Source organism: Zingiber officinale, chromosome 6B (assembly GCF_018446385.1).
Source record: "Zingiber officinale cultivar Zhangliang chromosome 6B, Zo_v1.1, whole genome shotgun sequence".
Taxonomy (NCBI): domain Eukaryota; kingdom Viridiplantae; phylum Streptophyta; class Magnoliopsida; order Zingiberales; family Zingiberaceae; genus Zingiber; species Zingiber officinale.
This window is the reverse complement of record NC_055996.1, coordinates 14,729,319-14,801,407: the sequence shown is the minus strand read 5'-3', so window position 1 is coordinate 14,801,407 and position 72,089 is coordinate 14,729,319. Positions and strand designations below refer to the sequence as shown.

The 72,089-nt window shown below is 37.5% G+C and overlaps 3 protein-coding genes across 3 annotated transcripts; all 3 read right to left on the bottom strand.

Moving 5' to 3' along the window:
* Positions 1 to 8,674: 8,674 nt before the first annotated feature.
* On the bottom strand, positions 8,675 to 9,304 carry LOC121990790. Its single transcript, XM_042544859.1, has one exon. The coding sequence runs from the start codon at positions 9,302 to 9,304 to the stop codon at positions 8,675 to 8,677; it is 630 nt and encodes a 209-aa protein (XP_042400793.1).
* A 26,768-nt stretch (positions 9,305 to 36,072) lies between these two features.
* On the bottom strand, positions 36,073 to 36,690 carry LOC121990789. The gene has a single exon (XM_042544857.1). The coding sequence runs from the start codon at positions 36,688 to 36,690 to the stop codon at positions 36,073 to 36,075; it is 618 nt and encodes a 205-aa protein (XP_042400791.1).
* Positions 36,691 to 52,886: 16,196 nt separating this feature from the next.
* Positions 52,887 to 53,288, bottom strand: LOC121990788. The gene has a single exon (XM_042544856.1). It carries the CDS (start codon positions 53,286 to 53,288, stop codon positions 52,887 to 52,889), a length of 402 nt encoding a protein of 133 aa, XP_042400790.1.
* Positions 53,289 to 72,089: the final 18,801 nt, after the last annotated feature.

Here is a 72,089-nt window from a genome sequence, read left to right as displayed (position 1 = left end):
CTTTAAAAATCTCTTCATGGTTGATAAAAGGAAATTTCTATAATTTTAATTTTATTAACATGTGAATAATTTTAAAGAGAAAATAAAATATCTCACCAATCTACAAATAAGGAAAGAGATCTAATCTCTTTCTTTAATCTTTTGTAGATCTTTTACAAGAGAGATAATTTAATTTTAATTCTCTTTAATAAATTATTTCTTCCACATAATAAAAATTAAAATTAAAATTCCTTTTAATTTATTTTGGCTGGCCCCACTAGCTTGGGTTCAAGGTAGGGCCGGCCACCCAATCTTGTTTCCCAAGCTAGGTCGGCCCTAGCTTGTTTCCCAAGCTAGCTTGGCCGGCCCCTATTAGGTGGGTATAGAAGATGGGTATAGGTTGGTATAGAACTCTACAAATAAGAGGCTACGATAGGGACCGAGAGGAGGAATTGGTTTTGGTCTCCCGATAAAATTAAGCATCTCGTGTTCGCCCCGAACACACAACTTAATTTTATCAATAATAATTCATTCCACTAGAGAACTATTATTGAACTACCGCACCAATCCCAAATTACATTTTTGGGCTCCTTCTTATTATGAGTGTGTTAGTCTCCCTGTGTTTAAGATATCGAATGTCCACTAATTAAGTGAGTTACTGACAACTCATTTAATTAATATCTAAGTCCAAGAGTAGTACCACTCAACCTTATCATCATGTCGGACTAAGTCCACCTGCAGGGTTTAACATGACAATCTTTATGAGCTCCTCTTGAGGACATTATCAACCTAGTATCTCTAGGACACAGTTTCCTTCTATAATCAACAACACACACTATAAGTGATACCATTTCCCAACTTATCGGGTTTATTGATTCATCGAACTAAATCTCACCCATTGATAAATTAAAGAAATAAATATCAAACATATGTGCTTGTTATTATATTAGGATTAAGAGCACACACTTCCATAATAACTGAGGTCTTTGTTCCTTTATAAAGTCAGTATAAAAGAAACGACCTCTAATGGTCCTACTCAATACACTCTGAGTGTACTAGTGTAATTATATAGTCAAGATAAACTAATACCTAATTACACTACGACCTTCTAATGGTTTGTTCCTTTCCATTTTAGTCGTGAGCTACTGTTTATAATTTATAAGGTACTGATAACATCATCTTCTGCATGTGACACCACATACTATGTTATCTACAATATAAATTATATGAACAACTACAAACAAATGTAGACAATTTGACCAAATGTGATTCTTTATTCATAATGAATGTTTACAAAGCTTAGGCTTTCAGTATACACTCCAACAATAAGATCTCGGTTCTCCATCTGGTGGCCAATTGTGTGAAGTTCATTGAGGATGTCCTTTATCCTCACGTGCAGCTGACTGGTAGTCTCACCTTCCTGCATTTTGATATTAAATAATTTATTTAAAAATAGGTCTCTTTTGTTACCTTTGCGTCATTGGTTTCTTTGTGTAGTTTTATGAGTTTGTCCCATAGTTCTTTTATGTTTTCGTGTGGGCCGACGCAGTTTAGTTCCTTTTTCGTTAGTCCGCACTGGATTGTGTTGAGGGTCTTGAAGTTGATCTGGGCCTTCTTCTTCATTTTCGGATTCCAATTTTTCAGGGCCATTAGAATTCTGGTGTTGTGGTCGACTGGTGCCTTGTATCCTTTGGTGACGCTGAACCACTGGTCAAAATTGGTCTTTAGGTGCATTTCCATGCGCATCTTCTAATAGGGGAAGTCATCTCCATTGAAAAGAGGAGGACGAGCAGTGGTGTATCCCTCAAGTTAGGCCATTGAGCACTGAAGATAGAGAACTAGCAAAAAGTACCAAGACTTGGTCTTGGATTAGCAGAGTTTTAAGAAAATAAAATATATCGAGAAACTCGAGTGGTGTTGCACCAATTTTGAGTGAAATCAGAATGAAAAAAATTATTTGAAGAGGTAAACTTTTACCGATTCAAATAGAATGCGAAAAACTGAAATCTAAAAATCAATTCCCCTTGACTTAATTGGTGGTTGCACCAATTCAGAGCAGAACCTGCTCTGATACCACTTGTTAGATCGAGTCGCATATGAGAGGAGGGGGAGGTGAATCACATGATTTTGAAAAACTTTGCTTTCATTTTGAGATTAAAGTAAATGCAGCAGAAGGACACAAAAATCAAAAGCAAGTAAGAAACCAGAAGTAGACACGATCGGTTTATTTGGTTCGGAGCCTTTGGCGACTCTTGCTTCAAGACCCAGGTTTCGCGAACCTATCAATGAGTAATCCACTAAAATATATTTTTTGGTACCTCCGGAAAAGGGAATCGAGTACATAGAAAAGATGGAACAAGTGCAACACCCTACACTTGTCCTTTTGCAAATAATTAAGTATAAATTACAAGTTTGTTACCCAACACCTTCGAAGATTGTCAGCTTAGGCTCGGTGTCGGTCGGCTCCTTGGTAGTAGTCGAGGATAACAACATTGTAGCAGAGTCATCACAGGAAGCTGGAGCAGTTAGAACCTAAAATGGACGCGTAGAAGCTTGTACAGGTGTTGTTGTTAAAAGTCAGGTCGAGAAGCCCTTATAAGGACTGTGGAAGGTGCCTTCAAAGGCCTTAAAGGCGCCTCTAACCCGGCAAATTCGATCCCGAACAACTTGGCCCTTATCCATGATGAGGTCTGATTCTTATCCTGCAGAAGGCACCTTCCATGCACTGAAGGGGCTTTCAATGAACAGTGTCAAGGGCCTTCAATGCTTGAAGGCACCTTCCATCTCTTGGAAGGCACCTCGGGTACTATTCACCTGAGGTTTTTTTTGCTCTTCTTGTCTTGCAAAGTGTGTTAGGCCAATAAATCAAATAATAATTTACAAGATAAGTATTAGCACAATAATACTGAGTAGTAATTAGACTCTGTCTCCCTGAGACTAGGATCTAGTCAAAGTCTCAGTTTAGGAGTCCAAAATGGACTTAAACTGAACTGACACCTACTCTCCCTCAGCTGGGACACATTTTTACTGAGTCACTCTCCTCTAGTGACTTACCTTTACTTACCAACTTGCAGTCGGTTGACTAGACTCTTGACCCACCAGGTCTTCATGCCAGTTGTCAGGTCCGCATACCCAATTGGACTTCTGCCGGCTGTTAGGTCCTGCGGATCCAACCGGACTTTTTACCAGATTTTAAGTCGGCCCGTTGACCTATCTGGACTTCACACCAATTATCCGGTCTCACGGACCTAGCTGGATTTCAACCTGATGTCAGGTCCTCCAAACCCATCAATTTCTGCACACTTGGTAAAGTACTTAGATCACAAATACACCTAACTTAATTCTCTTATCATTCATCAAAATCTGAGTTAGACTGTTAGTGCAAACTGCACCAACACTTTGTATCACTTGAAGCTAATTTTAGGAAATTGTGTAATTGTTTACATATGGTAAGGACTCCTAAGCAACCAGATGCAAAACAATGCAGTTATTATGTGATAAGATTTATGAGATAATTTACAGAAAAAGTTGCAATGATCGAGAGGGATGCATTGCAATCGGTAGTAATATTATCTTCATTACCTTAAATAATTAGAAGTTTAGTTATCATTTTTTTCTAATTTTATTTTGTTCTTTAATATCATATAATTTATATGTGTTTATAATTCAAAAAACGAAATACTCTTAAGAAGAAATTGATGAAGTATGATCTAAAATAGCTGAATGCATACGAAATTATATTTATAAATAAGTATGAACATGAGATCATCATATTGCATTTGAAAGTGATAATATATCGTAAGTTTATAGTTTATTGAACATGCTATTTTTTTCACAGGCTTGAATTCTAGACAGAGTAATAACATTCAAATAGTTTAATGATTTCATATCCATATACTAGTCAAATTGCAATTGGGAGCAACCATGAGTTTGCATGCACATACTAGTCAAATGCCTCATGCGCCTAGCATTGAGGAACATCAAAGCAGCACTGGATTCTACATCTAGGTAATCCAGAAGTCAAAGGGGCTTTGATGGGATCTCTAACTCAGGCATCAGTCCATTTGGTGCACATAACCAAAGCACAAAAGTGCTGGATAACTTGTGTTTTTTTGTACTATAGGACACTTCTTGATGCTATGTATATGTATTTTCCCTTGTTTTTGTTTGTGTGATACACCATGATTTGTCAGTCGGCATGAACTTGAACCAAGCTTTATGAGAAATGATTGTGCTTGTTTATTTCCCTCTGCTTAGAGCACTTCTTGCTTAGAGCTTATTTTTTTACCAAGCCTATTTTTTACCAACATTAATGTTAGTGGCAGGAAATAAATGAACCCAACCTATTTTTTTTTTATCATCTACTTGAGCATACATTTGAACTTTAATAGATGTGTTTTTTTTATTCTCCCTTTTTTTTATGCTATTATTGTTGTTGAATAGGATTAAAATCATGAGATTTTGTTTTCACAGACCGGAAATGATTTCTTATAAGATGCACAAGTGGGGAAATTTGATCCAACAATATAAGATATTTTGGAATTCATGTGTAATTCTCTATTTGCTGTGGATAATATTTAATTTTGTATACTTGGCTCAGAAGTTTATGGAATATGATTATATACTTTTTTTAGTTTTATTGTTGATACATTACGAGTCTATTGATGACACATCATTGTAATTCATGAATATAAATTCTTGATTAATGATATTTTGATGATGTTTGGATTGATTTTATATAAGGTTTGATTGATATATAGTTTAAAGTGTGTTTGTCTAATATTTTTTAATTATTTAAATAATTTTTCTTTTAAGTATAAGACAATAGTTTTGTAAATGTATTATTTAAATAAAATAACGGTTTTAAAATGATATAAAACACAAACAAAGATAATGATTTTAAACTATTGTCAAACTATTGTTTTTCGATTAAAAACACAATAGTTTAAATATGTTGTGAAATTGTTGCCTAATGCACTTAAAGACAACAGTTTAAAATTATTATTAAACTGTTATTGATCGCGCTAAAAAGATAACGATTAAAAATTATTGTCAAACCGTTGTCATTGGCTAAAAGACAACGATTATTAACCGTTATCTTTGAGCGTCCCTTTTAACAGCACGTCTTTTAACAATAATTTTTTAGGTCTACGACAACGGTAAAAAACTGTTGTTAATGAGAGTTTTTCTTGTAATGATTTAACCTAAATATGTTGTAGTAATTATTGAGTAGCTTCTACACATTGTGATAACTCGTTGTAGTAGCTACTAGATAGTATTCGATATATATTTTAGAAAAATGATATGCAAAGAGAAAAAATCTCAGAGATGTTGGTTAGTCCTAGGAAAATCATACTGGTTTCACTGTATAAAAAATTTTGTACAAGTGTCGAACCTTTCCTTAAATAACATATTGTGTTCTTTAGAAGTTAAATTAGGAATCGCAGACGGAACTTAACATCATTGATTCCAAATTTAACTTATCTGTTCTTAATGGTTTAGATTTGAATCGCAAGCAGAACTTAACACTATTGATTCAAATCTACCTATGTTAATAATTTCATAAATATTAATTTCCAAAATTGGCTTCCAGGACTGCATGGCGAGGCACATGACCTTCTTGGATATAGGAGCAACCACCACCGCCTAGGCAAAGCCTTTTAAGAAAAGCTAATTTTTATTTCCTTAAATAACTCTAGGTTAACCAAAAAGAACAATCGAATCACAAATTCGAAAAAGAAGAAAACACAAACTCAAAAAAAAAAAATATTTCAAAAACTCTAGAATCATATGCCTCTTGTGTTTGGTATTTCCATAAATAACTATACAAAGAAAACTAGTATGATGCGGAAAACAATTACTAGTTATACCTTTCTTTGTAAGCAAAATAACCTCTTGATCTTCTATCGTATTCCTCTTCTTATCCCGGACGTTGTGTGGGCAACGATCTACCGAGATGAGAATCCACCTAAGCCACCTTTCTTCTCCAAGAAAGATTCGGCCACCACATAAACACCAAGAGATATGAGGTTTGACCACCACCAACAAGCTCCAAGGGATGCTAGAAACAAAATCTCCTTTCTCTCCTTCTTCTCCTAGCTAGAACCGGCCACCATCAAAAGCTCCAAGAGGGGTTGCCGCCAGCCACAAGAAGAAGAGAAGAGGGAGAAGCTAGGGCCGGCTACCAAGGAGGAAAAGAGATGAGAAGAATAATAGAGTCGTTCACCCACGAAGGCACCTCTACCTCCTCTTTTATAATCCTTGGTCTTGGCAAATAAGAAAATTTAAATAAAAACTTCCTTAATTCTTTTGCCATGAAAAGGAAATTTTATTTAATTAAAAACAATTTTCTTTTTTCAATTACAATGGCCGGCCACCTCTTTCCCCAAAACAAGGAGAGTTTTAATTAAAACAAAAATTAAAACTTTCTAATTTGTTTCCAGAAATTTATAAAAAATTTCTCCAATAATTTTTCCCTTCATAGTGGCTTGTAAAAAGGAAATTTTATAAATTAAAATCTTTCTTTTAAACATGTGGATAAAAAGAAAGTTATCTCTAAAAATTAAAATCTCTTTTAATCTACAAATAATGAAAGATATCAAATCTTTTCTTAATCTTTTGTAGAAACTTATAAAAGAGAATATTTAATTTTTAAACTCTCTTTTAAATCATGAACATGATTAAAAAGGAAAGTTTTCTCAAAATTAAAATCTACCTTTCAATCTACAAATAAGGAAAGATTTCAAATCTTTTCTTAATCTTTTGTAGAAAGCTATAAAAGGAAAGATTAAAATTTTAAACTCTCTTTTAAAACCATGATATCCATATAAGAAAAAAAACCCTTTTTAATATCATGTGGCCGGTCACCTAAGCTTGGGCTCCAAGCTATTGGTCGGCCACCTTAAGGCTCAACCTTTAGACTTGGCCGACCCTAAGCTTGAGCTTTAAGCTTAGCTTGGTCGACCCCTATAGGTTGGGTAAGAAGGTGGGTATGTGGTGGGTATAAATCTCTATATACAAGAGGCTACGATAGGGACCGAGAGGAGGAATTGGTTTTGGTCTCCCGATGAAATTAAGCTTCCCGTGTTCGCCCCGAACACACAACTTAATTCCATCAATAATAATTCATTCCACTAAAGAACTATTATTGAACTACCGCACCAATCCCAAATTACATTTTTGGGCTCCTTCTTATTATGAGTGTGTTAGTCTCCCTGTGTTTAAGATGTCGGATGTCCACTAATTAAGTGAGTTATTGACAACTCATTTAATTAATATCTTAGTCCAAGAGTAGTACCACTCAACCTTATCATCATGTCGGACTAAGTCCACCTACAGGGTTTAACATGACAATCCTTATGAGCTCCTCTTGGGGACATTATCAACCTAGATCACTAGGACACAGTTTCCTTCTATAATCAACAACACACTATAAGTGATATCATTTCCCAACTTATCGGGCTTATTGATTTATCGAACTAAATCTCACTCATTGATAAATTAAAGAAATAAATATCAAATATATGTGCTTGTTATTATATTAGGATTAAGAGCACACACTTACACAATAACTAAGGTCTAGTTCTTTTATCAGGTCAGTATAAAAAGAACTTACCTAAAATGGTCCTACTCAATACACTAAGAGTGTACTAGTGTAATTTATTAGTCAATATAAACTAATACTTAATTACACTACGACTATTCCAATGGTTTGTTCCTTTCCATCTTAGTCGTGAGCTACTGTTTATAATTTATAAGGTGCTGATAACATGATCCTCTGTGTGTGACACCACACACCATGTTATCTACAATATAAATTAATTGAACAACTACATTTATCGTAAATATAGTCATTTGACCAATGTGATTCTTATTTCTAGATAAATGTTTATACCAAAAGCTAGGCTTTTAGTATACAATCTAACAAGAGAAAAACTCAAGGATAAACACATAAAGTGATGAATCCACAAAAAGTGAAAATGGTGGACCATGACTTTATCTGTCTATCCCTGAACTTTTTCTTGAGATTTTTTTCCTCTGCATATCATTGCTCTAAATTTTAAATCTTAAACTCACCCTAAACACATTATAACAATTACTGAGTAGCTTTTATATATTATAGCAACTATCAAATAGCTTCTACACATAGTAGCTACTGGATAATTTATATACGGTATATATCCTAAATTTTAAGCTCAACCTAAATATGTTGTAACAACTACTAACATTTTTATAGCAGCTACTTGATAGCTTCTACACATTATAACAACTATTTGATAGCAGCTATATATGGTAAAAACTACCCAATAATTTTTACAATCAAGTTGAGTTAAAAGATAATTTCGAGATAAAATTAGGAGAGTATGCCCATTTAATTTTTTTTAAGACAAACAAAGACGCTTTCTCTTAATTTGGGATGCTTTTTTCCATTTTTATTTAAAAAAATCACATTCTAACTATTTTTCTCAATTTATTATTTTTCCAATTTTAATAATTTTGACCAAAATTATTTTCTATATGCTGCTCAATATTAATTCAAATTTGAATTAAATAAATTTGACTAATTCCGGTCAAATGATGTCCAGATTCCTCGAATCAAACTTCAACTAAAAGAACCAAAAAATTTATTAAAAAATAAAAGAAGTAAAATCAGAAGTAAAACTTTACACGACCCTGTTCTTCCTCTGTTCATACTTCATTCCACAATCTCTTCGATCGTGCTCAATCTCTGCCTGTAATTCCACCGCCGTTGCCTGCCCTGACTCTGCTTCATCGCCGGCATCTTCTTCTTCTTCTTCTCATAAGGCGAGTTCGATCCGTAATAACGCTCATCGCCGCCATCAAAATCAGGATAAAATCCAAATTCCTTCTCGTTCACGGCTTCATTAAGCGCGACGCGCTGCCCCGCTAACTCCGCCGCCACCGGCATCACCCTCCGAGCGCCCTTGCGTCGCCGTTCGCCGGAGCCGGAAGCATACGCGGAGAGGGCCACGCTCGCCCGCACCGCGAGCGCCGCCATGTCAGAACCAGAGAGCGGGTACTCGAGCTTGGAAAGCGGGAGGAGGAAGTAGAGATGACCCGGCCGGAGCGAGTCGGTGGCGGCCAAAGCTGGGATTTTGGCGTTGCAGTAGAGCTCGTCGGAGCTGCAGATGAAGGAATTCGATATGCGTTGGCCGGATAGGACGTCGCGGACTTTGGTCTCGGCGGGGTACTCCAGCAAGGAGCCGTTGGCTGTGACGACTTTAGCCGTCAGAGAGAATCGCTGGTGCTCGGAACCTCCGTCGGCGGCGTCGGAGGAGAAGGAGGAGGAAAAGCAAGAACCCATGAGTCAGTTGAAATGCAGAAGATTGGGATTGATATTTATAGACGAGAAGGATGAGGTGCGTGAAGTCGTCGTTGTTCGATTTGGGTCAGCAATGACGATAGATTTTGGGGGCTATCTCAGTAGATACGGGAAAGTTTCATTCCGCCCTCTATATTTTGTTTTTTTAACAAAATACCCTTTACATTTTGAATATATTAAAATGGCCCGAAACTTTAACATATATTATTTTGTTGTAATAATATTATTAAAAGTGTTTAATCTTAAAAAATTACTCCTTTATGAGTATACAGGGATGGATCCGATGGATCCAAAAACTAAGAGGTGGACTCCTTTTTTGACGAGTACTAGGGCGATTTTAGATCTTTGAGGGGTATTTTGAAAGATAGGAGAACTTGATGTGACGTGTATATTTTGGACGATGACTTTCGAACTGCAAGCACGAGAGTTATTCAGTTGCTTGTCGCCCAAGCACGATCCGGAAAGTTTTTATTAAATTAAAACGTTGACAGACGAGAAGTCATGGCGAAGCTTCCGTTTTCACGGGAAAGAATAAATTTATTTTTTAAGAGTCAACCAGACAACAAAAATGGTTAAAAGAGCACTAAATTTGTCGGAGCACTTTTTTTTTTTATAAGTTTTTAAATTAAAGATAAAAATTTTAAAAAAAACATCATATTTGTATTTACTTTTTTAAAAAAAAAAATAAATGATCACCCCTCCTATGATTTTATCCTAAAAATATCTATAAATTAAACGTTGTTTTAAAAGCTATTGAATAGCTTCAACAATATATAGAAGTTATTGAATAACTGTTATATGTTATAAAAGTTACATATTGATTTTACACATTTAATCATGATTAAATTATTTTCATTTGAAATATAAAGAGTATTGTGTAAAATTAATTTGACGAATTATGTTCACTTGAAATATAATGAGTGTTGTGTAAAATTAATTTGACGCTAGAAGAGGGATGAATAACGTAACTATTTTTTTTGTCAATTTTTTATAACGGAGTCGTTAGTAGCACTAGAATAAAAATATAGACAGAAAGATAAAGAACATCAAATATTTACTTGGTTCTCAACCCTTATGGTTAATACATCCCAGACTTACACACTCAGTGCGAATCTACTATGTATATCTTCTTTCTGAAACTTTTTTGGAGGCGGAAAAACTTCTTACAGATTTATAAGACAATCACAAATACAAAGTACAAATAGTAATATAAACAATAAGCATGTAAGTAAAAGCAAACTCAAGTTGGTCTGATCTTAAGGCTTGAATGTCACGACACTCCTCATGGCGCTCCTCGGACCACACGAGCAGGATCTTGGATGAACTTTTGAGCACTTAGAACAGAGAAAATCAATGCAATTGTTGTCCGAAGAGCTTGTCTCGACTCTCCTTTTATATAGCTCGATCGTCACTCCTTTGATCTACTGGACCTTTGTTGACTCAGTTCATCTTATTCGAGTTAAGTTTTGGCCTTTTGGTCGATTGGAACACCCTCCGGTCGCCTAGAACTTGGTCAAAACTCATCCATTGATTGAACTTCTAGAACCCAATAAAGTTCCTTTGGCTCGACCAATAGCTCTAGGGTTGATTGTGTTGGGGATCTTATATGATCGGCTAGAAGGGGGGTTGGATAGACACCCCCCACCCCCCAATGATCGCTTTCTAGGTATTCATTAGTTTGTGCAGCGGAATAATACAAATAACAAATAGAAAGCTAATCTAAAAATAAGAAGGAAATGCAAACCGCTAACACGAAGATTTACGTGGTTCGGAGATAACTTGCTCCTACTCTACAATTGTCCGTAAGGTGGACGATCCTTGTGATCCTTCGGTGGATCAAGCCCCGGAACCCCGACTAGCGCGAACTCCTTCTCGGTGGAGTAAATCTCGTACAACCTTGATCAATACACCGCACTCTAATCACAACTCGAGGTAGACTACTAATAGGGGTTAACCACCTCTATTTCGTCAACCTTGTAACGACCCACCTTCTACTGACTAGGCTGTGAGGCCTATCGCTACATTATGCTGTGCTAAATTACTATTGTGGAAATCTGGATTGATTAAAATTTTACTAAACTGATTACTGTAAAATCTGAACTTAATATTCTAGGTGTACCTAGGAGTTGTACACATGCTAGGGAAGATAATCTATGCCTCTCGGATGCCCTGCTAGCTGTAATCAGGCATTTCAATCGATCCATGAATCGATTGGGCTGTCGGATCGATCCAGTGATCGATCCAGCTTGATACCGGCACGGAGAGAACTCTGGATCGGTCGGCTGACCGATCCATAAGCTATTTTGCTTCTGTATGCGGTTGGATCGGTCTACCGACCGATCCAGGAATACACTGATCGGTCGGTGGACCGATCCAGTGGCTCACTGATCAGTCGGCTGACCGATCAGTGAGCATCTGTACTCTCTGTTCGCGACTGGATCGGTCAGCTGACCGATCCAGTGACACAACCCAATTCTGATCGATCTGTAGATCGATCTGGATTTCTGATTTCGAATCAGAACCCCTGATTTCAGCACTGTTTCGTGCCTCAATCACCCATACAAGTTCTAAAATGTCTGGGAAACATTCGTACATCACATAACTAATGTTCTAAGCATGGTAGAGTGCATAGTTTACTAGTTCATGGCATTTAAACATACTAAAGTGCGAAACATGGTAAAATGCTAAAAAGTTCTAATGATTTAAACAAAACTTGCTAGATCCCTAAGATCTTTTATTCCAAGTTCCATCCACACACATCCTCGTAGCATTGTCCTCCAGCCTCCGCTAGTCCATCTTTCCTTTACCTTTATCTGCAGTATAAGGAAAAGAAAGTATCTATAAGCTTTCGCTTAGTAAGAAACCATCTACCTCACTAAAACATGCATTCGATGCAATATGCTTTTAAAACATGCTGTTTGAAAGTGCACTGATTAGACTGAAACATGGCATGTTATCATACATAGAAATCAAAGCTAGTCATGACATACTATCATCTAAACATGTGCAATAAAAGCTGAACATGAACACCAAAGCATGGCATACGAAGCTAACCATAACTATCATGTGTAACAACAAGGAAAACTGAGCTGAACATGAATTAAACTAGTCTGGAACTGAATTCAAACTCAACTAACATAACTGATCTTTGTGAGTTTTGAAAAGCTATAATATAATAGATTAAAATACATAATCATACTGCTAATGGGCCCGGCAACTGTACATGCTATGCGCGCATCCTCAACTAAACCCGGGGTTGCAAATCCCGAATTTAGCAAGGTTTACTAGGTTATCTAAACCTAGGGACCGACTATGGGAGCCCAGCCCAATGGATATCTAATCCTGTACAGTGTCACTACTGAAAATAAAATACTGAATCATAGCTAATTAATTTACCTTGCTTCTACTAGGTTATCTGAACCTAGAGGCGACTGTGGGTGCCCACCCATTGGACCGTAGTCCCATATATGCTGTGGCAAGGCTAACTAAACTATTTAAATGCTTCTATTGCATTTACTGAGCTATTAAAATGCCTAAGTTACATTTTTCTGTGCTAAATAATTTAATCGAACACTTAGTATGCACTAATTCGCATCCTTGTGCCGAAAGTCTACATATTACTAAACTAAAACATGGAATTCACACGGAAGCTACTTATACTGCAGGTGAGGGGTTTCTTACCTCGTGCGCTAGTTTTCTTACGAATCTAGTCGCTAGTTTTCCGGTGGAGACGATCTTCTCGACGATCTTCTCGCGTCTATGCGTTCTTCTCGCGGAGAGGAGCGTCCTCGTATCCTTTGTGTTGCCGGGAGGTGTTCCTAGAACCCTTGGCTTGGTGCGCCGAGAGAGGGAGGGGAAAAGAGAAGTGGGCGGCGGTGAGGGTTGAGGAGAAGAGATAGGTCACGTTAAAAAAATAAAACTCCTCACTTAATTCCTTATTTATATCAAGGAATTAATTCGCTCAACTCTAACATAAATATAATTGTTTCTCTTTCTCTTTAGCACGGCCCTGCTGGGTTCACTTGGTTACTAGAGTCCGCTATAAGTCGTAGGACCCAATAGGTCTCGGGTTCAATTCCCGCGTAGGCTATTTTCGTTCTCTATTTATTTTTTCTACTTCCGCTAATCTAAAAATTCTATAAAAATATCCTAAAATTCTAGAAAAATCATAGAATATTTCTAAAATAGTTTTGAGAATTTTCGGGCGTTACAATCCCTCATACCTTATAAAAAGTTCATCCTCGAACTTAGAATAATTCTGGGTACTTCTATCTCATGCTGGCTTCTGTCTCCCATGTTGCCTCTTCTGCTGTGTGACTGTGCCAAATGACTTTAACTAATGGTACTTCCTTGTTCCGTAATTTCTTAACTACTCGGTCTATTATCTGAATAGGCCGACTGTCATAGCTGAGGTCTTCGCGGATCTGTACCGACTGGGGCTCAATCACCTGGGTGGCATCTGGGATATGCTTCTTCAGCATAGAGACATGAAATACATTGTGGACAGTTGACATTTCCTGGGGTAGCTCTAGCTCATATGCTACCTTGCCCACTCTTCTGCTGATAAGGTATGGTCCCACATATCTGGGACTTAGCTTGCCCTTCTTTCCAAAACGCATTACTCCCTTCATAGGAGCTACTCTGAGGAACACTAAATCCCCAACTGAGAACTCTAAAGGTCTGCGCCGTGTATCAGCATAGCTTTTCTGGCGGCTCTGAGCTGTCTCTAACCTCTGGCGGATCTGCTGTATAGCTGCTGTGGTATCTGCTACTAGATCAGTCTGAAGTTCTAGTTCTCTACCGCTACCACCGAGATATACACCTCTGCCCATAGAGAGCCTCATAAGGTGTCATACCGATAGTGGCCTGATAGCTGTTGTTGTATGCAAATTCTGCTAAACTCAGATATTTGCACCAACTTCCCTTGAAATCTAGGGCACATGCTCGGAGCATATCCTCGAGTACCTGATTTACTCGCTCCGTCTGTCCATCTGTCTGCGGATGGAAGGCTGTGCTAAACTTTAACTTCGTGCCCAAAGCTGTCTATACACACTCCCAGAAGTGTGAAGTGAACCTGCTGTCTCTGTTTGAAATAATGGTTCGTGGGACTCCATGTAATCTAACTATCTCCTTGAGATACAACTGAGCTAGCTGTTCCATGGAGTAGGATATCCTGATAGCTAAGAAGTGGGCTGATTTAGTCAATCTGTCGACTATTACCCAGATGGTATCAAAACCATTCGTGGTTCTGGGTAATCCCACTATAAAATCCATAGAAATGTCTTCCCACTTCCATTCTGGTATCTGTATGGGCTGCAAAACTCCCCCTGGTCTCTGATGTAGGCAGGTGCTGACATATCGAGCGATATCTCTCTTCATCCTGTGCCACCAAAACGTTTCTACATGTCCTGTACATTTTGGTGGAGCAGGATGCATCGCATAGAGTCTTGTGAGTCTCGCCTAGGATTTTCCTCTGTAGTTCCTCCTAATCCGGAACACATAGTCCATCACCAAAATACAACACCCCGCTATCTGATATTCCGAACTCTCCACCTTCCGATTCCGCTAAACCTTGCTTGATTCTCTGAATTTCGTGATCCTGAGCTATCTGGATGTCACCGAGCAAGGTAGACTCTAATGTCATAGTAGAGAGCTGTCCGACTATGAGCTCGAGACCAAATTTCCTAAGTGAGCGGTGGTATGGTCGCTAGAGATAATAGGGTAGCGCTGGACTTCCTGCCGAGGGCGTCTGCTACCCTATTCATTTTTCCGGGTGGTAGAGGATATCTATGTCGTAGTCTTTGACCGCTTCTAGCCATCTCACTGTCGCGATATTCAGATCCTTCGAGTGAAGAAGTACTTGCTACTGATGATTTGTATACACTCTGACCGAGCTCCATACCAAGAATGTCTCCAAATCTTGAGAGCAAACACCATCGTTGCAAGCTCAAGGTCATGAGTAGGATAGTTCTTCTCATAATCCTTAAGTTGTCTGGAGGCATAAGCGATCACCTTGCCATCTTGCATCAAGATCGCTCCTAGTCCCAACTTCGATGCATCACTATATATGTCAAAGCTATCTGCGTTCTCTGGTAGAGTCGGAATAGGTGCACTGTCAATCTCCTTTTCACCATTGAAATTCTCACCCTCCGCCCACCGAAATTTCTCTTCTTTCGTAAGAGGGTGGGAGGCTATCGAGAAGTCCTCACGAATTTCCTGTAGTAACCTGCTAATCCCAGAAAGCTTCTGATCTCACTGGCGTTCTTGGGTCTTTTCCAGTTGCTCACAGCTTCTATCTTACTGGGGTCTACCATGATACCATCCTTTGAGATGATGTGACACAGGAAGGATACCTGATCTAGCCAAAATTCACATTTGGTGAACTTGGCGTACATCTGATTCTGCTGAAGGGTCTGCAATACTGTTTTCAGGTGCTCTACGTGTTCTTCCTGAGTTCTGGAATAGATAAGGATGTCATCGATGAACACGATAACTAACCTATCTAAATATTCTCTGAATACCCTGTTCATAAGGTCCATGAAAGTAGCTGGAGCATTTGTCACGCCAAAGGGCATGACTACGAACTCGTAATGTCCGTATCTAGTCCTGAATGCTGTCTTGGGTATGTCCCCTTCTTTAACCTTCACCTGATGATAACCTGATCTGAGGTCTATTTTAGAGAACACTGCTGCTCCCTTTAGCTGATCAAACAAGTCATCTATTCTGGGAAGAGGATACCTGTTCTTGATTGTGACTTGGTTCAGTGCTCAGTAGTCCATACATAGGCGCATGCTCCCGTCTTTCTTCTTCACGAACAATACAGGTGCTCCCCATGGTGAGTGACTAGGGTGTATGAAGCCTTTGTCAAGCAGCTCCTGCAATTGCTCATGAAGTTCCTTCAGTTCTGCTGGAGCCATGCGGTAAGGTGCTTTGGAGATAGGATTTGTACCGGGAATGAGCTCTATCTCAAATTCGATCTCCCTGTCTGGTGCTAGGCCTGGTAACTCTTCAGGGAAGACTGCTGGGTAGTCACATACGACTCGGACCTCTGCTAGCTGTTGGTCCTTGTCCTGGCTGGTACTGACTACGTGTGCTAAGAACCCTGTACATCCTGAATCCATCAACCTCTGTGCCTTCATAGCTGAGAGAAACTTCTTGGCCTTTCTCCTGGGTTCTCCGACGAATTCGAACTGTGCTTCCGCTTCAGGTTGGAATATGACTTTCTGTTTACGGCACTCGATGGAGGCACCGTATTTGATCAAGAAGTCCATCCCGAAGATAACGTCGTAGTCGGTCATATTAATCACTATCAGATCGCAAAAGAGCTCTCTGTCTGCTATAGTGACCGGCACTGCTCTGAGCCAGTGCGTAGACGCCATGATTTCTCCTGAGGGTAACGTCGTAAGAATCGCTTAGTACCTCCGAGGTACTGCTAACTTCTCAGCAAATGCCCTGGATATGTATGAATGGGTTGCCCAAGATGTCGAATAAAGCAGTTGTACTTTCTTTGTAAAATACTAACTCGACCTGTGACAATGTGCCGAGGCATTTGCCGATCCTCTCCGTGAGTGAGTAGATCCTCGCATTGGTCGTAGCTGGAGCTTAAGTCTTGGCTGATATGTGGACCATCTAAAGCGGCCCGCATCTGATGTAACTGAGCCTGGCCTCCATACTGGATCGGCTGTGGCTGAGGAAGACTGGTCTTGTTTGGACACCGCTTGGCCATATGCCCTTCCTCTGTCGCATTCAAAGCATCCTCGTGTGCCCTTACGACAAACTCGGATGGAATTTCCCACAAGTAGCACACTTTGAATTGTTGTCTGGCCCTCCTTTTGGGTAACTCCCGGTTTGCGCTTGTGCTGGAGTTCCTTTCAGCTAGAGCCATGGGAGCCGTGGCCTGCTTTACGAGTGCCCCAGCCTCCTTGACTTTTAGCTCGAGAGGACTTGTCACGCTTGATGCTATTCTCGTAATGCTCGGTGATTAGAGCACTGCTCACTAATTCTTCCGTGGTTTGTGGCCTATGAACGCCACCACCCACGCGTTCATTGCTATTTCCGCCCTCAGATTTTGAGCATCAACCGATTCGTTCCTTCTCTGTGCTGACTAATTCTGGGCATAGACGAGCCAACCTGCTGAATTTCTTCACGGCTTCCTCAACTGATAGGTTGCCCCGACGAAACTCGGTGAACTCGTCGTGACGGTTGGTGACCCGCACGTGAAAGAACTCCTCAAAGAATTTCTTCTCGAAGTCAGCCCATGTCATCTGGTTCACCGGGCGCCGCTCGATTCTCTCCCACCACATACGTGCATCTCCGGCCGAAAGAAGGCGCACTTCACCTTCTCATGTTCGGCCAGGAAGCTCCATCGTGCTTTCCAATGTTTTGAACCATGCCCGAGCATCCCATGGTTCATTGCTGAAATTCTCCGGCTTGACTCTCTGCCACTGGATCGGATAGGCTTCTCTCTTTGCCTCGGCTGGTGCCGTAGGCTGGACTGGTGGAACCTCTAAGACCACTGGTGTCGCTAAGTTAGGATCCGGGGTGACAGTGGGAGTGTTCTACTGACTAGCCTTTAAGGTGGCTATTTCCTGTTGTTGTTCAGCTAGCTGCTGCTGTAACTGAGGTCTGGGGGAGGCACTGAACTGCCTGCCTCATGCTGGGGCTCAGTGGCTGGTGCCCTTCTAGCTGGGCGTCCTCGTGCCATTTCTAAAGACATGCAGGACATGCATGACTAACACAAGCATAATAGAGAAACTATTGTTATCATGTTAACTACTATCATAAACAAGCATGCTTTAGTTATCCATAACAGAAAAGCAATAAACATACAAAGTGAGAATTATTCTTACTTGGAAGTTTCAGGTACAATGCTGATGTGTGTGTAGGAAGTATGGAAACTGCTCTGATACCACTATGTAATGACCCGCCTTCTACTGACTAGGCTGTGAGGCCGATCGCTACATTATGCTGTGCTAAATTACTATTGCGGAAATCTGGATTGATTAAAATTTTACTAAACTGATTACTGTAAAATCTGAACTTAATATTCTAGGTGTACCTAGGAGTTGTACACATGCTAGGGAAGATAATCTATGCCTCTCGGATGCCCTGCAATCAGAGCATTTCAATCGATCCATGAATCGATTCTGTGCGCGATTTGATCGATCCAAACGAAATTTCAATCGAGAGAACTGGATCGGTCGGTGACCGATCCATAAGCTATTTTGCTTAAGGGGTGGATCGGTCATCGACCGATCCAGAGTACATCGATCGGTCGATCGGCCGATCGATCCAGGCTCACCGATCGGTCGGTTGACCGATCGTGAGCTCTTCTCGCTCGCCTCGTTACGATCGATCGGCCACCGACCGATGGCACAACCAAATTCTGATCGATCTGTAGATCGATCTGGGTTTCTGATTTCGAATCAGAACCCCTGATTTCAGCACTGTTTCATGCCTCAATCACCCATACAAGTTCTAAAATGACTAGGAAACATTCGTACATCACATAACTAATGTTCTAAGCATGGTAGAGTGCATAGTTTACTAGTTCATGGCATTTAAACATACTAAAGTGCGAAACATGGTAAAATGCTAAAAAGTTCTAATGATTTAAACAAAACTTGCTAGATCCCTAAGATCTTTTATTCCAAGTTCCATCCATACACATCCTCGTAGCATTGTCCTCCAGCCTCCGCTAGTCCATCTTTCCTTTACCTTTATCTGCAGTATAAGGAAAAGAAAGTATCTATAAGCTTTCGCTTAGTAAGAAACCATCTACCTCACTAAAACATGCATTCGATGCAATATGCTTTTAAAACATGCTGTTTGAAAGTGCACTGATTAGACTGAAACATGGCATGTTATCATACATAGAAATCAAAGCTAGTCATGACATACTATCATCTAAACATGTGTAATAAAAGCTGAACATGAACACCAAAGCATGGCATACGAAGCTAACCATAACTATCATGTGTAACAACAAGGAAAACTGAGCTGAACATGAATTAAACTAGTCTGGAACTGAATTCAAACTCAACTAACATAACTGATCTTTGTGAGTTTTGAAAAGCTATAATATAATAGATTAAAATACATATACATAATCATACTGCTAATGGGCCCGGCAACTGTACATGCTATGCGCGCATCCTCAACTAAACCCGGGGTTGCAAATCCCGAATTTAGCAAGGTTTACTAGGTTATCTAAACCTAGGGACCGACTATGGGAGCCCAGCCCAATGGATATCTGTACAGTGCCACTACTGAAAATAAAATACTGAATCATAGCTAATTAATTTACCTTGCTTCTACTAGGTTATCTGAACCTAGAGACTGTTGGTGCCCACCCATTGGACCGTAGTCCCATATATGCCGTGAGGCTAACTAAACTATTTAAATGCTTCTATTGCATCTTGAGCTATTAAAATGCCTAAGTTACATTTTTCTGTGCTAAATAATTTAATCGAACACTTAGTATGCACTAATTCGCATCCTTGTGCCGAAAGTCTACATATTACTAAACTAAAACATGGAATTCACACGGAAGCTACTTATACTGCAGGTGAGGGGTTTCTTACCTCGTGCGCTAGTTTTCTTACGAATCTAGTCGCTAGTTTTCCGGTGGAGACGATCTTCTCGACGATCTTCTCGCGTCTATGCGTTCTTCTCGCGGAGAGGAGCGTCCTCGTATCCTTTGTGTTGCCGGGAGGTGTTCCTAGAACCCTTGGCTTGGTGCGCCGAGAGAGGGAGGGGAAAAGAGAAGTGGGCGGCGGTGAGGGTTGAGGAGAAGAGATAGGTCACGTTAAAAAAAATAAAACTCCTCACTTAATTCCTTATTTATATCAAGGAATTAATTCGCCCAACTCTAACATAAATATAATTGTTTCTCTTTCTCTTTAGCACGGCCCTGCTGGGTTCACTTGGTTACTAGAGTCCGCTATAAGTCGTAGGACCCAATAGGTCTCGGGTTCAATTCCCGCGTAGGCTATTTTCGTTCTCTATTTATTTTTGCTACTTCCGCTAATCTAAAAATTCCATAAAAATATCCTAAAATTCTAGAAAAATCATAGAATATTTCTAAAATAGTTTTGAGAATTTTCGGGCGTTACAAATCTTAACCAAGCTCCAAAGCCTTGGTTATATAGGCCATGGATTGGAAAACCTCTCCTACCAGTCGACTGGTGAAAGTGCCAGTCGATTGCCCTCTGTGGAGATTAGACTGTTACAACCCAATGGCTCGATACCAGTCGACTGGTGAAAGTACCAGTTAACTGCTCCACACTAGCCGAGCAAAAAGAAGCATTCTATTCGCTCTCAGTCGATTGTACCAGTCGACTGCCCAGTCGACTGCCATTTCCATCAGTCGATTGGTATTCCGAGTACAGTTTCTCAACACTCGAACCCTCACCCTTACGACTCCTTGACTCTTCGTTGCAACCTTGACCTCTTGCCTTCAAGCCTACTTCCTTTGGCTCTCATCACTCGGATGCATTCAAGCCCGTAACTCATCCCCAATGTCATCCTTCGCGTATGTCTCGAAGTCACTTCCCTCGGCCCTTGTCCTTGCTACCTTGTCCACGGTCCCTCGGATGCTTCATCCTTCACCGGACCCGAAGCCATCAAGCTGAGTCATATGTTTATCCTGTAAACCTGTATACACACATACACATATCAAATACAAGGATGAACCTAACTTAAACCCTTTGCCCAAACACCAAAACACATGGTCGTACAAATCATTGGGATTGCTCTAACAATCTCCCCCTTTTTAATGTTTATCAATACGTTTAAAGTAGGGAAAACATAATAGCAAATAAACATGCTAAAAACAATGGACTTACGTTGCCAAGGATACACACTTGGACTTACACCGCTGAATAGACTTACGTTACCAAGGCTACACACTTGGACTTACACCGTCGAAGAACTTACGTTGTCAAGACTACACACTTGGACTTACACCGTCGAATGGACTTACATTGTCAAGGCTACACACTTGGACTTACACCGCCGAATGGACAATGCAAACATGCATTGGAACCTATCCCAAGGTTCCCCCTACACCTATATTCCCCATTGAGCTAGGAATTTTACCACATGACTATTTAAGAACCTATCACAAGGCTCCCCTTACACCTATGCTCTCCATTGAGCTAGGAATTTCATACAAAGGTATTTAAGATTTTCTCAACTAAACCTTACTTTTCCTAATATCAAAAAGCTCCAACAATATTCCAATTGTTGAAACTTATCATCCAGATTGACCCTAAACTCATGTATTTATCCCCCTAGGATCTCATACACCTATATGAGCTGACCCGATCAAAATCTAGTGTTGAAAATAATTTCAGACTAGTATCAGTCGACTGCTCCTATTGATTTCAACACATAGAACCATTTTATGTTCGAAATACACTGTTATCAGTCGACTGGTAACTGTACCAGTCAACTGACACCTTGATTTTAGCCAATTTCAACATTTCTGAACCTAATTTCAAAAATATATAAAAAATTTCACAGACATCAATTTTTTTTAAAAATTTTATGGAGAGGTCTGTTTTACCCATGTTTACTTGGAAAAAATACATCTAAAAATGTATCTATCACCAATCCTAAGATTGACATAAAATCCAAAACTAGCTAAATTGTTCAATTAAATCTTGACCTAAAGTGCTAGTTTTGGCTTCCTCTTGATGTATTTGCCCATACTAAATCACAATGTATCCCTAGTATTGGTTTATATGGCATCTATACATCCAAAACCAATTATCATGTAATATGACTCCAATGTCATATTTCCTTGCATGAAACACAACCTATGTATGCCAATTCCCTAGGTTGAGACTTAAATCCGTCTCCAAACCTTTAGCATATTTCATGACACAATCTCGACTCCTAAGTAAAACTCACTTGAGATCCATTTGCCATGGGCTCTAAATTGACTCTTTGAGTTCCCCCTAGAGCTCTTAACCTTGGTCACCTCCCAAGGTGATTCATCCATAATTGCTAGGTCACATCGATGCACCTCTGGTGACACTTGGCCTACAAACCTAACTTTCTTAACCTTGGGCACCTTGTCCTTGGTTAACTTCTCCTTACTTTTAAATGGTCTTCCCTTGCCATTTATTCACTTCTCCTTGCTATAGTCATATGCAACCCTAGCATAAGATTTTCCCTTAGCCTTGAAGACACTAGATCGATATCCTAAACCCGATCTATCATTGTTGGGCCTTTGGCTACCCAACACCATACTTAATCCTCTAGATCCAACCGTGAATCTAGCTAGGGTTTTTTCCAAACTATCAAGCTTTGTCTTCAAAGCTTGATTTTTTCTTTTAGGTTCCTAAACCTAGAATAAACATGTCCACATTGGACATTTTTAGACCTACCCATTTTTCTAGGCATATCTCTTCCCTTCTTGGGATTTTTTACCTAGATTCTCCTTAAGTTTATCATTAATTGGTCTCCTAGGATTATGATTGATATTTATCCTATTCTTATCATGATATTTAAAATCAAAATTTTGCATGGGTAAATAATGAAAATTATTCCTAGCATGCATGAGAACATAAGAATTTAAATCTGAATTACACTTTAAATTAGGGTATACCTCCCTTACCCTTGAAGCTCCCCCTTGACTTTTACTTCTCTTCTTGTCCCATTTCTTCAATTGCACTACTAGCTTCTTGATCTCTCCCTTCTTGAGGCATTTGGTGTGGTAGTGGTCCTTCTCCCCACACGTGAAGCATACGATGCGCATTCTCCTCCTTTGGGCTTCTTCATTCCTACAACCCTTGTTAGTATTTAAATTAATTTGAATGAGTTTAGGATTTACTTTTTTCTTACCCAATGGACATCTACTCTTGCAGTGTCCCTTCTCATTGCAACTGAAGCAAATGATGTTGTCCTTTGACTTCACTTCGGTGGAAATGCTAGCAAGGTTGACTACTTCTAAGACCTCTTCTTCATCCTCTTCACTTGTGTTGGATTCTTCTTCAACCTTTGAGGATGTTTCATCATCCACACTTGTGGATGACATTTCCTCATCCTTCTCCTCCTCCTTGGAAGTTGAGCACTCATCACCTTCTAGTTGCTCCTCCTCTTGTTCTTGTGTAGGGATAGGTTCTTCCCAAGGAACCTTCTTTATCTCGCTCCACAAATCGTGGGTGTTCTCGTATTCACCTACACAGCTCATTACATCATTAGGTAAAATATCAATCAAAATAGATATTACTTTATCATTTGTCTTTGATCGTGAAGTTTGCTCCTCTGTCCAATGACATGGTCGGAGTTTCTTCCCTTTCTTGTCTCTTGGGACTTTGAATGACTCCTTGACCACCATCATGGTGTCCCAATCCGTATTGAAGAAGATCTCCATCTTCATCATCTAATACGTGATGTCCCATAAGCCTCCTCCTTCAAACTTTGGAGGTGCTATCAAGTTGGTCATCTTCTTGCTTCCTCGGTGATTAGTTCGAAGGAGAGCGTCCTGGCTCTGATACCACTTGTTAGGGATCTTGTATAGCCGGCTAGAAGGGGGGTTGGATAGACGACCCTCCTAAATGATCGCTTCCTAGGTTTTCGTTAGTTTGCGCAACGGAATAATACCAATAACAAATATAAAGCTAATCTAAAAACAAGAAGGAAATGCAAATCGCTAACACGACGATTTACGTAGTTTAGAGATAACTTGCTCCTACTCTACGACTATCCGTAAGGTGGACGATCCATATGATCCTTCTATGGATCAAGCCCCCGAACTCCTGCTAGCGTGAACTCCTTCTCGGTGGAGTAAACCTAGTACAACCTTAATCAATACACCGCACTCCGATCACAACTTAAGGTAGACTACTAATAGCGGTTAACCATCTCTATTTCATCAGCCTTAACCAAGCTCCAAAGCCTTGGTTATATAGGACATGGGTTGGAAAACTCTGCCTACCAGTCAATTGGTGAAAGTGTCAGTTGACTGTCCTCTGTGGAGATTCGACCGATACAACCCAACAGCTCGATACTAGTCGATTGGTGAAAGTACCAGTCAATTGCTCCACACTGACCGAGCCAACAGAAGTATTCTGTTCGCTCCTAGTCGACTACCTAGTCGATTGTACCAGTCGATTGCTATTTCCATCAGTCGACTGGTATCCCGAGTACATTCTCTTAACACTCAAACCCTCACCCTTACGACTCACTTGACTCTCCGTTGCAGCCTTGACCTCTTACCTTCAAGCCTACTTCCTTTAGCTCTCGTCCCTGGATGCATTCAAGCCCGTGGCTCGTCCCTAATGCTATCATTTATGTATGCCTCAAAGTTGCTTCCCTCGGCCCTTATCCTTGCTACCTTGTCCACGATCCCTCGGATGCTCCATCCTTCACCGGATTCGAAGCCATCAAGCTGAGTCATATGTATATCCTGCAAATCTGCACACTCGCATACACATATCAAATACAATGGTGAACCTAACTTAAACATTTTTGCCCAAATGTCAAAACACATGGTCGAACGAACCATTGGGATTGGTCCAACAGACTAGACCTCAAGTCGTCGGAAGATTCTCGCGTTGCATGGAAACTTCTCCGATCGCCTAGAACCTTCGGGTTACCTGAAATCTCTAGGGCATGCTTAGTAGAGTGGAATAGGGTGGGAATGAAATATGCATTCCCAACCCATTCCAATTCTAATGCTTGATGTTTCCACAAAAATGGGAATCCTCATTATGTTGATTCCTAATTTAATGGGAATAATGATTTCCTTGGAGATATGAAGCAATCATTGTTCCATCACATCCTCTATGTTACTTTTTTTTTATATATATTTGTCAAAATTATCCCTATATTCTTTTTTAACATGATAAAAATGAATTATGTTAGTTATTTGATATGTAGTTTGAATTATTTTGACTATTTTCGAGTTGAATATTTATTTAAACACATTTGAGAATATATTTAGTCAATTGTTATAAAAAAATAATAATAAAATTAGAATAAAGTAAACAAATTTCTTGTGTAATTGTTATTTTTATTTGTTTTATTTAAAGGGTAATTTTATCAACACAAATAATATCATTCTATTCCTATTGCTTATTTTAGAGTTACCAATCATAAGAGTATAGAATCAAATGAATAATAAGCATTACATTCCCAACTCGATACCAAGCATTGGAATGGAATATCTATTTCATTCCATTCTCACATTCATTCCAATCCAATGATGATTTTATTCCTACCATATTCCATTTAAGTCTACCAAGCATGCCCTTAAGGTTTACTGGAGTAGTTTGCCTTTCTAAACTTGGTCAAGTTCTCTTAAATAAATTATGATCTCCCGAGTCTTCATCCAGATGCATCTTCCTATAACACAAACATGCAAAAAATACATAAAACGTGCAAAACCTAGAACTTGATTTACCTAACGTACTAGGTTCATTTGCTTGGAGTTCACTCCTCTAACATTTCTTTTTTTGCCAAGTGTTCAGCTCCCAGCTGATTCACCTTGGACATAATCTAGTTCCCAACTAGATTTGTCTAGTTCTCAACTAGGTTTTCCATAATCTAGCCTCACTAGTAGGAACAGAGTTAGAATATTGATTCAGTGTAGACAACCAATAATCAAAGATAATTATATATATAATCATAAAACACTTAAAAATAATTACCTTACAATTATTTCGGTTGATTCTTTATATTTTGAAACCTTTATATAATAGCTTCATTATCAACGGTTAGAAATTTATCTTTTTCTACATAAACAATAAGACTATCATTCATTCAATTATCACTCATTTGATCATGCAACGTAACTTTCACAATTCTCATGACAGAAAACACTCTCTTTACGATCACAATTGCAATAAGCAGAATTAATATCAATGTCAAAAGCTTATAACCAACAAGAACACTAAACTTTTCTTTGATATGACTAATTTCTCTGAAATATCACCAAGTCCTTTCAATTCTTGAAATATTTTGTTAGAGCCCCTAGGGCGTAGCGCAGATAGTGGACGCATGACATCTCTAGTGTAATTACCAGGGGTCGATTCTCAAGAACTGACAACTTAGAATTTATCTCACCATACGCCTACGACCTATGTACCTACATTTACCTTCCTTCATATCCGTGGGGCCAATACTAGGGGGACCGCTAAAGTAGCGGATCTACCTTTTTTTTGAAATGTTTTGTTAGGACGCATATCACATATATAAGTTTCAAGTTGATCATCAAGTACGAGGAGATCATCTTAAGAAATCTTGTGAATAAAACTCAGTTAGTTGTATCAATTTTTTCTTGTCAAAAGCTAAAAAAGTTTTTTACAGACACAAACAAGCTACACAAAGAAGTAACTTTATACCTGCCTTTTCATTTAACTCTTAAAGTTACATATCAATAACACTATAGAATAAATCAACATGATAGTGATGCAAATTTGTCACTTTTGGTGGATTATGATGGGGATGACCACATGGTACCCAACGTGTGATCATATCATCCATTTTGAGAACATGAATGCAATAGTATTGATAAAAATAGTGAACTTTTTCTAAAAATGAATCTCAATCATCATTTCTCATTATTTGGAGTCGGTGTTTGCACACTTATACCAAATCTATTGTATTCACAATATCCTGATCTTTTTTTTTTTTTTTGCAATGTACAATTCACTGGAAATCTCGAAGACATACTTCTTCATGTGTAGATTGAATGCAAAATCAAATGAAAGGATTGATTCCAATAAATTAAATGCCTTGATTTTTTGTTTAATAGAATTGGAATTATCTTCTGAAATCATTTCAAGCATATCACTGGCAGCGGAGGACATAGAAATCAAGTTGATTAAAGAATTATAATGTGACTCCCAACATGTATCCCCAGCACATTGAAGGGTAGTTTTTTTTTATTAAGTCACCAACCACTTGAAATTTCATCCCTCTCCAATGCCTCAACAATAACATTTGAATGTTTCTCCTTAAGAAGATCGGACCATTTGCAAGATGATCTAACAACATTTACCACATCACCACCACCAACAACAACAACAACAACTAAGCTTTTTCCCACTAGGTGGGGTCGGTTGTATGAATTTTTTTACACCATTGAGCTCTATCTCCTACTATATCATCATCTATATTTAAATAAATTTTATTTTATTGTTGCTAACCAAGTCTTTTTTGGTCTTCCTCTTTCTCATTTGATATGCATGTTTATCATAGTTTCACATCGCCTAATTAGAGCATTTATTGGTCGTCTAAGTACATGTCCGTATCATCTTAAATGTGTCTCTCAGAGTTTTTTCTTAATAGATGCAACTCCGACTTTCTCTCTAATGCTCTCATTTCTTATTTTTCCATCCTCGTATGTCCACACAACCACCTTAACATCCTCATCGCTGCAACTCTCATCTTCTGCTCATGTGCTCAAGTCATAGCCCAAGATTCAGCTCCATATAACATAGCAGGTCTAACTGCAGTTTTATAAAACTTACCTTTAAGTTTAAAAGATACTTTACGGTCATATAAAACACTCGACGCTCTCCTCCATTTCACCCACCCTTCTTGTATTCTATGTAAGATATCTCTCTCAATCCCTCCATCGTTTTTCAAAAATGATCCTAAATATTTAAATCTCTCGGTTCCGAGCAACTCATCCTCTCCTATCTTAACAATTGTCTCATTATTTCTAATATTGCTAAACTTAAATTTTACAGAAGTCTTTAATCTACTAACTTAAAACCTTTTTCTTCTAGTGTTTCTCACCAAGATTCTAGTTTAGTATTTACTCCTTTACATGTTTCATCTATCAAAATAATATCATCTGCAAACAACATGCACTACGGTACTGTGTCTTGAATGTGCGCAGTGAGTTTGTCCATAATTAGTGTAAAAAGATAGGGGCTTAGAGCTGATCCTTGATATAACCCTATCTTTATTGGAAATACTTCAGTTACTCCACCTGAAGTCTTTACTCTGGTCATTACATCCTCGTACATATCCTTAATTAGTTCAATATATGTTACACTAACATCTCTCTTTTCTAGAATTCTCCATATAATTTCTCTTGGGACTCTATCATAAGCTTTTTTAAGTCAATGAATACCATATGTAGATCTTATTTTTGCTCCCGATATTTTTCAATTAATTGTCTATGAAGATGTATAACATCTATTGTCGACCTTCCTTAATCTTTTTTCTAAGGCATGAACCCAAATTGATTTTCGGTCACTATGGTCTCCTTCCTTAATCTTTTTCTATTACTTTTCCCCAAAGTTTCATAGTATGACTCATTAGTTTAATACCCCTATAGTTTGCAGAATTTTATACATCTCCCTTGTTCTTATATAAGGAAACTAGAGTACTTATCCTCCATTGATCAAGCATTTTTTTCGTTTTCAATATCATGTTAAATAATTTTATAATTCATTCAATACCTTGTTTCCCTAGGCACTTCCATACCTCTATGGGAATATCATCTGGTCCAACGGCTTTTCCATTGTGCATCTTATTTAAAGTTTATTTTATTTCTGAAGTTTGAATTCTATGATAAAAATTAAAATTTCTATGCTCATTTGACCTATTTAAATTACCTAAGTTAAGTTCGTCACCTAAACCTTCATTAAAAAGTTGATGAAAATACTTCTTCCACCACTCTTTTATTTCTCCATCATTTACTAATACCCTATTACATTCATTTTTAATATATTTTATTTGGCTAAGATCTCTTGTTTTCCTTTCTCTAACTTTAGCTATTATATAAATATCTCTTTCCCCTTCTTTTGTATCCAATTTTTGATATAATCATTCAAAAGTTTTATTTTTTTACTTCACTCACTACTTTCTTAGCTTTCTTCTTGGCTATTGTATATTTTTTTTAAAGTTTTTCTTATTCTTACAAATATATAATTTCTTATAGGCTATTTGTTTTTCCTTCACTTTCTCTTGTACTTTCTCATTCCACCACCAAGATTCCTTACTTAGTAGTGCATGTCCCTTTGACTCACCGAGTACACTCTTAGCTACTATTTTTAACTTTGATACCATCTTATCCCATGTTGTATTAGTCATCTTATATTTCACCTAATGCTTGTACTTTTACCTTCTCCTTAAATATATTTTGCTTCCCATCCTTTAACTTCCACCACTTAAATCTAGGAATCGTATATATTTTCTTTCTATTGACACTATGTTTGAGGTGTATATCCAACACTACTAACCTATGTTGAGTAGTTAAGCTTTCTCCAGGGATGACTTTGCAAACAAATCTTTCTATCATTCTTCCTAACCATAATAAGAAAGTCAATTTACGATTTATTATTCCCATCTTTGAATATGACTAAGTATTCTTCTCTTTTCTTAAAAAACGTATTACCTAATATAAGGTCATACTTTATCACAAAATCTAATATAGTTTTCCCTTCCTCACTTCTCGTTCCAAACCCATAACTCCCATGCACCATTTCATATTCCTCATTTTTCATTCCAACATGCCCATTTAGATCACCTCCTATTAAAATCATTTCATTTGGTAGAATATTTTATAATATTTTATCTAAGTCCTCCCAAAACCTTGATTTGATAGCTTTATCTAATTCTACTTGTGGTGCATATACGTTAATTATGTTCATAGTTTCTTTCCCACTATTATCTTAAGGGTTATAATTCTATTCTCTTTTCTAACTACTCTTACAACTTCATCCTTTAAAAAACTATCTACAATAATACCCACTCCATTTCTTGCTTTACTCTTTCCGGTGTACCATAACTTAAAACTCAAGTTCTTTATCATCTTTGCCTTCTCACTTATCCATTTTGTCTCTTGTACACACAAAATACTAATTCTTCTCTTAATCATCATATCTACTACCTCCATTAATTTATCAGTGAGAGTTTCTATATTCTATGTTCTAAATCTCAGATTATTAGTTTTCCTATCATATTTGTTCTTATCCAACCTATGGTGTGAGAACTCTTGTCTATTTAATACTACACTCAAGTTCTCATGGAGATGTAGTAGTCATTGCTGAGATATTATAGTCGGACCCTGTAATGCTAACTCTTGTATATTTAGCACTACACCCGAGTTCTGGAGATGTAACGGTTCTTGCCGAACGTTACAGTCGGACCCTGCAATACGTTCCTTCCGGGGAACAACCTAGCATTAGCACAATAATTTAATGGATCCATTCATTGAATATTTACCATAGTTTTGACGCTGGCTGGAAACCTAACGCAACCCTCCTCCTTTATCCGAGCTTGGGACCAGCCATGACCGGTCGTCATGGGCGCAGTTACCACATCACCAACAACATGAAAGAAATTAGAATTTGGATGATTTTTCTTGGACATGGCTATAAGAGCTAGTTGAAACTGATGGACAAAACAATGTATGTAAAATGCACATGAGTTCTTCTTTAAAATATGCCTTTAGACCATTAAATTTATCATGCATATTACTTGCTCTATCACAACCCTATCCTTTAAACTTAGAAATGTTCAAATTAAATTTAGAGAATATCTTATCAATGGTAACTTTAAGTGACAGTGTTGTAGTACTGGTAACATGCTCAATTCCGATAAAACACTTATTTACATGCCCATTACTATCCACATAACACAAAACAACTGATATTTGTTCCTTTGTTAACACATTACAAGATTCATCAACTAAAATAGATAAAAATTAATCACCAATATCTCTAATAATAATATTAATTGTTTCAGTTGTACAAACATTTACTATATCCTTTTGAATATTAGGTGATGTTAACTTACAATTTTTAGGAGTCTTTGTTAATATCACATCATTAATCTCTTTATTATGAGCATATAAATAGGGTTATAAATGAACCAAGCGTTCATGAACAAGCTTGGTGTTCGGCTTGGTAAGAGATTGTTTATGTTCATTCATTCAATATACACAAGATTAATTAAACAAATAAGCTTGAATAACTCGTTAAAATAAACAAACAAGCTTGAACACATATATATTTAGCTCATTAACATTTGTGAACAATGTTCACGAACCATATTCATTAATAAAACTCTTATCAATAAGTTAAATAAACAATAAAATAAAATAAACAAATAAGTTTGAATTATCAAGCTCAATAACCAATCAAATAACTAAAAATTTCAAACAATCAAACAAGCTTGAATTGAGAGTTCGATAACATCTAAATGAACCAAGCATGAACCAAGCTAAAGCCAAGCTTGAATTGAGAGTTCGATAACATCTACACGAACCAAGCTCAAGTCAAGTTTCAAGCAAGCTCAAGATTATAAAAAATAAACCAAGGCAAGCTTAAACAATCATTTCAAAGGCTTGGTTCATTTTAAGCTCGACTCGACTTAGCTCGATTACCTTATCAAACAAGCTTGAACACCCTAAAGCTTGACTTGGCTCGGCTCATTTATAACTCTACATATAAAAACTCTAATTGAATAAGAAAGTTTCTTGGATTAAGATAACCTCCAATTTCATCATAACCCTGAAATGAATTCCCTTTTTGGAACAAAAATCTAATATAATCACTTGAAGCATTGAGACAAATACGATAATTATCTACATTTGTTTTGACTGTTTATGCAAAATTGATTGAATGTGCTTATCTTGATTCATCAAAGCTTCACAAATATTCATTTGAGTTTTATGATGTTCACTGTCATACTAGCCAACATGAATATTTAACCTATCTTTACTCTTTCAATTTGTAGTCACTAACAAAAGTTTCTCCTCCAGCTTGTTTTTCCTTAGTTGTCTTGAAGAGATACCCATACAAACAATATATACCATCTTGTTCTATATTATATTCCAACCAATCACCAAATTCCTCAAATCAGGAAGGATTGAACTGTCTAAATTAACTTAATTACTCTAAATTTTTAATTTGTGAATTCATATCTTGAAGCTTGATATGAACTCTTTTGCAAATATTTCCTTCGAACTTGATCTCTAATGTTAGCATTATAATCATAAATTGGAGTTCTTAGTCTGAGATTTGTCGGTAGTTGTGAAAAATCAAATTCTTTAATTCTAACCTCTTCAAATTTTTGTTCTTCTAGCTCTGAATGTTTTCTTTTAGAAAATATATGCATTGTAGATTAAATGATTTCCTAATGAAAATAAACAAAAAAAAAAATCATGAAACATAAACTAGATTAAATAAGAACATGATGAGTCAAACATAAGAACTAATGATAATGATAAATGTAAATATATAATTGCAAAAAAAAAAAAAAGCAGTGGAAGACTACAACTTGGAAGCAGCATTATCACCGACTGCTTCCCTCAACAGCAAGGCGACCGAACAAGGTAGCAGCCGCTACCCCCAACAGCAACATGGTTGCACAAGGCATCGCTGCCCCACCAAGCAGCGATGCAGCTGTGCAACTGTCCTGCCTCACGAGCGACAACGTCGCTACCTAACGAGGCAACGACCGCTTCGCTTGCATCGAGTAGCAGCATCGCTGCCTATGGGACAACCTAGTAGCAATCGCTTTGCCAATGCTAACCAGCGTCACCATTTGAACAAGAAAAATATAGTTTATCGACTTAGGGTTACCTTTGGCTTTGAGTTTTTAGCTTGCTGTGAAGTGCGGAGTAGTTAGTAGGGGGCTTGCACGCTCTTGTTGTGGTCTTGTGAAGTGTTGTGTGGAGAGTTTTGCGAAGTGTCAACAAGTACAGAGAGGCCGAGAGGGAGAGTGGGAGACGAAGGGTGTATTTTTTTTGCCAAAAGGGAGAGTGGGAGACAAAGGGTGCATTTTTTTTTCTTTTAACAGGTTGTTTTTTTTTTTTGTTTGGGCTTAAAAACTATATTAATGAAATTTGTTGTTTGGGCCCAATGTGGGCAGCTGCCCACACTAGGCCTATACAAGCTCCACTGCTCGTAAGGACTTCCATTGCTTAGTTTCCAAATAAATCTTCTATTATCTAGCTCTACTAGGACTTTCATGTCCTTGTTCCCAACTAGGTCTTCCATCGCCTAGCCTCGTCAGAACTTTTACTGTCTGGTTCTTAACCATGTCTTCCGTTTTCCTAATCTCACTAGGACTTTAACCAGTTGCCAAGTATTTGATCCTACTTGGACTTCTCACTCATTTCCAAGCTTCAAGTCCACTTTGACTTGCTTGGACTCTACACTCAACTCGATTAACAATGATCAAGTTATTTGATCACCCTTAACTAAAATCCCTTAAACATATTAGTCAAACCAAACGATTAATCCTAGAGGCGATTGCCCCAGCATCATAGAGTCTACATGTTTATTTTGTTTATTGCAATGTTATTTTAACTATATTATCATTCAGAGAAGTAAAATTAAAATGATATAAAGTATCGTTGTAGAAGCTATAGCAATTAGCTTCTACAATTATAAAAGCTAACAACTAACTTCTACACAGTTGATCATGATTAAATAATATTTATTTAAAATATAATGAGTGTCATAAAGTCTTCATCATTTATTTTACTAGTTAAAATATTGTTAGAACTAAATTATAACTCGGAGCAGCAAAATCAAAATATAGAAAGTTACTGTTATAGAACCTAACAACTATAGAAACTAATTGTTAATTTCTACGTGATCAAAAAATAATGAGATAATCTAAAAAATATTTTAGATAGTTGGTGTTAAATGAGTCATCCATTAATTTTAATTGAAAATGGAATATCTATTTGACGATAATAGACGTCCTTTTGATTTTTACCATTTAATTAATATCAAAATACTTTTAAATAAGTTAAAATAATTTTAGCAGAATTATAGCAAGTTTAACACATTTTTATTGATGTTAAATAATTTTAACTAAAAATTTTTAAAATGATTTGACTCTGATAAAAACATAACATGGTGTTTTTCAAATAAAATAAAATAAAGTATTATTTTTTTTTATCAAAGTTCTTCTTCGAAACCGTGTCAACAGACCGTCCGCGTTTTCTTTCCGTCCAAGAAAGTCCAGTGGCCGTTACTGGCACGTTAACGGGGTCTTTCACGTTTAGGTTGGGGTTTGGTAGAATCCCGGCTTTTGCTGACGTGTTCCACCACGTCATCATCGTCACTCATAGGTAAGCAATGAGTCAAAACCTTTGGCTTTCTCTTTACCTTGACAAATCTATACTTGAGATTATGTTGATTTTCCACAGCCGTTGGATTCTTTTTTCATGGCTGCCTTATTCTCCACACTCGCCAGGATATTAGATTATGATGAGGATGGTAGTAGAAGTGCCACGTATACCTGGAAAGTCAATGGTTATAATGAAAGTCAAAGTCAAAGTCAAGATATATCAAGAAGATTAAGTCCACTTGGTCTATTCGAAACGAGAGGTTTAACCAATTGTCTCAGCCCTACCAACTACCAAGACGAAAGGTTCCTATGAGATAAGAAAGATCTTTACCAAAAAGAGAAGCTTTATTAGTCACCTCAGTTTCACCAATCAGACATTTTATTCCTCCTCGCTCGGTCCCATTGATCGAATGCTCTTGCTATTCTCTGCTCAACCCCGCCGATCGGATGCTCCTGTTCCTCCCTACTCTGCCCGGCCAATCAAACATTCCTGCTCACCCCCTGCTTGCTCTGTCGATTAGACGTTCTTGATCATCCTCCCGCTCGACCCTGCCTATTGGATGCTCTTGTTACTCCTTGCTTGGCCCCGCCAATCAGACATCGTACTTATTCTCGCCCAGCCCCTTCGATCCAACGCGCTTCCACTTAACATGCCAAGTCCTTTGGCTCAACTATTTCAATAGCATAGCACGTGGACTGACGTAGCACGTGGACTAGCGTAGCATATGGGTTGGTGCAATACTTGAGCTGTCAGAATAAATTGAGTAGTATAATTGATATAGCGTGATCTCACGTGATCTACTACTATACTAAATGTAGACAATATGACCTTTTTGATATGATGACACTTTTTGTGCTAAGACATGACATCCCATTAATAAGGAAATATACATGTATCATTTCTTTTGTGATATATAAAAGGAGTCCGCTATCACGGACAAAGATACAAGAACATAGTTGTTCAAATACTATTAACATATTCCTTTTAATTTTTGTTCTTTTTTCCTATCTCTTCTTAAAGATAAATTTGAACATCAGAGTAGCTGAGTCAGAGTACCCCTAACCTCCATTCTAACTCTCTCTCTCACTTCACATACAATAATCTAGCCCGTTAGCCCTTCCTCAGCCCTTCCTCGATACTCGACGACTTCATCCATGGAAGACAGCGTACAGTTCATCATTTGATGATCTCCGGTAGAAGCAGATTATCATACTCTATATTTTTCTATTATTTTGTTAAAAAAATTATATAACTTCTTGAGCTAGTGTTTAAGATCATTAAAGCTCTTATTAGTATTTTTTTTATTGGTCAATTATTTACATGTTTATATTAATATAATATTAATATCTATTATTCTAGTTGTGGTATGGGTTAAACTCGGATCTATGTAAAATTTCAAAAGTATTATATATATTTTTTAACATAATCATAACATAGTGAGATTTAATAAAATTAATGTTTAAATATCTTATAGACTTTAATCTATGATTTTACATTATACAAACTCAAGCCTTTCATGCCAAAATATTTCATTAATATTTCGTTTTGGTCTTTATCACATCACATGTTGGAAAACATTTGATATATGATCTACTATTTTTAAGGATTTTATAAAAGACAAACAAAAATATTTTTTTTTAAAAAAAGAAAAATCAGAAATAAAGCTTTACAGGATCTGCTCTTCCTCTGTTCATTCCACAATCTCTTCGATCGTGCTCAGCCTCTCCCTGTAATTCAACCGCCGTTGCCTGAACTTACTCTGCTTCGTCGCCGGCATCTTCTTCTCCTGCTTCTCATAAGGCGAATTCGAGCCGTAATAACGCTCGTCGCCGCTATCGAAATCAGTATAAAATCCAAATTCCTTCTCGTTCACGGCTTCATTAAGCGCGGCTCGCTGCCCTGCTAATTCCGCCGCCACCGGCATCACCCTCCGAGCGACCTTGCGGCGCCGTTCGCCGGAGCCGGAAGCATACGCCGAGAGCGCCACGCTCGCCCGCACCGCGAACGCCGCCATGTCAGAACCAGAGAGCGGGTACTCGAGCTTGGAAAGCGGGAGGAGGAAGTAGAGATGGCCCGGCCGGAGCGGGTCGGCGGCGGCCAAAGCTGGGATTTTGGCGTTGCAGTAGAGCTCGTCGGAGCTGCAGATGAAGGAATTCGATATGCGTTGGACGGATAGGGCGTCGCGGACCTTGGTCTCGGCGGGGTACTCCAGCAAGGAGCCGTCGGCTGTGACGACTTTAGCCGTCAGAGAATATCGATGGGGCTCGGAACCTCCGTCCGCGGAGGAGGAGGAGAAGCAGGAGCCCATGAGTCAGTTGAAATGGAGGAGATTCGAGATTGGGATTAACATTTATAGACGAAGGAGAAGAGAAGGATGAGGTGGATGAAGTCGTCATTGTTGGAGTTGGGTCATCAATGACGATAGATTCTGAGGGACTCTCACTGGATATGGCAAAGTTTCATTCCACCCCTGTAGGTCGTCGTTTGCAAAATGCCTTTTAAAGTTTGAAGATGACGAAATAACCCTATGGTTTAAAAAACAACATCAGTATGTGGATGATTGACATCAGATTGAAGTATTATTTATTCCTCACTATTTCAAAAACTAATAGTTATATATAATTTATCTCTTCTATATCAGTCATTATTTCAAAAACTAATAATTATATATAATTTATCTCTTCTATATTAGTTCTGAGATAGATTGATAGAAGTATTAAAGACGAATATAGTCATCTTTTATTACTATGATTGAAGTATTATGTCCCATCGGAATAGTACGATGATTAAAACGTAAGATATTGTCACATGGAATTTTGAGTCTCCGAATATACCTTCCCTATATTGGAGTGTCAATATTTTATATCCGTTTAAAATTAATTTCAAAATGTATTGGAAAACAACATAAATATATAATTGACGACTGATAAAATAGTATTATGGAAAAATAATAATCCTATATTAATATTGATCTTCTGATCTGTAACTCATACATTCCTAAGAGAAAAAATATTCTTGCCCAAACTGTTCTAAGTTCTAACTATTCTGATAACACTATAATTAATTACTTGAAAACATTAATTAATTGGTGATTTTTTACGTCCCGGGATTATGGTACCATGCATGGTAAAATATCTAGGTTATTATTTAGCTACCCACGATTCCCCTAGCTATAGCACGATCTCCAACTATGATATATTTACAAGGATTTTTTTTCTCTAAATGGGGCGCGTAACAAAAATGATGCTGGTTTCTGCGCTGCACGCCGTGCGCGCTTCTCGATTTATCCTGTTGACCGATGAAAAAAATCAGTGGGACTAGGCCGATCACTCTCGGGACTAGTTAATGAGATTAATTGAATTCATCATTTTTATTAAATATAAATTTTATTTTAAATTTTAAATTTTAAATTTTATATTTTATAAAAAAATCTTTTAAGATAAGGTATCCTTAGGGGTGTAAATGAGCCAAGCCGCTCATGAGCTATTCGAAGCTTAATTCGATAAAAGCTCGTTTAATGAATCTCGTTAAGATAAATAAACTAAGCTCAAGCTTCATAATATTCGGCTCGTTAGCTCATGAACATGTTCGTTAAGCTCATAAATCAATTTTTAAATAAAAAAAATAGTTTTAATATTGAATTTATAGATTTTACACTCTACTTATGAAAAATATAGATAAATATATTAAATTTATTTATTAGAATAAAATTATAAATTTTAGCAAGAATATTATAATTTTTTAAAAATATATAATTTAGTTTTTAATGAATATTTAAATTTATAATTTATATTTATTAAGCTCGTTTAGGTTCGATAAAAGCTCGAATAAGTTCGTGGGCCATAAATATATTCGTTAAATAAAGCTCGAACTCGGCTCGATTATAAACGACTCAAACTCAAACATCCAAAAATTCGGCTCAGCTCGGCTCAATTACACCTCTAGGTATCCTATCTAATTCTTAAATTTAGATTTTATAAATAATACTTTTTAAATTTATTGAATGAATAATGATATATTGTATAGTAAAAATAAATACTAAATTTAATAAAATATTTTTTTCTATTCTAAATTCTAAATTTTAGATAGGAAATCCCAAGTGGATGTTGATTGTGCCAACCCCAGAGCGCGTAACACATATAGTGAACGCATGATATCTCTGACGTAATGATCAGGAATCGATTCTCTAGAACTGACGATCTAAAATTTATCCCACCATATACTTGATATCTATATATCTATATGTACCTCTCTCTATATCCACTAGACTCATACTAAGAAAGCTACTGGATCTCTATTTTTAACATTATAACATAATAATTTAGTCATTAAAAATCGAAAATGAAAAGAATGGCAAATTCTGGGAAGTTGTTGAGTGATTTTAGAACTTTGAGGGGCATTTTGAAAAATAAGACGAATTGATGTGACGTGCATATTTTGGATGATGCCTTCGGAACTGGAGGCATGAGATGAGAGAGTTACTTAATTGCTCAGTTAATCTGATGATCAATTTAGCTCAGCTCTAATATTTTTTAATTACGTTCTTTTTAAAGAAAAATTTTTATAAACACATTATCGCTCAGAATTCGTAAATATTTAGATAATAATCCACATGCCTACCTATTTAGTTGCTTCTGACTTCGTCGAGGAAAAAAAAATTCTCTTTTATATTGATGAATTATAATTTTTTAATTTATCTTTCTATATAAATAATTATAGGACCGATCGTATAAAATTCGGCGACGGATTCCACCACCTGCTAGTGGCTTCTAGCCTCAGAGCGGATAAATTTTATTAAATTAAAACTCCAAACAATTCAAAACGTTGACTGGTCGACACGCAGTCATCGCGCAGCTTCACAAAAATAAATTCATTTATTAAATTAAATTAAGAGTCAATTAGACGATATAAATGATTAAAAGAGCACGAGGGACTAATAAAATAAATAAAAAATTTTAATTAAATTTATTCTAAAAAATATATATTTAAAAAAAATTCGGAGCATTGTTTTTTTTTGTTTCTACGATAATATAAGAAGCGTACCATTAAAATTCTTCTTTATTTTTTTTTAAAAAATATTATATCTTTCAACTTATTAGGGATGGCAATGGTCAAATTTGAGTCCGATTCGATATTCTTCAATTTTTTTTTATCGATCGGGTATATGATATCCAATAGATATATTTATATTTATTAAATGATCGAATATTTTCTATACATATTGATCCTGTCTAAAGGTTATGAGATGGTGCGCTGAGTCTGATGGATGGTGGTCGAAGAATAATGAGCTTTTTGAAATTTAAAAGAGCTCCTCAATCATCCTGCTCACAATCAGACGAGTTAACAAAGCGTTAGTGACCTAAGACCGGTATAGGAATCCCTGATTAGGCCTTCTGATGCTTAAGTCAGTCTCCTCTCTTGAAAGTGGAAGAAGAACAGTAGAGCAAGTGCCAGAAAGTAGGACTTCATATGCAAATGTTTGCGTTTGCCTACCTCACCAGCAGAGAGGATTTCTCTTTTTATACCACCTCATAAAACCTCTGTGATCGTGAGGTGGTCCCCAGTTTATTAGAGTTTATTAAGTGATGAAAGAAAGTACAATCTGAGTGTTTCATGATAGTTCCGAAGAATCTTTTTTCTACCTACAGATGTACCTCTTTTGTCGTTTATGCTCCGCACCATTACTAAAGTTGTCGAAGGAGACTGCTGTTATAACTGAGTGGGAAACCAATTAATTTTCACAGGATATTTCAAGGGAATATTCTCCGACAATTATGACAGGTTGTCAAAATGTTGTCTGCTGTTTGCCTGCTAAATGTATCTCGATCAGTCATTGAGCCGCGACCAGATATTTAGAATGTCTTCTACTGAAGGTATCTTGGCCAGTCATTAAGCTAGTCATATATAAGTTATATGATAGACAACCTGTTACAAATATACTTAGAGCTTCATATGAAACTATCTTGCATTTACACATGGACAACTTGAAATCCGATTAACATATGAAAATTACTGACACTAAGAACATTAATCTTAGTTGGGCACACATGGAGAATTTTATGTTCGATCGGCCTTCGCCCAACTGATCTTGTGTTAAAAGTTTTATATAAGGCTAAGTGCTTTTATGCTCGCTCGAGCTTTGTTCGGTCGAGCGTACAAAGAGAGCCTTACGTTCGATCGGCCTTCGCCCGGCCAATCATATGTTCAGAATTATATATAAGGCTAAGTGCCTTTATTCTCGTCGGGGCTTTGCTTTGTCGAGTGCACATAGAGAGCCTTACGTTCAATCGGTCTTCGCCCGACCGATTGTATGTTAAGAGTTATATATAAGGCTAAGTGCATTTATGCTCGTCTGGGCTTTGCCTAGTCGAGCACACATAGAGAGCCTTACGTTCGATCTGCCTTCGCCCGGTCAATCGTATGTTAAGAGTTATATATAATGCTAAGTGTCTTTATGCTCGTTGGGGCTTTGCCCAGTCGAGTGCACATAGAGAGCCTTACGTTCGATCGGTCTTTGCCCGACCGATCGTATGTTAAGAGTTATACATAAGGCTAAGTAAGTGCCTTTATGCTTGCTGGGGCTTTTCCCGGTCGAGCGCACATAGAGAGTTTTACGTTTAATCGGCCTTCACTCAACTAATCGTATGCTAAGAGTTATATATAAGGCTAAGTGTCTTTATGCTCACCCGGGCTTGCTCGGTTGAGCACACATAGAGAGCCTTTCGTTCGATTGGCCTTCACCCGACCAATCGTATGTTAAGAGTTATATATAAAGCTAACTGCCTTTATGCTCGCCCGAGCTTTGCCCAGTTGAGCACACATAGAGAGTCTTACGTCCGATCGGCCTTCGCCCGACCGATCGCATGTTAAGAATACATAAAGCCTGAACAACCTTTCGTCTGGTCGAACTCTTCTAATCCGACTGACCATTAATTGCCCAAGCGCCATATTTCTCATTTTCATCATAAAACCTTAGAGTTCTTATATTCTACCAAGCTTGCGACCGATCGACCCTATACGAGTGTTCTGCTTTGGAGTTACGCAGACAAGATTTAAGGACTCTGAGGCCAGGCGATTAATAGAACCAAATAACAAATACCACTCTATCTCCACTTTGACCACCACCTTATCTTGACTTTGATATCCACATCATATCCTGAACCCACTCATCATAACTCATATCACTAGCCTCCCCTTCAAGTCTAGTTGAAGGAGGTGCAACTGACTGACTGGACTCAAGTTCTGCTCTCGTTTACTCCTCTGTGATTATAAATGCTGCTTCTTTTCTAAGACCATTTATTTTTTGTTGACCCCCTAATCCTGAGAGAAAGATGTTTTAACTTCCCAGAAGATCAAATGCTATTAACATCCAAATTCCTCTTTTTAAAAAGGAGAGCATAACGTTAACCACTATATATTTCCTTCGACTTTCCTTAACCAAAATTCTCCGTTACAAATGGCCTCTAACTTTGTAGCTGATGCACTCCAACAGCTTTGTCAACAAGTGGACCAACTGCATCTACTGCTTGCTTAAAAAGAGATGGCCCTGGAAGAAGCGCTAGAGACTAAAGATTTACAGTGTACATTGGGGAAGGACATAGAAGAACTTTTGCTCTCCGCAAAGTCTCAGGCCTGTGCCGAGATAGCTTTAAAGGAGAAAACCTATGCAAACTTTGAAAGTTAGCACCAGGCTATGCTTTTATTGAAGGATAAACATGCCTATTCCATGGCCCTTGCGTTTGAAGAGGTGAAGGCCAAGGATGAGGTGATTGTGCAACAACAACAAAACTTACAATTAACTAAGGAGGAATTGAAATAAGCTCATGCTATAATTGAAAAAGAATGAGAAAAGACAAGACAGACAGTGTTAGTATTTATCCCTAAGAGTTAATTATGAGATGATTAGACTTTTTGGGTTACTCATTGAGTTAGACTCAAATGAATTCACTCATTGAATTGAGTCTAATTCGAATTAGACGCATTGGATTAATGAGTTAAACTCATTGGGTTATTGAATTAATGGTTAATCCAATATAATAATGCAACCCATTAAGAGGAATTCAAAGAAACAAAAAACCCTTGGTATTCATTGGATGAATATAAATAGGGTTTTTGATTAGATTTTTCATTAGAGATAAAAAGGTGTGACTCTTGAGCTTCTTCTTCTTCTTTCTCCTTCTTCTTCATGATCGGCTGAACCTCCATGTGTGCCTAGCACTATAGTGGTGGTTCTTCTCCAAATCGTGAGTTCTTGAGATAATGGAATGTATTCGTGTGGATACCATAGAGGTGTGAATACTTGATTGTGCTGAGATCTGCATCCAAAGAAAAGTTACTGTCGGCATTCCGAAGGGCACACAACAAAGGTATAAATCTCATTAAATTAGTATAAGTGTTTTTCTCCTTCGCACGAATCTTCTGGAGAGGATCTAGTTTATTTTTCACTGCGCTTTCTACGTGTTTAGCGCGTTAGATCCCAACAGACATAGCATCTATGCTCTAAATGTCGTGCTAGTGGCGAGCACTAAAAGGGAAGTTCAACCATCTTAGCAACTTTTATATCTTTAATAATCATGAGTGTAAGAGAATTTGGAGGGATAATTAAATGTATTTCTGTAGGTTAATCTTATCACATATTAATGAAGTTCAAAACTGGCCAAATTCTAGTTCTTATTCTTGCTCGCTTGTTTTTCCTTAAAGCCCTCTTACAGTTCGTGTTTTTGTTCGTGCCTCACACACTTAGTAATTTATTCGAAAATGGTTTATGCTTTGCTAATTCTAGTACCAAGGATGTACGAAAAGGTGATTTTGGATACCCAATGCTTCGCCTATCACATCCCTTATAAAGTCTTATCCATGGGTGCATGTTGTTGCGGTTGCAAGGTTGTAAACATAGTCCCATATTGGAAACATATGGGAAAGATCATGGGTTTATAAGAGAAAAATATCTCCATTGGCATGAGGCCTTTTGAGTATAGCCCAAGAGCAAAACCATGAGGGCTTAGGCCCAAAGTGGACAATATCATGTTATTGTGGAGATATCTAAATTCTTTTCGATCCTACAATTAGTATCAGAGCCCGAACTGCCAGAAGGTTTAACCGCCGACTGTGCACAAGAGCTATGGTCTGATTGAGCCATGTGGGTACAATATTGACCTCGAACAAAGAAAGTGGGGGCTCCTATGTTCGGATCAAGAGGACCAGACACCAGGCAGGAAGTCCTAGTTGCGACTAGGCAAGGAAGTCCTAGTAGGTCGGGTGGACCGAGGGGCAGGAAGACCTGGTGGGTCGAGGATCAGACGTGGGATGCCTATGGTCCTTTGTTTGAGGGGGGATTGTTGCGGTTGCAAGGTTGCAAACACATATTGGAAACACATGGGAAAGATCATGGGTTTATAAGAGAAAAATATCTCCATTGGCATGAGGCCTTTTGGGTAGAGCCCAAGAGCAAAACCATGAGGGCTTAGGCCCAAAGTGGACAATATCATGTTATTGTGGAGATATCTAAATTCTTTTCGATCCTACACATGCCACGTAATTCTTCGCGACGCCTGCTGACATCCCTCTCCTCGTGAAGTACAATGGCATGCTCGTTTAACTTTGCAAATTAACGATCCTCCTTATATGCGCCATTTCAATCTAACGATGGTGCATGAACTGCTTCCTATAAAACCCTAGACCACACTGACTTTTCACATATTGCTTCCCCTCTTCTTTGCTCTATTCCTCCCAATGATCTTCCTTCTTTTGCATTTCTTGTTTCTCAAACTTCAGAACACTCAGTAAGTGGTCCACCTTTAGGCTAGGTTTCCTTTTATTATGGACTAGGATTCCTTTGCTCCCTAGTATTTCTCTATTCCTTCCAGTTTCGATGCTTTTGATCAAGGACATCTTTATTCCAAATATGGAATACCTCATGGGTATCAAATTCATCTTCTTTCCCACGGATAGTGCCAAACTTGATCCTGTCTAAAGGCTATGAGATGACGCGCTGGCTCCGATGGATGGTTGGTCGAAGAATAATGAGCTTCTCGAGATCTGAAAGAATAACTCCTCAACGATCCTATGTACAATCAGATGAGCCAACAAAGTATTAGTGACCTAAGACTGGGGTGAGAATTCCTTGCTAGGCCCTTCAGCGCTCAAGTCAGTCTCCTCTCTTGAAAGTGGAAGAAGAACAGTAGAGCAAGTGCTAAAAAGTAAGACTTCAGATGCAAATGTTTATGTTTGCCTACCTTGCTAGCGAAGAGGATTCTTCTTTTTATACCACCTCATATAACCTCTGCGATCATGACTCGGTTTGTTAGAGTTCGTTAAGTGATGGAAGAAAGTACAACCTGAGTGTTTCATGATAATTCTGAAGAATCTTTTTTCTACTCACAGATGTACCTCTTTTGTCATTTATGCTCTGCACCATTACTGAAGTTGTTGAAGGAGAACACTGTTATAACCGACTCATTAGTGGAAAACCAATTAGTTTTTACAGAAGATTTCAAGGGAATATTCCTCGATAATTATGACAGGCTGCCAAAATATTGTTTGTTGTTTGCCTGCTGAATATATCTCGACCAGTCATTGAGCCGACCAGATATTTAGAATGTCTTCTACTGAAGGTATCTCGGCCAGTCATTAAGCTGGTCGTATATAAATTATATGATAGACAACTTGATGCGAATATATTTAGAGCTCTATATGAAACTATCTTACATTTACACCTAGACAACTTGAAATCTGATTAACACATGAAAGTTAATGACACTGAGAACATTATGTTGGTCCCTTTGTAGAGGCCGGCAAGAGGGGAGGGGTGAATTACCCTGAAAAATAAATTCGACCTTTCTCAGATTTTCAACTAAATAAATAGCACTTGTAATTAAAACAGAAAGAGACGAAAAAAAAGACACAAAAGAATTACTTGGTTTGCAATCAGAGGATTGCTAATTCAAGGAAAGTATGTCGCACTATCTGACGATCTCCTTCGGGTAGAGCAGCCTCTTTACAACGTTGACAGTACAAAAGAAAATGTAGAACTGAAAGAACTGGATTACAAGTGAGTTATACTAACTGTGAAAATCAGTGCTATATTTATAGCACTGTTCAGGGTCCCCCGAAGGGTTCCGGACGCCCTGGGGGGGGATAAAACTTTATCCCCTTCGCATGGATCGTTATTTGACCGTGATCTGGATAAAAGATTGGTCCAGGCGCTCGGAAGGGTTCTGGGTGATGTGCGTAAATATTATGATCATTTATGTATGTTTTAATGCATATTCACTTACTTTACACGTGTATATTCTTTGCATGATCATCTCTTTTATCATGTACTCATCATATATACTCTTTTGTTCGGATATTTGCTCTTTGTTTAATTTTGTGTTGACAGAGACAACTTTCGGAGCAAAAATAGCGATTGTCGACGCATCGGAACGAGCCAGAGAATACGACCGTGCAACCTCACACGTCCATGTGGCCAAATATGAGAGGAGAAGTGCACGGCCGTGCAACCCTTGCATGGTCATGCGACCAACCCAGAGGCAGATCAGAGCATGGTCGTGCATACTTGCACGACCGTGTCCCCCATGACTGAAGCCAAGCAAGGAACAGGCGTGCAACCCTGCACGATCGTGCCCAGGAACCGAGCCCGAAGCTCACACGGTCGTGCCAATTGGCACGGCTGTGCAATGCGGCCAGAGAAAAGAAAGGGCACGGTCGTGCCATCCTTACACGGTCGTGCCGCTGCAGCCGTGCCCTAGCGTATAAAAGGGTTTTAACCCTTTTCCTCAAGGAGGGAGAGCCGGGAAGCGAGCCATTAGAGAGAGAATCGACTTGGTGCCATTCCACGCCGTCCAACACCTCCGTCCAACGATCCTTCATCACCATATCAACTCTAGAAGCAAAGGATTGGATCCGAAGATCACTCGTCATCGTTGGATAAGCGTCTTTTCTCTTTCTCTCTTCTTGTTTGAGAATTGTATGCTTAACATTATGTCTTCGGGGTTTTATCCGACGTCTATGGAGTACATTCCTTGTTTTAGGATGAGGGAGTAGTTGTGGATTGGTTTGATGTAAACTCATACTTTTGCCTCTATTTCATTGGATGATTTCACTTACTTTGTTTCGATCACTTGATCTCTATATCGTGTTAATTGATTATGTAGGAATTGCTTATCTCGTAGAGAGAATTGTTGGAGCAATCCCAATGGTCCGTGAGACCATGTGTTTTGGTGTTTGGGCAAAGGGTTTAAGTTAGGTTCACCCTTGTTATTTGATATGTGTACTTGAGTTGTACAGGACTGCAGGATACACATGAGACTCAGGTTGACGACTTCGGATCCGGTGAAGGATGACATTGGGGACTAGTCGCGGGCTTGTATGCATCTGAGGGACCGTGGACAAGGCAGCAAGGACAAGGGCCGAGGGAAGCGACTTCGAGGCATACGCGAAGGATGACATTAGGGACGAGCTGCGGGCTTGCATGCATTCGAGGGACGAGAGCCAAAGAGGAAGTAGGCTTGAAGGCAAAAGGTCAAGGCTGCGAAGGAAGCGTCAAATGAGTCGTAAGGGTGATGGTCCGAGTGCTGTGAGAGAATATACTCGGTACCAGTCGATTGCATGTTTCATTAGTCGACTGGTTCAGTCGACTGGGCAGTCCACTGGGAGTGAATAGAATGCTTCTGTTCGCTCAACCAGTGTGGAGCATTTGATTACTAATTTTAGCAGTCGACTGGTATCGAGCCGTTGGGATGTAACGGTCGAATTTCCATAGAGGGCAGTCGATTGGTAGGCGGGGTTTTCAACCCGCGGCCTATATAACCAAAGTTTGAAAGCTTTGTTAGAGTTGACGAAATAGAGGTGGTTAATCTCTATTAGTAGTCTACCTGTGCCCTAGCTTGTAAAGAGTCCTTGGTGAGGGTTGTGGTGAGGTTTCTCCATCCACAAGGAGCTACGTGAGTTAGCCGGAGGTCTTCCGGGTCCACCGACGGATAGGGATCGCCCACCTCAAGGACACGCCGTGGAGTAGGAGCTTTATCTCCGAACCACGTAAATGATCGTGTAGCTTGGTTTGCATTCTTTCTTGTCTTTAGTTTAATTTCCTTTAGCTTGTTTGTTTTGTATATTCCGCTACACATACTAACAAGTGTAGGAAGATCAATCGATTTGGGGGCGCCGTCTATCCAACCCCCCTTCAAGTCGGCCATCCGATCACCAACAAGTGGTATCAGAGCGAAGGCCGCAACTTCACCGGACTAATCACCAAGAAGAGCAAATACAAGAAGATGACCAGCTTGATTGAACCTCCAAAGTTTGAAGGAGGAAGCCTTGGGGACATCACTTATTGGATGATGAAGATGGAGATCTTCTTCGACACAGATTGGAACACCATGATGATGGTAAATGAACCGTTCGAAGTCCTGAAGGATAAGAAAGGGAAGAAACTCCGACCGTGATATTGGACGGAAGAGTAAACCTCACGGTCAAAGGCAAATTCAAAGGTAATATCGATTTTAATTGATATTTTGCCTAATAACTTGATGAGTCGTGTAGTTGACTATGAGAACGCCCACGATTTGTGGAGCAAGATAAAGAAGGTTCCATGGGAAGAACCTTTGTCTACACAAGAGGAGGAAAAATCCGAAGAAACGGATGAAGAAGCTCAAGTAGAGAAGAACCAATCGGATGTGGAGACTAATTCAACATCAAAAGAAGAAGAGGAAGTAAGTTTGGTTACATTTGAGGAAAAGGATGAAGAAAGACCATCCACAAGTGTGGATGAGGAAGATATATCATCTACATCCTCAAAGGTTGAAGAAGAATCTAAGACAAGTGAAGAAGAAATCTTGGAAGAAGTCAACCTAGTGAGCACCTCCACCGGAGCAAAGTCAAAAAATCACATTGTGTGCTTCGGATGCAATGAAAGGGGACACTACAAAAGTAGATATCCAATGGGTAAGAAGGTAACTCCTAAACCCACTCAAATTATTTTAGATACTAATTTGGGTTGTAGGAATGATGGTGCCAAGAAGAAGAAGGAGAAGAAGCACATTAGATGCTTCACTTGTGGTGAAATATGGCACTACCACACTAAATGCCCAAGGAAGAGAGAGATAAAAAAGTTGGGGCATTTAAGGATTTGGGAAAAGAAGTGGAGGAAGAATAAAAGCTCATGTCAAGGGGAAGCTCCAAAGGTAAAAGGTAAGGTAAACCCTAATTTAAATTTGAAGTCAAATTTAAATTCCTCCATGCATGTTAGGAAAAATAATGTTAATCATTATATGCTCATGCAAAATTTTGGTTTCAAATATCATGATAGGAATAGGGTAATTATAGATCAAAACCCTAGGAGACCCATTCATGAAAAATTTAGAAATGGTAGACCTAAGGAGACCCAAGACATTAATCCCAAGAAGGGGAGACATATGCCTAGAAAGGGTAGGTTTAGGAATGTTCAATTTAGACAAATTAACTCTAGGGTTAGGAACCTATAAAAGGAGAATCAAGCCTTAAGGGGAAATCTTGATAAGTTAGAACAATTCCTTAAGAGATTCAATGTTGGATCTAAGGAATTAAATATGGTGTTGGGTAGCCAAAGACCCAACCATGATAAATCGGGCTTGGGATACCGATCTAGTCCTTCCAAAGCTAAGGGAAAGTCTTATGCTAGGGTTGCATATGACTATAGCAAGGAGAAGCCAATAAATGGCAAGGGAAAGTCATTTAAAGGTAAAGAAAAATTAACCAAGGACAAAATGTCCAAGGTTAAGAAAGTTAGGTTTGTAGGCCAAGTGTCACCGTAGGTGTACCGATGTGGCCTAGCCATTATGGATGAGTCACCTAGGGAGGTGGCTAAGGTTAAGAGCTCTAGGGGGAGCTCTAAGAGTCAAGTTGAGACCCATGGAAAATGGATCTCAAGTGGATACTATTTGGGAGTCTAGATTGGGTCATGAAATGTGCCAAGTGGTTTGGAGACGGACTTGAGTCTCAAACCTAGGGTTTTGGCACAATTGAGTTGAGTTTCATGCTTAAAAATATGACATTGGGGTTATATAGCATGATAATTGGTTTTGGATGTATAAATCTCATATAAGCCAATGCTAGGGATGCGTTGTGGGTTAGTATGGGTAAATACATCAAGAGGAAGACAAAACTAGGACTTTAGGTCAAGGTTCAATTGAATCATTTAGCTAGTTTTGAATTTTGTGTCAATCTTGGGATTGGTAATAAATACATTTTTGAATGTATTTTTCCCAAGTAGACATGGGTAAAACATACCACTCCACAAAATTTGAGGATTTTTGAAGGTATGTAGATTTAATGGTGCATTTTTGAAAGTGGGTCAAAAATACTTAAAAGGACCGAAACGGTGTGCCAGTCGACTGGTACAGTTATCAGTTGACTGGTAACAGTGAAAATTGAGCACAGAATGGTTCTGTGTGCTGTTTCGATGAGACCAGTCGACTAGGGCAGTCGACTGATACCAGGCTGATTCTGTTTTCAACCTTGGTTTGTGACCGAGTCAGCTCATATATGTGTATGAGATTCATGGGAGATGAATACACGAGTTTAGGGTCAATTTGGATGACAAGTTTTCAACAATTGAGATATTGTTGAAAACCTTTTGGATGTTAGGCAAAGGGAGAGAAGTAAAGTTTAGTTGGAGAAACCTTAGTGCTTTTGCGTAGAGGGAGCCTTGTAGGTTCTTAAATAGCCCTGTGGTAAAATTCCTAGCTCAATGAGGAGTTTAGGTGTAGGGGGAGCCTTGTGATAGCTTTAAATGCATGTTGCATTGGTTTTGATTCGGCGTTGTAAGTCCAAGTGTGTAGCCTTGGTATCGTAAGTCCATTCGGCGTTGTAAGTCTAAGTGTTACAGCCTTGGCATCGTAAGTCCATTCGGCAGTGTAAGTCCAAGTGTGTAGCCTTGGCAACGTAAGTCCATTTGCTTTAGCATGTTTATTTGCAATTATGTTTTCCCTAACTTAAACGTATTGTCAAATATCAAAAAGGGGGAGATTTTTGGAGCAATCCCAATGGTCCGTGGGACCATGTATTTTGGTGTTTGGGCAAAGGGTTTAAGTTAGGTTCATCCTTGTTATTTGATATGTGTACTTGAGTTGTGCAAGACTGCAGGATACACATGAGACTCAGGTTGACGGCTTCAGGTCCGGTGAAAGATGGCATTGGGGACGAGCCGCGGGCTTGTATGCATCTGAGGGACCATGGTCAAGGCAGCAAGGACAAGGGCCGAGGGAAGCGACTTCGAGGCATACACGAAGGATGACATTTGGGATGAGCCGCGGGCTTGCATGCATCCGAGGGACGAGAGCCAAAGAGGAAGTAGGCTTGAAGGCAAAAGGTCAAGGCTGCGAAGGAAGCGTCAAATGAGTCGTAAGGGTGAGGGTCTGAGTGCTGTGAGAGAATGTACTCGGTACCAGTCGACTGCATGTTTCATCAGTCGACTGGTTCAGTCAACTGGGCAGTTGACTGGGAGTGAACAGAATACTTCTGTTCGCTCAACCAGTGTGAAACAGTCGACTGGTACGCAGTGGCTGGGGGGCGCTCATGAAAAAAAGTTTGGATGAAGCACAAGAAATAATCCATATGGTGGTATCAAATCTCAGCGAGTGGTCGGGACAAGATGTGCTAAACTTATCTCTACACCCGATCGAAGCAGGAGAGGATATGGGAGTGCCGATGGATGAAAACAAGTTAAGTCACACAAGGAATGAGGTTTAGGAAGAATTAAAGGAATCCATCAGTGTGCGGTGCAGGGATGTACAAAAAATGTTTCCTTGGTGTGGAGAGGTCTTATTAAAATTGTCAGGAGGGTTGATATCTACCTCAGCATCATTTATGGAGGAGGACTTGGATGATGATGATGATATTGAGAGAATGACTCAAGAAATTGAGAGGGTGCTAGAAGAAGTCGTGGTAAATGAGGAAATACGACTATTATAACAAGAACCAGCCAAGTTATGATTATGGTTTTGAGATGAAAGCTCTGAGTATGGAGAAGGTAGATATGCTATGAAATTATGGTTTTGAGTCTCTTACAACAAGTTATGATTGCTTACCAAGTTGCATGAACATTGGTACTAATATCAGTCAAAATCTATTGATGAATATAAAAAGCTCCGATCGGACCCATTCAAATTCCTATAGATTTCTGAAGTGACTAGAGTTTATATGTGCCCAAAAATATTAGCTTGAAATAATTAATAGCTGTGATCAGAAATTTTTAAACTTTGACTTTAAAACAATTGACATATGCTTATAACTTATTGTAGGAATGTCAGAATCAGACATGGATATTATAAATACCTTCATTGCATTATTCTCTTTTATTATATGCCAATTTTTTTTAAAAATCCAAATCTCTTGGGTTTCAGTTAAAATCCATTGATAGACCTAGACAACTCCGATTAAATTCATTCCAATTCCTATAGATTTCTACAGTGCTCTAGAGTCTAAATGCCCTTATTAAATTTTTTAAAAAATATATAGTTTAACACACTAACACTGTTGTGGTGCTGGTCTTTAAAAACTAGCACCAATGTGGTGTTTGTCTCTTAAAACTAGCACCAACGTGGTGCTAGTCTTTAGAAATTAGTATCACCGTGGTACTGGTGTAGGGTTTAAGTTGTGGTGTTAATATATGATTTTTATAAATTAGCACCCTAGTGATTGTTGTATGTATGTAAATGAGAGAGAAATATTTAATATAATTTAAGAGGAAAAAGAAAGGTGGAGAGTTGTATGTAAATGAGCCCGAAAAGAGATAAAAAAAAAATTTAAGTTGTCAAAGGGGTAAAATGGAAAACATATGTACCCTTGGACAATCATAATATTAGGTGTGCTTTTTGGACAATCCCAAATATTGGGTAAGCATTTTAAAAAATTATGGATGATTTATAAAGGACACCGTGACGAAAAAGGTTTAATAGTATTGAAGGTTTAATACTATTGAAAATTATCAGTAATTTTTTTTTATAAAATCTTAAATATTTAAATAAAAAACATAAATTTTAAATTAATATTATTTTTAAAAAAATATTGGTCAAAATCAAATTTAAAAAATCAAATAAAAGGGATTTAAAAAATAAAAAGGGTTAAGTATTTTATAAAGGACATTGGGCAACTACAAAGGTACAATAAAATTTTTGTATTAATATCCAGATTCCTCAAATCAAAGTAACCATAAACTTCAACTAAATGAACAAAAAATTTTATAATAAAAAAAATCAGAAATAAAATTTTACACGATCTGTTCTTCCTCTGTTCATTCCACAATCTCTTCGATCGTGCTCAGCCTCTGCCTGTAATTCAACCGCCGTTGCCTGACCTGACTCTGCTTCATCGCCGGCATCTTCTCCTCCTTCTTCTCATAAGGCGAATTCGATCCGTAATAACGCTCGTCGCCGCCATCAAAATCAGTATAAAATCCAAATTCCTTCTCGTTCACAGCTTCCTTAAGTGCGGCTCGCCGCCCCGCTAACTCCGCCGCCACCGGCATCACCCTCGAGCTCCCTTGCGTCTCCGTTCACCGGAGCCGGAAGCATACGCCGAGAGCGCCACGCTCGCCCGCACCGCGAGCGCCGCCATGTCAGAACCAGAGAGCGGGTACTCGAGCTTGGAAAGCGGGAGGAGGAAGTAGAGATGGCCCGGCCGGAGCGGGTCGGCGGCGGTCAAAGCTGGGATTTTGGCGTTGCAGTAGAGCTCGTCGGAGCTGCAGATGAAGGAATTCGATATGCGTTGGACGGATAGGGCGTCGCGGACCTTGGTCTCGGCGGGGTACTCCAGCAAGAAGCCGTCGGCTGTGATGACTTTAGCCGTCAGAGGGTATCGATGGTCCTCGGAACCTCCGTCGGCGGTGGCGGCGGAGGAGGAGGAGGAGGAGGAGAAGCAGGATCCCATGAGTCAAGTTGAAATGGAGGAGATCCGAGATTGGGATTGACATTTATAGACGAAGGATGAGGTGTATGAAGTCGTCAGTGTTGGAATTGGGTCATCAATGACGATAGATTTTGAGGGTCTCTCACTAGATATGGGAAACTTTCATCCCACCCCCTATAGTTCGTCGTCGTTTACATAATGCCTTTAAATGTTGAAGATGCTGAAATGGCTAGATATTAGGGATAATAATTTTATCCGAATTCGATGGAAGATCTGACATTTGACCCCGAATAGAAGAGGGTATAGATTAACTATCAATATCTGATACCTGATACGAATACCCGATTAAATAATATATATACATATATTAAATAAAATTTTCTTTTTTTTAAAATTAACTTACTATTTTTGTTATATTAAGAGGAGATTATATAGATATTTAATCTATTTTTTAATTATATATATATATATCTATTTAATATGTTATTAATTTTAATATATTTTTGTTGAATAATAATAGTTGGATAGAAAGAAGAAAAATTATAATATAGAAGATATTTGATCATTAATAAGTATGAATATAACTATTAGAGATCTTATACCCAATGACTATAGAGAAGAAGGATATAAAATCTGACTCAAATTCAATCCTGATCTATTATTATCCCTACTTAAAAAATAAGACCAAAATATAATTGGACCATAAAGATAATATCACTCATTCAACTAGTTCAGTATTGCTGATTCCGAGACAAGACCAAAAGATAGTATCACTCATTCAACGAATTTAGTATGGCTGGTAGTCTTTTGTACGGAAAATATTAGATATAGTATGGAAAATGTTAGATATCGTATGCATTTTACATCTATTAAAAATTTGATCCTAAAATATATTAAATAAATATTCATTGGGACAACATCAACTTATAACTGACAATAGATAAAATAGTACTATGGAAAAAATAATCCTATATTAATATTGATGGCGTAACTATGCATTCCAAAGAAAAAAAATAGTTTTACCACCCAACATTACTGTTCGAACGGTATTATCCTAGATAACACTATAATTAATTACACTAAACCTCCCCTAACTATTTTGATTTTGCCATTTATATGAGGAAGCTTCCGAATGTTTGATGCTTAAACATTATAACATGACAATTTAGTCATTAAAAATTGAAAATGAGAAGAATGGCAAATTATGGGGAGTGGTTGAGTGATTTTAGAAGTTTGAGGGGATTTTGAAAAATAATAGGACTTGATGTGACATTGTGACGTGTATATTTTTGGATGACTTACTTATTTTAGTTCATTCTTTAAAAATAATAATAATAATAATAATAATAATAAAAATAATAATAATAATTGATTTAGATCCATAAAATTTTTTTTCGATCATCAAAGTAAATTAGGAGACATATACGATGATCAATTTAAAAGTTCAATATCTATTAATTACACCTCATTTGAAGAAATTTTTTTTATAACTATATTATAGTTAGAGATCAAATTGTGAATATTTTTATGACAATTCTAATATTCTAAAAAAATATAATAATTTTGAAAATTATTTTAATATTATAATATTAAAATAAATAAAAAAAAACATATGATGATATTTATATTTGAATGACAACTTAAATAGTACTGCTGCATCATGTCCCGGGATATTATTTTTATTTTTACTTTAATTCCTTCTCGGCCAAGCACAAGGCGGATAGTTTTTATTAAATTAAAAATCCAAAACAAATCAAAACGTTGACTGGTCCACACGAAGTCATCACGCCGCTTCTTTTTTCACGGGAAAGAATAAATTCATTTTTTAACAGTCAATTAGACGACATAAATGATTAACACAGCACGAGGGACTCATAAAATAAAATTAAAATTTTTAATTAGATTTACTCTAAAAAATAATATATATATATTTTTTTAAAAAATTCGGAGCATTGTTTTTTGTTTAAAAATTTTTATAAGTCTTTCATCTAGATTCTAAGTGTTCTTGTAATAAATAATTTTGAAGAAAACACAATAAAATTTAGGGCAATACTAAATGGTCAAAATTTGACCAGTTAGAATTCATGCATGTATGCATGCAGGGGCGAAGCAAGGATATTAATTTAGTGTAGGCGGGGTCACTCATGCTACTTGACAAGGCAATAATGTGATAGTCTCATGAGCGACTGCTGCCCCACCCAGCAACGATGCAGGGTGTATCTAACCATTGTACGACCAATATCACAAGCCTAACCCATGGTGTTTGAGTAAGCTCCGAGCTTGAGACTATCTATGGCAGTTTCTAACTTGTCTTCCAGTTTTAAAAACTTTTTTGGTTCATTTATAATATGAGCTATGGATCTACCATTTTAGTTTTTTTTTTAAATCTTTTTTGGCTTTCCCTTCACAACGTGTAATGTTGTAATTTATTGTTCAGTGTGGATAATTTTTAATGGGAGCTTAGCTTTCCCTTCACAACGTGTAATGTTGTGTTATGTGGTCCAGTGTGGGCAACTGCCCACACTGGGCCTACGTTGGCTCCGCCCCTGTATGCATGTACAAAGGTATTTTAGTAATATCATATGCATATATTAATTACATGCATGTATATACATGTATTATGATTGGACGATAGAGAATTCTAGCTGACCAATTCTAGCCAATAAAATTTACTCTAAAATTCATAGTACTCGGAGAAGCAAAAGTCGCTGGCCAGAAAATATCATTGGAAAGAAGTCACTGTATCCGACGACAATCACCACAAAGAAGAAGTTATTATCCTAAAGAAGATCACCACGTTAGAACATTCTTCAATTTCTATAAATCAAATCTCACTTAATGGATGTTCTCCTTTGCCGATTGCTTCGATTGGCTCCAACTAACTCTCTTGTCCTTCCCTTCCAATCACTTGGACGCATATTTACATAAGAAGATTAAGTCTAATTGCACTTAAAGGAGGAAGAGGAAGAGGAACGGGCGTCCTCTCCTCTTTTCAATATGTGGATTCAGGTGTCACATTTAATATTTTCCACTTGTCCAAATTAATCCATAAAAAGACATCTAATCACAAAAACTGTATAAGTTACATACACTATATTATAAGCAAGTCACAAAGACTAGAGAAAAACACTAATTAGTCACAAAAAATCGAGTAAGAATATTCAATCCATATTTTAGGGAAAATAGTTTGTGCGACATCAAAGACACTGAGCAATTATTACTAAAAAAATTGTTACACCTTACATAGCTGCTCTATAGAACAAATTAGATTAGGAAAAATAGTTTGCCCCCAGGGCGTAACACAGATGGTGGACGTATGACATCTCTGGCATAATGGCCAGGGGATAATTCTCAGGAATTGATGACCTGAGGTTTACCCCACCATGTGCCTATGGCCTGTGTATTTGCATTTATCTCCCTCCATATACATGGGGCCGACACTAGGGGGTCGCTAAGGTAGCGGATCTATCTTTTTTTTTTCTATAAAATAATTCAGAAACATCAATAATTTACATTTACCCCAGATTAAATCATTTATATCATTATGAACATCTTTAATCCATCATAATGACTATTATGTCGAGACCATATTCAACATTTCCAATTCAATATAATCATTCACAATTACATTTTATATACTGAATAAAAATGTAACTAGTGCCAGTGAATAAATGTCAAAGATGTAAACCAATCTTAATTTTCCTTTTTAGCTAGAATCTATTCATTTTAATCAATTGCATTCCTAGTTATACTCTATAGACTAAATCATCCATAGCCAATAGAAAACATGCTAAAACAACAGTCACTGATCTGAACTTCAAGTAGATAGCTAAATAGTTACTTAGGATAAGATTGAGATTAACTTATAATCTCAAGCATCTCATATAGTAGAGAAGCAGAGATCTATTCTTCTACTACCCTTAATGTCGTCATAACACGTGGTATGAATCACATGTTATTCTCTTTACTAAAACGAGAGCATGTTTTTCTCTAAATTGAACATCGTATAAATTTTGATCTAAACATACCTAATGTCTAATCCTGAATTCAACATATGAATTCCAATATGGTTTTAAGCAAATTTAGTAAATGGTGGGTACATTTACTCTGATCACTATATAAATAATCTCATTTTGACACAATTATCAAGAATACCTTAACTTATGGACATGTCTCTATTCACAACTACATAAGTTGTCCTATAAATAACGGTCTTATCTCTATTTATACTTAACAAATAGGGATGATTGTCCATATGAGCATTATACAAATATAACAAAGATTTATACAGTGACTAGATCATGACATTTTCATATATCTAATTATCTTTACAATATGTTACATTCTTCGAAGTCCCAAAGACTTCACATGTCGTTGAAATGATTCTTTAGTTTTAGGCTTAGTAAAAGGATCTACAAGCATATAATGTGTAGGGATGTACTCAAGAACTATCTTTTTTTTTTCAACAATATCCCTTAAAAAATTATACTTAATTTCTATATGCTTGTCTTTGTTGTGATATTTGGGATCTTTTGAAAAAGCTATAGTAGCTTAACTATCATAGTACACTGTAACATGACTCCCACTGTCCTCAGCAATCTTCAGATGCTTAAAGAACCTTCTCAACCAAATAGCTTCTTACACAGCCGTTGCACAAGCCACATACTCAGCTTTCATTATCGACAACGCTACACAAGTATGTTTCTTGCTATTCCATGAGATGACGCCACTATTAAGCAAGAAGGTATAGCCAAATGTAGATTTTCTGTCATTAAAGTTCCTCGCCTAATTTGCATCTGTATAGCAACTCAAGGTCATATTTGATCCTTGGAAATAGAGACAATAATTCACTGTTCCTTTGAGATATCTAAATATCCTCTTCACCGCTTTCTAGTATCTCGATCCTGTGTTTGAATGGAAACGACTAACTAAGCCAACATCATAGCTTATATCAGGATGAGTACACAACATAGTGTACATTAAACTACCAATAGCATATACATATGAAAATTTTCCATTTTGGCTATTTCTTCAGGAGTCTTAGGATACATATTTTTTCTCAGAACAGTACCTCTCACTGCAGGTGTTTGTTCAATATTACAATCTGACATATTAAAGTGTGGTAGCATCTTAATGATATAAGCCTCTTGAGACAAACTCAAAAGTTTTTTCATTCGATCTTTAATTATCTTTACTCCTAAGATGTACTCAACTTCTCTCATGTTAGAACCCGGGGTAGTTTTTTGTGGTCAACCAAATTCAGTTAGGTCATGCTCTATTTGATCCTTGTGTCTAAGTGTGTAGGAGCTTAGGAACACAAGAAGTTGAGCAAAAATGCAGCTAGCAAGAAGGATGATACGAGGGAGAGTCGACGAGCTCTGTGCATTCGAGAGACTAGGTGTTGTGGAAGAGTACACCGGTGGACGAGAAGAACATGCATGACATTCAAGGGGCGAGAAGCCGGGGAGGAAACTTACTCGAGGAGAAGGTCGGAAGATGGGTACAGGTGAGCCCAATTCTGGATGGATGAAATCACCTAGATGATCAGAGCAGTAAAAGAGCAAAGGGTGTGCTGTAAGAGCTGCTAGAGGTGCCTTCAACAGAGTTGAAGGTACCCCCATGCTTCTTTGTGGAAGGCGCCTTCCATGGCTAGAAAGCACCTTCGATGAATAATACGAAGGCGCCTTCCAGCCTTTGAAGGTGCCTTCTGATAGTTATTAGCCACGAATAAGCTTTATCCTCAGCAAATAAAGTTTATTTGATGGAAGACGTCTTGAACCTCTTTGGAGGCGCCATCAAGCTATGGATAGGATTTTTTTAAGAGCTATAAAAAGGCCATGGAGCTAGGAAATATTCAATAATTTTGGTATTCGTTTCCTAGCAACTTTCTGAGCGTTCAAAGTGTATAAAAGGCTTCTCCGCCTTTAATGAAGGAGATTTACTAGTGCTTTTTTCAACACCTTGGATTAACAACCATCTAGGTTGTAACCAAGTAAACCTTTGTCCTTTCACCTATTCTTTATTTTATTGGTTGTTCAATTATTGTTATTATAATTGTTATCATGCTGCTAATCTATGTTGAAAGATAAAGAAAGGTTTTTCCATTTTTAATTTATAGGTAATTCACCCCTCTCCTCTTGTCGGCCACATGGGGGGGGGGGGGGGGGTATATAATAATAAGATGACAACCATTCCTTTTTTCCTTTCTTAGGTAAATACAATGATCCTCATTGATCATTTCGAAATCATAAGACAAAATGACTTCATTAAATCTTATGTTTCATTGTCTTGACGCTTGCTTTAGTCTATATCTTAAGTCTACATAATATATTCTTTTGGCCTTCAGTAATATAACATTCTGGTTGTGCCATATAGATTTTCTCGTCAAGATTACCATTAAGGAAAGCCATTTTTACATCCATCTGATGTAATTCCATGTCAAATTGTGCTATTATAGTTATGATGACACGTATTGACACAAACTTCACAACTGGGGAGAATGTCTTTTCAAAATTAATACCCTCCATTTGGATATATCGTTTTGCAACTAAATAAGCTTTGTATCGATTAATCGATCCATCAGCTTTCCTCTTAATTTTGAAAATTCACTTATTCCCAATAGCCCTTCGACCCGAAGGAATACCGACTAAATCCTAAACTTGATTATTTTTCATTGACTCCATTTCCTCATTCATTGTAATTTTCCATTCTTTTCTAACTAAGCATCTCAAAGCTTCCTCAACTGTTCAAGGTTCCTCATCTTCAACTGGGAGAATTATCAATATCTCATTCCAAATATCAAACATTCTCCGAGGAATAATCTAACGACTACTTCTTCGTAGGTTAGATTGTTGAGAAACTAACTCATTTAGTGGTAAATCACTTCCACTCAGTTAACTAGATTTAGACATCTCTCGTGATACCTGATTTGTTAATAAAGGAACATTATTCTCCTCCTCTATCGCAAATAGAGGAATTATCTTATTAACTTCACCTCATGTTGGGAACTCAGTTTCGAGAAAAGTAGCATATCTTGATTCTATTTCAGAGATGATTCCATCTTGTCGTTCACTAATGAAGACATAACCCTTAGAAGTCTTAAAATATCTTATAAAGATACACTTCTTACCTTTGGATCCTAATTTTCATATTCATGAGTATTATTATGAACATAGGTAGCTGACCCCCAAGGTATCAGATTATTCAAATTTAATTTTTTGCCCGTCCAACGTTTATATAAGGTAAATGGAACTGACTTTGAAGACACTTTGTTAAGTATATAGGCTGCAACTAATAATGCATCTCCCCAATAGTAGATCGGCAAATTAGCCCGCGCCATCATAGATCTAACCATTTCAAGAAGAATCCTATTTCTTCTTTCAGCTACCCCATTTTACTATAGAGTTCTATGGATAGTTAGCTGTATAATAATCCCTTTATCATTACACATTATCTTGAATTGATCAAAGAAAGATTCACCTCTACCGTCAGTGTGCAAGGTTTTAACTTTACGTTTCAATTGATTCTCAATTTCATTCAAGTAATGATTGAAGTAATCTAATGCTTTAGATTTGTGAGAAATCAAATGCACATGACCAAAACGTGTGAAGTCATCAATAAATGTAATGAAATTCAAACTCTCATTTTAGCCTTTACATTTATTGGATCACAAATATCCAAATGAATTAATTACAATGATGATTCATCCCTAATAGCCTTGTCAAATGATTTTTTAGTTGCTTTTCTAGCAAGATAATGCTCACATATAGATAAGTTAATCTTAGCATGAGCACCTAATAGGCCCTATATAGCTAATCTATTCATTTGTTCTTATCCTCTATGTCCCTGTCTAGCATGCTAAACTTCATCATTAATATTAGCATCACTAGTAAGAGCAATGTTTGAATAATAACCATCATTTCCATAATTATTATTTGATTCTACATCAAGAATCATGAAACTATTTGTTATATAACCTGTTGGTCTTTTACGACCGGCAAGAGGGGGTGAATTGCCCTACACAAAATAAAATAAGAAAGACCTTTCTCAACTAGATCGAGCTTTATCAATTACACACTTAAATAAAATATAAAGCAATAAAACAAATACGAGACAAATGAATTTTTTACTTGGTTGACAATTAGAGGATTGTTACTCCAAGGAATGTAAGCTCACTATCAAGATCTCCTTCTCGAACAGAACGTCGGAGGCGGAGAAGCCTCATACACGGAAATTAAGCTCGTAAACTAAAAACATAACTAGAATTAAAGTACAGAGTGTGTTATTTTGAAAGGAGAAGACCAAGACTTTATTTATAGCCCACTGGTCAAAACTGACCGTTGCTAATGTGGCATGGTCCAGGTGCTTGGAAGAGCTTCGGGTGCTTAGGTGTGGATAAAAATTTATCCATGTCGCAATGGCTACGCAAAGGTTGAAAGATAAAATCTTATCTGGTTCGGGTACCTGGAACAGCTCCGGACGCCTAAACCGCCTTCGAGCAAGGGCACCTTGACGAGGTGCCTCAGCTGGACCAGATTGGTCCGAGCGCCCGGAGTACCTCTGGACGTCTAGAACAGAAAGTCAACTCTATGTTGACTTTATGTCCGGGTCTTCCGCTCTGGCTCGGCTCGCTTGGGTGATTTCGACCATCCGGAGTAGGGCTTACCCAAATCCATTTTCCAGCCTTCTCGAGCAAAATTCCGCTTCGGCTTCTCGTTCCTCAGAAACGTCATGCGCTTCTTTCTCGTTCACCACGTACTCTTTCGCAGCGCCTCATCCCTCGAACGCACTAAGCCTGTCGATTATCTCCCGTGCTGTCCTTCTTGCTAGCTGTGTCTTTTGCTCTACTTTTTGTGCTCCTAAGTTTCTGCACACTTAGACATAATGCATCAAAAGATAACAGGACCTAACTTGACTCAGTTGATTATATCAAAACTACCACAGGGTATTTACATAACCATTCCCAATTAACACAGAGTTAATGTAAAATTCTACACAATGACTATAAAAGTTTATACAATAACCTAAATTAAGAAGACAAGCAATGGAAACTAGATTCCATCGAATCTCAGGAGTGTAGAGGATATCATGAAGAAACAAGGTACGCCCACCACATAGATTTAGTTTGCAAGTGCCAACATTTTTTACTTCAATCCTTGTATTGTTTCCCACATATATTTATTTGTTGTCAACTGGTACCCGACGGTACTCCACATATATAGTTCGATCATGTGCTATATGGTTTGTCTCTCCTGAATCTATAATCCACAAAGAATAAGAATTAGCTAACAATGCTAAACTTGCAACATAATGCTCATGGAAATAAGATGAAGATGGATTACCTTTTTTGACTCAGTGCAATCACGAGCCAAAATGCCCCTTTTTGCCACAGTTATAGCAAGCCAGCTTGCTCTTAGGTTTTTGTCTATATTTCTTTCCTTTTTTCTTAATTTGGTTTTGCCTAGCAACAACACTAGCTTCTTTTCCTTTTCCCTTTCCTTTCTTAAACCATCTTTTCTTATTCTTGGAACTAAAACCTTCAGCTACAAAAGCTTGGCCAGAAATCCTTGCAGATTCTATTCTCTCCGCCTCCAGTTCAACATGCTGTGAGACATTAGTAAAAGTCTTGATGCTTTCACTCTGAATCAGATTCTGTTTCATCATTTCCCAAGAATAAGGAAGGGAGCGGATGACTTTCTGAACCTGTTGTTTATTGGTCAACTCATGACGGCAGCGTTTAAGTCCCGAATCATATTTGTCATTTTCCTTAGATGTTGGGCCATGGTAATATTCGAGCACTTTTTATAGCTGTTAAGCTTAATTGTCAGCCAATGAAGCTTACATAGACTTATTCCCCTGTACTTCTCTCTAAGGGCTACCTAGATAGCATGAGCTTATGGTAATGACTCATACTCAAATACCAGGTCATGCACCATTGAACTAATCAATATTCCCTAGCAGTGGAGTCCTTACTTTTCCATGCCTTATAGGCATCCAGGTCACGTCTATTATGTGTTGTTGAACCATCAACCGGTTCTTCCATGAACTAATTTACAGTCTCTAGTGTTGGATCGATGAGTTTCGCTAGAGGGGGGGGGGGGTGAATAGCGAATTAAAAAATTTCGTAGAGTAAGCACGCAGCAGAAAAAGAATAAATGAAAAAGAAAAAGCAACGCTAACACAAGTTGATTTACTTGGTTCGGAGCCTTTGACGACTCCTACTCCAAGGTCCGCACTCATCGAGTGCTTTCGTTGGGAAATCACTAATAATTCGAAAGAATGTTACAAAATGAAGTACAGGAATTATTATAAATGAAAAACTGACAATAATTAAAAAGACAAAAAAATAAAAATTATCGGAGAGTCTTCGCAGCGTTGCAGGAACACAGAAGAGCAGTTTGTTCGTTGTTGTTGTGACTCCAGCTTCTACCCTCCTTATATAGGAGGTTCGGGGAGCCTCGATCCTTTCGGGTGCCCTGAATATAACGTAGCCGAGCTAACTAGGGATCTCCACGAAGTGAAGTGACGTTTGGGGATAAAATTCACCTCCGGGCGCTCGGATCCCTTTCGGGCGCCCAGACCCTTGTTTTCCAGCGATTTCCTTTCTGCAAGAAAACGTTAGTCCGAGGTAAATATATATCCTTCAAAATAGAGTGTTAGCACAGTTTATCATCAAATAAAATATTAATTAGATTTCGTCTCCTCGAGATCGGAATGTAGTCATGATCTCGACTTAGATATCCGAAATGGATCTAAGTCGGATCGACGCCAATGTTCCCTTCCCGAGAACGCGTCCTCACAGTCACTCTCCTCCAGTGACTTACCCGCACTTACTTGCCAAATGTTCGGTCAGTCCTTCGACCCGTCTGAGCTTCGTGCCAGCTATCCGGTCAGCCCGCCAACTTAACTGGACTTCGTGTCAAATGTCCGGTCAACCCATCGACCCGTTTGGACTTTGTGCCAACTATCAGGTCGACCCGTCGACCTAGCTGGGATTCAACCCAGACATCAGGTCAGCCCGTCGACCTGTCTGGGCTTCTCCTACACACTTGGTCAGAGTGTTAGATAACAACGAAACTAACTTAACATATTTTGTCATTCATCAAAACTTGAGTTAGACTGTTAGTGCTAACCACACCAACAATCTCCCTTTTTTGATGCAATGACAACCTGGTTAAGTTAGTGAAAAATATGCAAGAAAACAAGCATAAGGTTGTTAAGTTAGCTTTTAAATTTTGTTATTTTTGTTGGTTGTTTAACTAACTTAAACCACCTAACCCTCCCCCTTTGGCATTCATCAAAAAATAACATAGAACAAATTATAATTAAAAATGCATGGAAATTTAGCAAAAGTCTAGAAATGTAAGTCAGATTATTTTGGGGGACTTTAAGCTAGAAGATGTGTTTTTCAAAAAAAAAATATAGTTAACTTTAAAAAGATGACTTGAAAATAGTTAACATAATTTTCAAATACACCAATTTTTAAAAAGAGATAATAGAGATAAGTCCAATTTTCAAATTAAAACTAAATCCAATTAAGTGAATTTTGTTTTCAAACCTAAGTTTGTAACTTCCAATTTTAAAATAAATCTCCAAAGATATATTTTTAAATCCAAGTAGAATATAATTTTCAAAATGAGGAGTCCAATTTATAAGCCTGAATAAAGTTTATTTTTCTAAACCAACTCTTTAAAACTAAGTTTGGAAGGTCTAAATTTCAAAACTAAGTTTAGAAAGTATAATTTTCAAAATTAAATTTAAAAAGTTTAAAATTTGAAAATAAAATAATTTTCAAACCTAAGTTTAAACAAGTAACTTAAGTAAGTTTAACTTTCAAAACTAAGTTTGAAAAAAAAATCCAAAATTTTTTTTAAAACACTTAGTTAGTGTTAAATTGATTTAAAAAGATATATTCTTCATAAATTAATTTTAAAATAGATATAAAGACAATTAATCCTCCCCCTGAACCTGACATTACAAAATGTGTCTAACCAGTTAGCTACTTACTGACTATTAGAGGATAGCAGCTTTCACTTGATTAGTCAAGTTAAGTCTAATTGTAATCAGTTAGTGTTTGACTAAACTGAATGACTTAACCTGATTAATGTCTATTTGGTATTTAACGCTCAGACTTATATCGATGCACTGAAATAAGCATCTTAAGTCCAGACAATTTGCCTATGCATCTCACCCCTTTCTATGTTCGACAATCACAAACAAGGAAATTCTAGGGTGTTGGTGAGATGCTCAAGTACTAGCCCTAGGGGTACATGCTTTCTAGGGAATTATTCTAGTCTAAGGCTAACATTGATTTAAAATTCTAGAAATGGAAGATTTAAAAAAAAAGGTTTTATCCTAGAATTTGAAAATATTATTTTTGAAAACAGTTTTTTACAATTTTAGTATCCTAGTCTATCAAACACATCCCTAATTTTCTGCGTAGATTACTAAACTCACTTTCAAGGTGAGGTTTGGTAAATATGTCAGCTAAATTAGATTTGGACCCAATGTATTTGAGTTCAATACCTCCTTTAGTGACATGATCCCTGATAAAGTGGTGCCTAATTTCAATGTGTTTAGTTCTGGAATGATGCACAGTATTTTTTGTTAAATTAATTGAGCTAATATTGTTAATTAATACTTTTACATTTGTAATGTTTAAGTTAAAAGTGTGCATCATCCATAATAGTTGGGCAACACATTCTCCTATGGCTATATATTCTGACTCAGTTGTAGACAGAGCAACACAGTGTTGCTTTCTACTAAACCAGCTGATAAGTGATAAACCTAATAGTTGACATCCACCACTTGTGCTCTTGCGGTCTAATTTGCATCCAGCATAATCTGAGTCAGAGTGCCCTATGAATTCAAAATTATTAGTTCTAGGATACCAAATTCCTACATTTGTTGTTCCTTTAAGGTATCTAAAGATTCTTTTGACTTGAGTCAAATGAGATTCTTTAGCACATGTTTGGTATCTAGCACACATACTCACTGCAAATAAAATATCGGGTCGACTTGCAGTTAAGTACAGTAGGCTACCTGTGTCACTCCTATAGTATTTTAGGTCAATTGGTTTTCCATTTGGGTCGTCATCTAGAATAATGTTAACTACTATGGGTGTTTTTATTTCTTTGGTATTTTTCATTCCAAATTTTTTAAGCAATTCTTTGGTATATTTTTGTTGATAAATATAATTTCTCTCATTTGTTTGTTTGATTTGCAATCCTAAAAAGTAAGTTAATTTTCCTACCAGACTCATTCCAAATTTTTGTTCCATTAAATTTGTGAATTCTTCTAAAAATTCTGAATTAGTTGACCCAAAAATTATATTATCTACATAGATTTGAGCTATAAATATGCCCTCTTATATTAATTTAACCAATAGGGTTGGGTCAATTTGACCATGGTTAAACCCTTTGGATATTAGGTAAGATGTTAACCTTTCATACCAAGCCCTGGGTGCTTGCTTAAGTCCGTATAAGACTTTATTTAATTTAAAGACATAGTCAGGGTGCTCTAGACATTCAAACCCAGGTGGTTGGCCTACATAGACTTCCTCTTTGATCAAGCCATTTAGAAATGCAGATTTGACGTCCATTTGATACAGTCTGAACCCTTTATGGGATGCATAACTGAGTAACATTCTAATGGACTCTAATCTAGCTACTGGGACATAAGTTTCGTCATAGTCAAGTCCTTCAACTTGACTAAACCCCTTAGCGACTAGCCTACTTTATTCCTGGTAATTTCCCCAGTTTCGCTTAATTTATTTCTAAATACTCATTTTGTTTCTATTATTTTCTTATTTTTGGGCAGTGGTACTAAGTCTCACACTTCATTATGTTCAAATTGAGTTAATTCTTCTTGTATAGCTATGACCCAGTCTGGGTCAAGTAATGATTTAGCTATAGTTTTAGGTTCAATTTTTGAAATCAGAGAAATTTGGCTTAGGTTTCTAAAAAATGACCAAGTCTGAACCCTCAAGTCTGGATAACCAATTATCTTATCAATTGGATGATTAGGGTTGACTCTTATGGTTCTAGGAGGTTGATTCTCTAGTGCTATTTCTTCTTCTTCATGACCATTGGTTCCTTCTTGATTATTATTTTCTTGAATGAATTCGATTGGTTGAAGTTGGGGTTATTCTAGGTTTTGTTTGGATTCCTCAAATTTTACATTAGTGGTTTCTTCAATTCTTAATGTAACCTTATTATATATTCTGTATCCCCTACTGTTCAGGGAGTATCCTACAAAGATTCCATCTTCCACTTTAGAGGTGAATTTTCCTAAGTGTTCTCTTGTGTTTAAAATAAAGGTTGGACACCCAAATACTTTAAAATATTTTATATTGGGTTGCTTATTATAATATATTTTGAAAAAGGTTTTGTTGTGTGTTTTATTTAGTGTTGTTCTATTTTGCACATAGTAGGCTGTACTGACAACTTCTGCCCAAAAGTACTTGGGTAAATTATATTCATTCAACATAGTTCTAGAGGCTTCAAGTAAAATTCTATTTTTTCTTTATACTATTCCATTTTGTTGGGGTGTTTTAGGACACGAGAATTCATGATGATATCCATTTTCAAGATAAAATTTATTAAAGTTATGATTTTTAAATTCTCCCCCATTGTCACTCCTAATTCTTTTAATTTTAAGGTCTTTTTCATTTTCAACTTGTTTGCAAAAGTTTGTAAAGATTTCAAAAGTTTCATCCTTATTTTTTAAGAATTTTACCCAAGTGAACCTAGAATAGTCGTCTATTATTACTAGGCAATATAAACTGTCATTTATTGATTTGACCCCATGAGAGTCAAATAAGTCTAGGTGTAGAAGTTCTAGAATTGAATTAGTTTGAGTTTGATTAGTTGGTTTGTGAGTAGACTTTGTTTGTTTACCTTGTTGACAAGCATTACATATTGTTGAGTCTAAGTTCGGTAATTTTGGTAAACCTCTAACTAATCCATTTAATTTACTTATATTTCTGAAATTAGTGTGTGACATTCTTCTATGCCATAACCAAGTTTCTTCTTTTTGTGTTAAATAACACTTAACTAAAGAAGTGGTTAAGTTAATAGCATAGATGTTATCTTTTCTAAACCCTTTTAGACTTATCGTAGGATTATCTAGGTGTTTGATTAAGTATTCTGAAGATAGAACCTAACTTTATACCGAGTGTCACACAATTGACTGATACTTAGGAGATTATACTTGAAATTTTCAACAAGTAAAATATTTATAATAATGAAGTCAATTTTAAGCTCAATATTACCTATACCAATTACCTTGAGTTTGTCATTGTTTCCAAAGGCAACTGTTCCTAAACTTTTATAGGTAAGTTGAGTAAATTTGGTGTGATCTCCAGTCATATGTTTGGAGTAACCATTGTTCAAGATCCACTTATTCCTACAATAGGTAGGAATTGAGGGTTAGTCTATGTTTTGATTCTAATTTTGATTAGGTAAGAATAATAGTAAAATAATCATTTTCATTATTATTATTATTATTTATGTAATTTTTGAAATGATTTTTAAAGTTTTTTTTAAATGAATTTTTATTTAATTTTAATTTTAATTTAATTTTAATTTTAATTTTAATTTAATTTATTTTAATTTTAATTTAATTTAATTTTAGTTTAGTTTAATTTAATTTAATTTAATTTTAATTTAATTTAATTTTAATTTAATTTAATTTAATTTAATTTTAATTTTATGTTTAGTCCTTAGTCATCTCACCCGATCTAAATTTTCAATCAGGAAATTCTATAATTTTATGAGATGAGTTAGGTTCAGTTTTAGGGTTTGGTTTAACTATGTGTTAGATTCAGATTTAGCTTTGGGCTCAGCAAATAGGCATTCTTGGGATAAACTTCTGGGCTATGGTGAGTCACTTGGACATCATTAGAGTAACCATGTCTTCGAGGTTTTCCAAATAGTCCTATCCACTGAACTTAATACAAAACCTTTGTCTAACTGATTAGGATCCATAAATGACAGCTTCGGTTAGTTCCACTTAGCCAAATGCACCAGGTAGAAGCCATATCTTCCTAGACATGCATAGACTAAGTTTCCCTAACGTACTATCATCCAAAATTTCACCAGTACCATAGGTCAAGTTAAACTTGGTCCTTTTCTAACTAGTCCTAATTACCCTGCCGGGTAGGTTAGTTTCGGTTACCTTGTCGGGTAGGTTAGTTTCGGAGATGCCAGCTATTCTGGAGCCTCCCCCTGAATTATTGGCCTTTATTTTTGAATTTTAGTTTTTTGTTTATGTCTGTTCTTTTTATAGTTATAATTGACTTGATGATATTCTAAGTTTTGGTGGGGTTTAAAATATTTAGATTTTGAATTTGTTGGTTAGGTTTGTATTTTGGTTTTTGATTTGATTTATTTGATTTTACATAATATATTTTTTCTTTGGGTATGTAGTATTGGTTAAGTCCTACTTGCGTGGTTAAGCACGCTTTCGGAACCCAAGTTTTCCTTGATTGTTTGTGTTGGGTTATTAACGATTTAAATGTTTTATTTGAACTTGACTTGTAGCCAAGTCCGGTTTTGTTGTAGATTGCTTTTTGATTATTTAAAATTAGATCTAAATTCTTATATTTTATTGTAAATTTTTCTAAGAGATCTTTTAATTTATTAATTTCTATTTTTAGTGATAAATTTTCCTCCTCAATTGTAAGGTCTTGAGTTGGATTTGGATTTTTGATTTGTTCCTTGAGATTTTGATTCTCGTCAAGGAGCAATTTGTTTTCTTTTTCTAATATAATTAATTTACTATTTAGACATGCAATAATTTTAAAGAATTTTCTATTCAAATTAAAGTTTACCTCGTCGGGACCTTCAGAAATGAGTATGGACTCGTGGCTCGATTCGGGTTCGGACCAGTCTTCCGATTCGTCCTCCGACTCTGCTTCGACGACCATCAACGTGAGGTGGTTCTGGTGCTTCTGATTTTCGGCCTCCGATTCGTCTGAGGAAGAGTCGTCCCAAGTTTCTTTGAGAGCCTTCTTTTTGGATGTCTTTGTCTTGTCGCTCTTCAGTTTCGGGCACTTGTTCTTGTAGTGGCCCTTCTTGTTGCATTCGAAGCGGGTTATGTTCCTCAGTTCGTTTGGGGAGTTGATCTTTTGCAGGTCCTTCTTGCTGAAGTTTTTCTTTCTCCTGGTGAACATTTTCCTTACCAGGTTCACCAAATATTCTTCATCTTCAGAGTCCTGGTCAGACTCCTCCTCAACCTTAGGCTTGTTTTTCGTCCTTTCCTAGGAGGAACCTGCAAACAAAGCTACACTTTTCTCGGTCCCGGCGTTAGTTTGCTTGTGCAATTCTAATTCGCAAAACAGTTTGTCTAATTTTAATTTTGATAAATTTTTTGAAATCTTGTAGGCATCCACGATGGATGCCCACGAGGTGTTACGTGGAAAGACATTTAACGCATACCTTATTAAATAACGGTTCTCCATTTGATGGCCTATTGCGTGGAGTCCATTGAGGATGTCTTTGATCCTTGCGTGAAGCTGACTCGCCGTTTCTCCTTCCTGCATTTTAATATTAAATGACTTATTTAAGAGGAGGTCACGTTTTGTTACCTTAGTGTCGCTAGTTCCTTCATTAAGTTCGATCAGCTTGTCCCATAATTCTTTCGCGTTCTGATGCGGTCCTACCCCGTTCAGTTCTTCCTTCGTCAATCCACATTGTAGTGTATTTAGGGCCTTGAAGTCTGTAGAGGCCTTCTTTCTCATGTCCGAAGTCCACTGTTCCAAATCCAGTGGATTTCCGGAGTTGTTGACTGGCACCTTGTAGCCTCTGGTGACGCTAAACCATTGGTCGAAATTCATCTTTAGGTAAACCTCCATCCACTTCTTCCAGTACGAAAAATCATCCCCATTGAATAGGGGAGGACGCACTGTACTGAAGCCTTCAAGTTGAGACATAATCAATCTGCACACAAGTAAACAAAATAGACAAGAAGTCCCAAGACTTGGTTTTGGATTAGTAGTGCGGGATAAAAAAAAATAATTTAAAAACTGAATTAGTGTTGCACCAATTCAAATTGTTTGCAACGAAAGAAAAGTTTCCAAAAAGGTAATAGTACAAGTTTGAAAAATTATGAAAAACTGAAAAATGAAGAAAGAAAAAAACTAGTTTCACCCCCTGTCTGATTGGTGGTTGAACCAAATCAGAGCGGTACCAGCTCTGATACCACTTGTTGAATCGATGAGTTTTGCTAGAGGGGGAGGGGTGAATAGCGAATTAAAAAATTGCGTAGAGTAAGCACGCAGTGGAAAAAGAATAAACGTAAAAGAAAGAGAAACACTAACACAAGTTGATTTACTTGGTTCGGAGCCTTCAGCGACTTCTACTCCAAGGCCCGCACTCGTCGAGTGCTTTCGTTAGGTAATTACTAATAATTCGAAAGGATGTTACAAAATGAAGTACAAGAATTATTATAAATGAAAAATAGACAATAATTAAAAAGATAAAAAAAATAAAACTTGTCGGAGAGTCTTCGCAGCGTTGCAGGAACACAGAAGAGTAGTTTATTCGTTGTTGTTGTGATTCCAGCCTCTACCCTCCTTATATAGGAGGTTCGGGGCGCCTAGATCCTTTTGGGCTCCCTGAATATGATGTAGCCGAGCCAACCAGGGATCTCTACGCGACGAAGTGACGTTTGGCGATAAAATTCACCTCCGGGCGCCCAGATCCCTTCAGGCGCCCGGACCTCCGGGCGCTCGGACCCTTGTTTTCCAGCGGTTTCCTTCCTGCAAGAAAATGTTAGTCCGAGGCAAATATATATCCTGTAAAATAGAGTGTTAGCACAGTT

Excerpts from the sequence above, each read along its gene's own strand:
- LOC121990789 (XM_042544857.1), bottom strand. The coding sequence starts at position 36,690 with ATGGGCTCCTGCTTCTCCTCCTCCTCCGCGGACGGAGGTTCCGAGCCC.
- LOC121990790 (XM_042544859.1), bottom strand. The coding sequence starts at position 9,304 with ATGGGTTCTTGCTTTTCCTCCTCCTTCTCCTCCGACGCCGCCGACGGA.
- LOC121990788 (XM_042544856.1), bottom strand. The coding sequence starts at position 53,288 with ATGGGATCCTGCTTCTCCTCCTCCTCCTCCTCCTCCGCCGCCACCGCC.